Source organism: Talpa europaea (genome assembly GCF_964194135.1).
Source record: "Talpa europaea genome assembly, chromosome: 13".
In the NCBI taxonomy this organism is placed as follows: Eukaryota; Metazoa; Chordata; class Mammalia; order Eulipotyphla; family Talpidae; genus Talpa; species Talpa europaea.
The window spans coordinates 17,016,817-17,081,229 of record NC_140080.1 but is presented as its reverse complement, the minus strand read 5'-3'; the positions used below and the strand labels follow the sequence as shown (position 1 = coordinate 17,081,229).

The following is a 64,413-nucleotide window of genomic DNA, read 5'->3' as shown; positions in this document are numbered from 1 at the left end:
CCAGAAGGATCATCCCAGCTGGCCCCATTCAACCATGTACTTCTGTGCCCTGGCATGAGGCCTCTGGAGTCACAGGAGACTCATTGACAACAAGGATAGAGCCAGATTTTATCCAGCCCTACAGGCAGGGTTGAGAGGTATTTCTGAAATAAATGATTAAAAAAAAAAAATGCCTTCATGTTGCTATTTTTCAGCTGTTTCCAAGAATTAAAATATTGATTCAATGTTCATTGAAATGTTACTGCTTAGTTTTGACTTAGATTCTTCCACTCAGTAGAATTTGTCATTTTGCCATGAACTAATTTACAACCAATGTTATTATGAATGAAAAAAGACCTGTAAACCTCTCTCTCTCTCTCTCTCTCTCTCTCTCTCTCTCTCTCTCTCACACACACACACACACACACACATTTTGAAAAGGAAATCTGGTGCTACTTTGAGCTTATTTCTTTTAAAGCAAGAATTTTCATTTTTTAATATTTATTTATTTATTTATACAAGCACTGTGTCAGTCAGAGGCGCGGGAAGGTGAGAGAATTCAGCAGAGCCAGAGCGGGAAACAGAATAGGCAGACCAATGAAATTCACTGCTGAAGGGGAAAAAGCAAATTGCCAGTTAGGCCCACTTAACCCAGAATCATGAGCATAACAAAATGGCTGCTGTTTTAAACCACTACAATGTGGAGTGACTCATTATGCGACAATAGATAACCAGCAGCAATGATAAAATAATTGGAGATAGAGAACTTAATTGGGCAAGAGATCATGCATACATCACTGCCAAAAACCATTATTTTCAACAATTCAACTCAAAATAATTGTCCTAAATTGAAAGTAAAAGACAATTTTAAAAGAGGGTTCGGATTTAATAAAATTCTCTCCCACAGAGGAAGTCTTTTGCTTCATTTGTTTTAGACTTATTTTCATTGCTTATTTAGGAATATTGAAAGAAAACCATACCCTACACAAGAATAACCTACAGGTTTCACACTCCTCCCTCCGTGTTTTGTTTAAAATATCCCTTAAAATGAAAATATGAGGTGGCTGGTTTCATCCAAATTGGAAAGAGGAGTGAGCACACTCCCTGGCAGGCAAGGATGGCCCCAGCACATCCTCTCTGATGCCATGGTGTCTACCTACCTGGCCACCCTCCAGGGAGTCCCTGGGAGGAAGTAATGCCAGACTCCTGACTCCTGACACACATCTTTTTTTTTTTTTAAAGATTTATTTATTTATTTATACAAGCACTGGATACAGTCAGAAGCACAGGAGGGTGAGAGAATTCACCAGAGTTAGAGCAGGGAGCAGAACAGGCAGACTGACGAAGTACACTGCTGAGGGGGGCAGCAGGCAGCAGGAGAGGTCTGTGCACCATGTGGGACCCTTGCCCGGCGGGCGGGGATCTAACCAGAGCTGCAGAGGCTGTGGGCAGCTTCACAGCCCAGCGCTCTACCGCTGCACCACCAGGGAGGCCCCTGACACACATATTATGGAACATTTCCATGGATTTCACAGCAGCTCCACCAGTGCCAGCTAAAAATGTGACTCCTTGAAACACAGTCCATGTGATTAAGCAGCAGCCATAACTCTGGCTCCTTTACCTTATTGTCAGCAGGTCCACTTGCAGGACATTAAAGGTCTTAAGAAAAATTTCTAATTTGCCTAGTATTGATCCTTTAGTGAAAACATGTGGTTTTAGAAGCAAATATAAGAAGCTGCTGACAACTCAACTGAGTAAGTAGAGACTCCTTTTTCTTTTTTTGTTTTTTTAATTTCTGTGTACAAGAAATGGGGTGTAGGCAAGAGATGTGGTTGGGGGAGAGGATTCACCAGAGACAGAGTGGGGAGCAGAACAGGCAGACTGACTGAAATAGACTGCTGAGGGGAGCAGCAGGGAAACAGGAGAGGTCTGCTGTGCCCTATGTGGCCCTGGCCGGGGATCAAACGCAGGCTGTAGAAGTGATAGCGCTGAGACTTTACCTCTAGGCCACCAGGGAGGGCCTAAGTGGAGGGTCCTATTGGGTGCAGAAAAGTCCATTTCCAGTAAAATGGAACCTGGATTCCATAGAAAGCATCGCTCATCCCAGATAACGGCAGCAACCTGGGGATTTATGTATGGAGTATTCATTCACTTCAGTGCCGGTGTGCATACCTCACATGGGGCAGTTTGAGATGACTTAATTAGCCATCTGTAAACTTTTAAATGGAAACACCAAAGCACAGAGAGGCATGTTGTCTTAGATCATTCTGCAAATCAAAACACATTCTTTTCAAAATCAAATATTCCTTCCTTATGTGAAGAACAAACTCCAAGTGCCTGATCCACCATCCAAGAGGGAAGATGAGGGGTCTTAGTCATGGGCTGGCTAATCTCATAAAGATCATGGAAATGTGGTGGACACAGCCTAATTCTCTATATTTGAAGAACATTTTCCAAAGCACATATGTTTTTCTCATAACAGTGAACACTGGCTGATTTGCCCATGTCCTTATACTGGGCTCTGCAGATGGGGTCATTTTGGAGGGCTTCTCCCCTCTAACTCGGGCTGACGTTCATTGCGAGCTGGAAAATGCATCTGGGTCTAGACAGCCATGAATTGATACTACACCAAAAAAATTTCCCTTAGATGAAAGTGTCTTTCTGGCTCCGGGCACACGTAAGTAACCAGAAAGCCACCTCAGAAAAAGAAAATGGATTTTCAATAGTTTGCTATGATAGTAAGATGTGACTATAAGCTCCTAGAGATTTTCCTATTGTCTCATTATGGAAACAGAAAGTGACTTCTTTTCCTGGCTAGAGCTTCAGTGTTTTCTTAGGGGGTTCTATAAAGACTTTATCTGATTCACAGTAGGAAAAAAATATTTCAAAGCTAGGACAAAATTTTATCTGATAAACAGCACTGAGAACTACAAACCTGCATTGAGTTTAACAAATGACATAAAAATCTTATGTCCAGGAATGCAACATATCAAGTAAAATTGATTTTTCAAACATTGAAAAGTTCAGCTAATTTAGATAAGGCAAGTTTGGAAAGGTAAGACTGGTTAAAAACATTTAAATGTTACAAGTCTTATACATATGTTAATAAAGTTTGTTTTATTAGAATATTTTAATTTCCTAGCAGTTAAATAGTACTTATACTCTTTACTACAAATATTTTATCATATGAATAGATATATTCATTTTTCACTTATTACCTGCCAAGGTTGGCTATTACACTAATATTCAGTTTTGTGCTCTCATCAAGTGAATCAAGGAAAAATTAAAATGCTTGGTAAAATTCCAATTGATTTATTATGTACAGACCACAAATAGTGCTATTTTAATCTTGGAGGGAAATCCATCAAAAAATTTAAGCTATACGTTTTTTTAAGTATTGACATGGTAAGAGAAGAACTTTCCAGATAATTGTGAATAAGATACTGTTATATAAGACAATAAAAGCATTATTTCTGTACCATGAAAGTTCCTAACACATGTTCATTTTTTTCTAAACTAATTCTGAGTTGTACGTGAAAGGTCTAATAATCACAAAAACACAAGGCTAATTTTTAAACGTATTTGCACAGATATTTCCAGCCTCTAAGCCTGGAAAAAGATGGAATTTCCAATTGATGCCATACCTTTTCTGGGGAAACAATGATCAACTGTGGCTTCTGTCTTCTTGGCTGAGTTTACACAGAGCTCCTGGTGTGTCTGTGGAAAGTCCTGAGGGGGAGGCAGGAGAGTAGCTGTACCTCCTGATTCAATCAATGCTCAAGGTCGTCATTAATTGTGAGCACCTCGGATTAAATGATCTCCTTGAGGGGAAAGAAATCTGAACAATAAGATGTCCCCACATTAGGAACCATGTTCAAGTTTTCTAAAGTGTCTTTGTATAAAATCAAACCCAGATCATCAGCAACTTGTTCAGAACTGCATGATTTCGCTACCAGCTAAAATGTCACTATGTGAAATACTACCCCAGAAGCACACTCACTCATGGTGTGTCCAGCATTACCTTAATCCATATCATCTTTGAATGGAAATTAAGTTTTTTGGGTTTTTTTTATTAATACCTTGGTTTTAAGACCTAAATTAAGTGACCTCAGGTAAATTCCTTCATTTCCCCTGCCTCATTGTCCTCCTTTGTAAAACTGAAAATGTTAGTGGAGGGATTAAATGAATTAATGTGCCTGGCTCGTAATAACCACTGTCAGAGTCAGTTGTTAACATGAGCATTATCACTCACCTGTTAACTCATAATGTTTGTAGAGAAGTCATAAAGTTAATAGTCATTATAAAACAATTCATGATTTCTTTCCAAAATGTTAACAAAGGCACAATTAAAAAGATCCCCAAATGACTATTAACTTGGCTCAGAATGATCTATCCCTGGATTCTTTCCAACTTTCCCCCTCCATTAAGCTCATGCATAAGGGGAGTCCTGTTGCATCAGAAACGAACCTGCTGGTTATGACTTTGTACTAAGGCAGTCCTTCCAGCAAAGGACTGGTAAGGAAAAGTGGCTTCACTCCAAAAGGTCATGCTGAGAGACTGGCAAACAGGATTCCCTCCTGCAGGACACTCTTCACTGCCTTCCTTTTGTGTTAGAGCTTTTTTCCCCTCTTTGCCATGTACATTTGATTACTACCCCACAGATGCATCTCTATGATCCAGATGTGCCCAGACTAGTCTAAAGGACCCCTCCCAAGCCTCTCTTTCTGGCTGTTCCTCTCCAAAGCTAGAGACATGCAAGAAGTACTACCCAGGCACTCCATTTTTCCATACCTATGCAGAAGGAGATCTGGTAGAGAACGGAATGCACCAAGTCAGTAGCTGACATCTGATCGCTGTCAGCTTTCCCACAAGGGGAAATCAGAGCTGCTGAAGGGAGGCTGCCGATGAAAATTAAGCTCCTTAGCAAGCTATGAAGCTAGGGGGAGGGGGCGCGGTGATTTCTGCACTCACTGTGCTATTGTTATACATACAGTTATACCATATGGCTCCGGGAGGAGAGAGCTGTACTTGCAGTTCAAATCTTGGTGTTAGGATGTACTTCAGATGGGGAACACTCTCTGCTTCTGTTCCTTGTGTTAGACAAGCACATGATGGTCCCATAGAAAGTGACCACCTCCACTAGGATGCAGAGTTAAAGCAGATCTCAAGGTCTGGGATTTTTTGGTGTGGCTTTCCTGGTGAGCTGTTATTTTAATATCAGTATTCTGAGAGGTAGGCAAATCCAAAGCAAAAGAGTTCACTAAATCTGACACAGTGACAAATGCAAATATTTAGTGCCTGTGTTTGATCTGTTTTTCCCCAGGTCAAAGAGTTGGCCGGCATGTTTCCATTTCCTTTTTTACAAAATATGCAAATGCTTACTTTGTTATTCAGACACATAACATTATGTGGAAGCAACACACAAACTGCTTAGAATGCAAATTTTCTTTGGTTTACTCATCAAAGTTGCAAATAACAAAATAGCAAAAACTTTATCAGTTAAATAAAAAAGTGACATTCTTTATTTACCTATGAAACCTTATCAAACATTGAAATGCATTCATTTTCACTCTCATGGAGAAATATCCATTCTACTCCTTTGCTCCTGATGCCCCCAAATTAAGTTATTTTGATGGATTCTTCTCAAAATGTATGCTTTACAAAATGTTTGTATCTTTCTTGACACCATTATTTTTGTTGTCTCCATATCAAGAATAATCTATATTTTTACTTTTACATTTGAAATGGATATAAAAATGAAGATTCCATCAGCACATGTTCTAGATAAGATAAAAGTAAAGCTCTCAGCAATTATTTCAAGGCAACACACACCAATACGTTTTGGGGAATTATCACATTTTGGGGAAGTATCACTCTTGGTACTATAAAAACAAAAACAAAAACAAAACAATACCAGAAGCATATTCTTACATTAGACATTATTTAAAATGTCAAATACAGCTTGTTTATACAACATCAACTTCAGAGCAGTTTTTTTATTTTTCTGATATCCCTTGACTGCCTCAAACCTTGAATGTCTTACTTCTTAGTTAAGACTTAATTCCGGAATGTCAACGACAAAATCATTAATAAAGGTTGACTTGAAAATGGAATTGTTGCAAAAGAAGCAATGGCAACAAGAGAAAGGTTTTGGTTTTTTTAAAAGAGGTACATATCCACAGTAAGGAATAAAAGCGAATCAAAATACAGAAGTCTGTACATGTTGCAAATATTCACTGTGCCGTCGACACATCTATTACCCTAAAAGAAGATGTCTTGAGGTTTGGAGTCATTCGTATTTCTGAATTTATAACTCCATGTTTGCATTATCAAGGATACAACTTTCCCATGATCTATTACTGTTAAGAAGTTTTTAACTAGAATTTTTGGCACTCTGCTTTTCTTCAAATAAACAAGCCTCATAAAACATTATCGTTTGTGTCCAACAATCAAATTGGGCAGTCTTTCTGAAAAAGGCGTAATCGTTAAAAATTCTTTTTTCCTTCATAAATCAGCAGTGCTCCATCTTCAAACAAATTACGAGCAGTCACCATCTCAATTCACACGCTCATATGTTCTCTTCATCCAACATTTTGTTGATACCATCACAAAGTTTTTGTAAGTGGGGTTTAAAATTTCCAAAGGGATTATACAAGGCAGCCAAAAAATCACAATCTGAAAAGTGATCGAAGACATTATTAATCCGTCCGTGTGACTTCGCGGTGAGGTGACGCTGAATGATGTGGTGGAGCAGCTCCCGGCACTCATTCAGCAGCCTGGACAACACATTCCGATCAAAGGTATAATCCACCTGATGGAAACTGACCACCGTCATAGCGAGCTGGTGGACTTTCTTCTTAAATTTCTCCATCAGTGCTAGCTCATCTTGATTGAACTGATTATTCCTGTAAAGAATGGCCAGCTTGATGACTGTTTTGATGAGGTTTTTGATGATCTTCTCCGCCTCCTTCTTGTTTTGGGTGTACTCCTTGGTCACTCTGTACAGCTCATCCAGCACTTCACTGCTGGTATCATCTATTAAGGTGGTCGCAATGGATTTGGACACCATTTTACCCAAAATCTTCTTCTGTGCCTGAACGGCCAGGTTTTTGGAATTGAAGACATCTGTGGCCACTGAAAACAAAGGGGGAAAGCATCAGTAACGATCAGCAAGCGAAATAAATTTAAAAACAGGTACTAAGGAGTTTAGTTCTCATTTTTTCATTGTGTGGTTTGCCTCCCATCTACTGCCATTAGTTTCTGTTCAGTAAAGAACTAAAAAAAGTCTCCTGCATATCTGGGCATTAGGTTATTGTGTGAAATTAACGGGGTTGACATGCATGATCCTTATAGTCTTTGGCGATACAAGTATTTTATTTTTTCGCCTTGTAGTCAATACTTTGTTTAGAAGCTAAAGGTGACAACCTTTTAAAACATAACCCTATTTGATGATAAAAATGGTCTCACAAGGCAATGAGTGTGTATGAAATTTTCCCCTAGTTTAATTTGATAAGAAATACATCACAAATAAAAACTCACCTCCACAACTGTTTTCTAGCTAACAATCTCCAAGAACAATTTAAAGAAACCTACTTATTTATTTATTTATTTGTTTGTTTGTTTATTTATGCATAGAAGAACTTGGTGTAGGCCAGAGGTGCAGGGGTGAGAAGATTCACCAGAGACAGCAGGGAGCAGAACAGGCAAATTTCCTGAAATTTACTGCTGAGGGGTACAGGGGTGGAGGGCCCCCAAGACATAAGAGGTCTGCTGGGCCATATGTGGGTTAGCTCCATGGCCAGGAATCAAACTCAGGCCTCAGCGGTCATAGCACTGAGACTTAACCCAAGAAACCTATTTAAATGTAAGCATGAACTTTGACAACAAAATGACAACAAAATGGGGGGACATTCGTATAGGGGGATGGGAGCTATGGGTCAAAGGGGGGTCTGCTGGATAAAGTTGAAGAGTGACTAGAATTTTGGCAGTGGTCATGGTGTGGTATATACATTTATCAAGGTGTGAAACTTCTCCTAAAAGTTAAGTGGTTTCATAAGCTAATGGTACTTCAATTAAATAAAGGTATGAGGGACAAATGGAAAAGGCATGATTCTAAGTGAAAGAGCACATTCATGGAAGCTAACTAGAGGGGAAGCCCTGCTTACAGCCCAGTTGCAAGAAGTCAAGACATCGGCCGGCACCCAACAGAAGTGGAGCGTCGGAAGTAATGTTTCTGGATGAGCTCATTGTCACTTGCTATTCTGATGACTTGCCACTGCTCTCTTTAAATTTTTGTGTTTTAAGGAAATAACCATTCTGTGTGAGTGAATGACGTGTGTTCTACAAACAACATACTTTGAAAAAGCTGGAGCTTAGAGTTGGCTTCAGGAATTCATGACTTTTCATTTGACTAGGGTTTCAGATTCACATCATTAATAATTGTATGACTAAGTATTAAAGTGACATTGTATGGGATGCTCCTGGCTTAGAGACAGTCAATGAAAATGCTCAATGGATATTTACTCCCTAAATCAAGTTTAGTTTTTCTCGACTGAAACTATCTCCAGCTCTGTGCATGCTGCAATCTGCAAGCTACTGCCCTACAACTCTGCTTTTTCCCTCTCCTGCTTGGTTCTCAGAGCCTCAGTTTTCAATTCCCTATTCTTCCTTTGGGTCCAGAAGAAGCTGCTCTCTCTAAAATGCCAATGTATGAGACTAGACCTGGGTGTTGGAAAATAGTGATTCAGTAATGTAAGGCAAAAGGGTTAGAAATACAGACATCTAGGAATGATTTAGTCATATCATCAGTGATGTATAACTATTTTAAGGTGTTTAGCATCATCAGAAAACAAAAAGGCAGGTGCTCCCAAATCCAGGCTGGGAAGAAGCAGAAGAGTGATTTGCTCCGTGGAGAATCACCATGTTAGATATGAAATCGGGCCAAGAGGAACCAAATTAGAGCTGAGATTTTGGCTAGAGTAGCTCATGGTACATAGTAGAGGCAGCTACAATGTGGTTTCTAGTGACCAGAATGTTATCCCTAAATGAACAGGATCATACCCCCTAAAGAGAAGTCTTGACAGAACTTCACTTGGTCCCCTCACAAATGTCCATATTTAAACTTATGAAACATGAATTGAAATTGCAGAACGAGAACTGAAACATGTTTGAAGAAAAGGAAAGTGAATAAGCATGAGAAACAGCCAACTTTATAAAGCAGATTGCCAAGCTCTTTTATGTTTTCCCCATTTAAGCAGTAATCCAACAGTCTATTCCTACCTGCCAATCATTTGCAAAAAAAAAAAAAAAAAAAAAAAGTGTGTGTATGGGTTAAATCACACTTAGGAGTTTCTACCAAAAGAAATGGGACACGTGTAGTCAGTGTTACCATATTCAGAGCAGGCACCATTTTCCATTACAGCATGTATGATGCAGACCTCAACAAATAAATAAATCTGATTTTATGTAGGCAGGGATACCCCCAAATTCTCAGAAACACAGCAAACAAGGATATCAGTCAATTATTTTATACAGTTGAAAGGTTATTACTTTTTTTACTCTATTAGAATGTGGCACAGTCTACAGCATCCCAGCTGGATCCCACTTCAATGTCTAGTAAATGAAAATACTGTACATGACAAATAGCAAAAATCATGAAGAGGGGATCGAAATATTTCTTTGTGTCCCTTTCTCCAAGATTAGATTTGCAAGTTGGCACCCTATAAGCTACTTCTCTCATGGAACCTAAACACCCCCTTTAATTTCAAACATAACAACAAAACAAAACTCTATGGTGCCACGCTTTAACTTCCCAAAAGAGAAATCATAAAAGACAAGGCTGCTGTCAACTAAGCAAGATCACACCCTACTTACTGGTAACCAAGTCTGAATGGGGACAGAGAAGTTGATCTCTGAGACTTTCACATTCATTTGTCCCACAGGAAGTTCACACCCCTGCTCTAAAAACACAGCAGCAGCCTCATACATAAACTTCAATTTTTGGATTATATGTCAACTTACAATATGAGGATGAAGCTGTTTCTCCCCCTCTAGAGGGAAGACACGCATGCAGTGGATTTCTTTTCTAGTGAAGCCTTCTTTGGAGTCAGCTGGGGGTTTGTGGCTGAGAGCTGCATGCCAGGATGGTGTGGTCTGTGATCATGAAATAGGACTTTTTTTTTAAGGTTTATTTATTTATACAAGAACTAGGGTACAGGTCAGAGGCGGCATGAGGGTGAGAGAATTCACCAGAGAGCGCGGGGAACAGAACAGGCAGATGGACCAAAGACACTGGTGAGGGGAGCAGTGGGCGAGGCAGGAGAGGTCTGCCATGCCATGTGGGTGTCTCCCTGGCCAGCGGGGAATCGAATGCATGCTGCGGAGGCTGCGGGCAGCCTCAAAGAGCAGTGCTCAACCCACTGCACCACCAGAGAGGCCCAGGACTTTTTTTCTTGCAAATTAACAGCTTTTCACTATTCCTGCTCAGCCTCATCTGTCAGTCCACATCCTCTACCAGAGATCCCTTGAAGACCTGTTATATTTCATAGCGAGTCTTAGACCAAACTTTTCTCCCTCATTTTACACTCACCCCTGGGTGATCTCATCCCCTCCCACGGCTTCAGATCCCACCCAGGTGCCAACAACTCCCACGGTTATAATCCAGCTCTGACCTCTTTTCCAGACTCATTTGGCAAATGCATTCGAGGTTTCTCTTGGCTATTTGCAGACATCTCAAATGCACCATGTTCCAAACTGAACCCTAGATTCCCTCCTGCCCTCAAGTGCTCCATCTCCATTCTTTAGTCACTGAGTCAATAGCATCCCTTCCATTCATTGACTCAAGTAGTGTCTTGGGAGTCACCCAACACACCACCCTCTCCCCTACCCAATCCACTTTCAGTACTTTCCATTCTACCTCTCTCCAATTCTCTATAATCCACATTCCCCCCATCTTGTGGTCAGCAGCCTCTTCCAAGTCCCACTTCCTTCTCCTCCAACACAGAGAAGATTTTTAAAATGTAAATTAGAAAATGATGCTTGACTGGAAGTCTTTGCTAATCATCACACTTTCTTGTTCCTGAAATCCTCATTATTTGCCTAACTTTTTTTATCTCCCTCTCCTGACTAGGATCGAATCTCTTTTAGAACAGAGACTGTTCCTTGTTCACTCTGCCATTCCCTGAGCCTACCAAGGGCGCTTGGTACACGCGGGGACAGGCGTGTAAATTACCTCTCCCTTCTCTCCACTGTGATGACATACTTCTCTATGAAAACATGTTGGCTTGCAAAACAAGAGTTTTTAAACACATTTGTCTGAGTTTCTGTTTGTTTTAAAAGCTTGAGAAACTTACATCTGTTTTACTTAACTCAATATGTAACTTGCTTCTCTTTCAATGTATTCTTGATTGTGGGTTCTTGCATTTTTATCAATCAGTTCTTTTTAAAGAGAAAGATTTGTTGAGCACAAAAAAGGAACATTGTGTGACAATAGTACAAATGACGATCATAATAGCAGGATGCAGTGGTTCTGATTTAAGCTGCAGTGGAAGATTAAACTCATGCCCACCTCCACTCTGGCTGATCTATGCTTAAATATCTAACAGATGGATGAAAAGTCTATCCTGGGAAGCAAGTAGGGGACATTCTCAAAGGAGAAAGTGCTGAAAGTATTGACTCAATGATTTACCTATTAAGCTGAATTCACGTGTGTCAGAAAATATACACGTGTGTGGCTGACAATGAAAAATGATGTCATGCATCAAAACATACAAATGATTACCATGGTGTTAAAGCAATTTAAATTGGTGTATAAAAATAGGTATAAATGCTGTTTTGCACCTACTTACTGCTCAATCTCCTTTCTCAACCTAATCAACAGCCCATTTTTGCAATATTCAGGGAATTCTACTTTTAGCATCAACAATTACAATATGAAGATCAACATCGATAGTAAAAAAAACATAGGGACCCCTGTCTATGCCAAAATAACTGCTCAGCAGGCAAACAAAAAATAAACCCTGAGTTTTAATAGCATTCATAAATAACCATACTGTTCTGAATTTAACAAAAATTTCCCATAACATTAGCCCAACTACAAAAAGTTAATACAGCGAAGCCCTCAAGTTCCATTCACTACAGCCTCACCAGCAAATATGTCATTTCTTCACCCATCAAATTTGTTATACTTGGAACTTTTAAACGGCGCCTACAGGGGCACACATATGTTCTCTGCTAATTCTTGCCTAGTTAAAATTTGATCCAGCGGGTCCAGTGTTGGAAGGGATGGAAAAGAAAACAATTTGGAGGGCATGTCTGGCAGTTGTGGTCTATTAATAAAAGTTCTTTAAATAAATATATAAAACTTAGCTCTCTTAGCATCAGAGTAACTTCAAATTTAGATGGACAGGAGTAAAAAGTGTCAGGGAGAAGAAAGTGACCATCACCTGTCATGAATACTGTCACAAGAAATCGACATACTGAGAGGTGATTTCCCCACATCGGCTTTTGATAGTACTCTGGGAGGAGAAAAAGAAAGGCAAGGAGTTGTTAAATGGCTGGTAACATCAGCATATATTGTCAAAAATTCCCCAAGTGGGCAATTCAACAGAGTAGAAAAGAAATAACAGAAAAGAGGGAAGGCAGAGAGAGAGGGAGGGACAGAGGGAGGAAGGGGGAGGGAGAATGATGTCAGGGTAGAGGCACAGCTAGCAGAGGTGGGAGCTGGAAGCAGGGGCAGCTCCAGGAAGGTCAGAAGCAATGACCATGGCAGTGAGCTGGAGGCAGTTCAAGGAGAAGATAATGGCCAGGCTCATAAACCAAAACCCAGCCTTAGGTCATGCCAGCGGAGACCCTGACACAAAAGAACATGGTCCTGAGAGAATCTACACGTCTGGGTCTTTAACCTGGTATGGAAAGCAAATCTTGGTGTGCATGCCTCTTCCTGACTCCAAGAGGTTAAATAATGAATGGTATGTATCATTATCACACCCACGAAAAACTACATCATCCACTCTGTTTCCTACCATCTCCAGAAAAGCATAAGCTTATTTTAAAAGCAAACAAAGAAAATGTTGAGGAAAATGGTGATTGACATGGGCCGAAAGACATTGGGTGGCTTTTTCAGTAGAGGTCTAGGAATTGCAAAGCACCAGGTTAAGAGTCCTTTTTTTCTTCTTCATTTTCACTGTTCTTCACTTAGCTATTGGACAATTCTAGAAGTCATGCACAACTGATAGTATTGCAGATAGCTCCCATCCACAGAGATATAAATAAATTCTGTCGAGTGGAGAAGCAACTGATCCCTTATGTTCTTGTTTGCTTTGTTTGTTTTACTTGAGAGTCTCTGAACAGATTATAAGGAGTTTCCTGATTCCTGATGAACGAATGAGTTAAGTAAAATTGTTGACAAGTCCATTTTGTATTTATATCACAGTCACGAGTGTATCTTCTTAAAAGCATTCTTTTTAACACATATTAGATTTTTAAAAATCAAACCCTATAAAGTAAAAAATAAAATTGCAATATAAACCTTTGGTTCGCCAGTGAGAACTAGTACACACTTCCTGTGGCAACTTATTTCCTCAGGATTCTGGAAAAGAAAAATGACACATAAAATCCAAAGATTCGCTATATAAAGGTGCTGTGACCTGCCACGCTGCTCTGGGATATTATTGGACTCAGTTTCCCTAATTATGACAGGAATAACGATCCCCACCTCTTGGAGTTGTTCCAAAGATAAATGGGCATAGATCACACAGCAAAGTCTCACCCTAAGCCTCAGACAGAACTGCCTTTTTCCAGTTTGTTTAAAGAATGAAACAAATTGAACTTCAAATGTATTCTGAGTACAGACACATTTGGTCAAAATTAATCGACTCCTTCTGGAAGTAATAGGGAATTGAGAAAACGCAAAATGCCAGATGGTTGTGTGAAAACAGACCTCACATAGCTCAGTTGATTTATTTCCTTTTCCATGATGACATTCTAAAAAATCTAGCCTCTATTAAAACTTTATGAGGGAATTCCTCTTTGTTTAAGGTATTAAATCTCTAGGTAGCAATAACTTCAGTATGACCATGTCTTTGATAGGTACTGTATTTTGTCCAGGGGAAATTGGCCCACACAGAACTGATATCAAATCCTACCACAGAAAGTCAAGAAGAATAGTGTCAGCAAACACACAACATATGGACTAGGGGAAGACAGGATGGGAATGAGCCAAAATTAAATTCAAATGAAAATCCACGAGGCCAACAAGATCACGCCAAGGCGTCACAGCATGTCTGATAGTTTCTGAAACTTCCAAGAGAATCAGAGACCCAGAGGCAGGGCGGACAGGTCATCAGGGAGGAACAGTATGAATGGGAACAAAATGCTGTGAACCTCAGTTTCCTCATCTGCTAAGTGGGGCATCATTTCATGCTACTATGGCTTAATTACAAAAACTGAACATCCCTAGCCTTGTGCCAGGCTTGGGACAGACCACAATGCACACTTAGTTTTTCTCCCTTATTTTAATTCACTTGACATGAAGGAGCAGGGATTCAAAGCCAATATTTGCACACAGTACGCTTTTTTTTTAAAAAAAAAAAAAAGATTTATTTATTTATTTATACAAGCACTGGGTACAGTCAGAAGTACGGGAGGGTGAGAGAATTCACCAGAGCCAGAGCGGGGAGCAAGACAGGCAGACTGAGAAAGTACACTGCTGAGGGGAGCAGCGGGCGCCTCAGGAGAGGTCTGTGCGCCATGTGGGACCCTCATCTGGAGGCCAGGGAATCAAATCGGAGCTGCAGAGGCTGCAGGTAGCTTCACAAACCCAGAACTCAACTGCTGTGCCGCTGGGGAGGCCCCACAGTATGCTCTTTTGATTCATTTCTCCATATATCCCTTATTTTTCCAAATGTGCAGACAGGAGAAACTACACCCTTAAGAAAACACTCTGAAGTCTTCCCTGTGTGAGCTCAGGCTGTTTTATTGCTTTAATTGTGCAATCATTCCACCAACGTCTGGAGTGCAACTGTGCGTCCTTATTCTTGTGGCTTAGTCTTGTGATGACTGTGACACTGAAAATGTCATTTCCTGAGCTTAACGCCTCTAATTTCATATTAGACACCATCTTGGCTCTTTGTCAATTGCTGCAGGAGCCAAGTGATGCCTTGTTTACTTCATGTATGATGTAAACTACAAGATATCCCTGCTATCTCAATGATCACTAACAGTAGAATCAGAAGAAAGTTTGCTAATATTCCTGTGAAGTGGGTCCCATAGAGTGAATCTCATTAATATCAGGACAGAGGTTACAGGAAGGGAAATGAATCCTGTGACTCCCAAAGTAAGAGGGAGAAGTTTACCGTCATTCTATTGAGTATTCGCCCACAATTTCTTTATCTGCTCATCTGTCATTTGGCACTTAGGATGGTTCCCTGACTAGGCCACAGGGGCTCACCACAGGGAATAGGGGTGTGACAGGAGGGGACGGGAAAAGGAAGGAGCGAGGTCACTGGCAGGGGAGTATTGGTGGACAGTGAGCAAAGCATGTGCACATATGGGGTATGAAAATGTACCTCCAAATAGATATGAAAATGACAGTCAAATTAAGGTTAACATTTGGAAAATAAAATAAATAATAAAAACATTTAAAAAGCTGACTGTCATGAGAGCAAACGGTGAGCCCCCATATTGCTGACTTCTACCATATTATCCCCAGAACTGCCCAGAATTTGCAGTCTCTTCTTGAAGCCTCCCAACAACCCAGGGGAGAAAAATATTGCCTCCACTTTACACAAAAGGCAATGGATGCTCAGAGACATCACGATCACAGAATCAGTTCGGGAAAGAGATGAATTGGAACTCAGACAGGTCCCGCTCCAAGCTGTTCTCTTAAGAATTATAACACACTACATGAACTTAAAAATAGGACAAAACAAAACAAACCCTTCCTCTTGAAGGTATGGAAAGACCTAATAATATTCAGCTAAGTGAAGTGAAAGAAAATTTAAAAAAAAAGAGACCAGATCTTCCTGGGGGAAGGCAATGGATTCTACCAGTTTGGCTAGAAATGGCTGATATGTTCAGGGGAAATCCTGTGCAATTTCAAGACATTTTAAAATTTCATTAACTAAAAAACTAATAATATGCTTTCATTGTTCAAAAGTGAAAACAGGGCCTCCCCTGGTGGCGCAGGCGGTTGAGTGCCGTGCTGTGAAGCTGTCCGCAGTCTCTGCAGTGCCGGTTCGATCCCAGCCGGCCGGCGAGGGTCCCACATCGCGTGGCAGACCTCTCCTGTCATGCCCGCTGCTCCCTTCAGCAGTGTATGTCGTCAGCCTGCCTGTTCTGCTCCCTGTTCTGTCTCTGGTGAATCATCTCAACCTCCTGCGCATCTGGCCTGTACCCTAGTTCCTATACAAATAAATAAATAAATAAACAAACAAAGAAATAAATAAATCTTTAAAAAAAAGTGAAAACACCTCTTTCTCAGCTTTGCCACCCACCACTCCCCAGAAGCAATGACAATTCTTAGATTTCTGGTCTCCTTTCACAATCAGGTATGTTCCTGCAGACACAAGCAGTGAAATGGGTACTGAGCAGAGAACAGAAGTCTTAAAGGTGTGTAGCTTCTAAGAAAAGCCACTTTTGAGTGATCACTGTCCAGATTTCATGCAAGACTCTGACATTACTTGGTTAAGATGTTGGAGGACCATGGCTTTTATTTTTTGTCTGTTCCCCCAAATACAAGAGTGGTAGAGTCCTGTGATGAGAAGGTAGTGAGTGTGAAATATAGGTCTTTATTTAAACGGGCCAAGTAAGTATTATGATTGGAGGCAACACAGACTTTATCATCCAAATGGGATAGCTTTGAACAGGGCATTATCAGTAATTACACCGTGACAGCAGATCTGGGACCAACCCCTGTAAGTGCGAGTAGTCACTACACATTACTTAGGTACTTACGCACGAAAGATGCCTAAGAAAGGGTCAAAAGGATGGACTACCCAAATACTTAGGACCTGAGAAATGTATTGGGAACCTCCAAGAATACCAGCAAGCTTTTCCTCCAAATTACATTCAAAATAAACAGTAACAAGCTAGTTCTTCAAGAAGTTAAAAGTCGGGGGCCTCCCCGGTGGCGCAGCGGTTGAGCGCTGGGTTGCGAAACTGCGCGCGGCCTCTGCGGCGCCGGTTCGATCCCCGGCTGCTCCCCGGCCACCAGAGGAGGGTCCCACATGGCGTGCAGACCTCTCCTGCCGCCCGCTGCTCCCCTCAGCAGTGTACTTCGGTCCTTCTGCCTGCTCTGCTCCCCGCTCTGGCTCTGGTGAATTCTCTCACCCTCCCGCGCTTCTGACTGTACCCAGTGCATGTATAAACAAAAAAAAACAAACAAACAAACAAATAAAGCATGCCTCTATAAAAAAAAAAAAAAAAAAGAAAGGATGAAAAAAAAAAAAAGTTAAAAGTCTCACGGGGAAAAATTCTCTTTAGTCAAATAAGTCTTCCTGGGAAAAAGGATACTCAAGTTCCTTTTGAGAGGTACAAAATGCATTAAAAATATAAAAGGTTTTGAGGATTAAGGCAGTAAAAGCACATCTTCATTTTGCTTACCAAGTACTACAAACTAATTTCATAAAGGGCCCATTAACAAATTTCTAGGCTAAGGTCAGTGAAAATTGCTGGCTAAAAAATTGTCTCGGGTTCTCGGTAAGCCTCTGGAATGGACTCATGTAAACAGAGGTCAAGATAGGCCATCAGGCAGGACCAGGTGTGAACATACAGGAAATGTTCTGGGAAGCCCCCCACCCTGGTGCAGCAGGCAAGAGAGCAAAGCCACCCACATAGACTTTAAAAGAACTGGCCCTGTTCTGTGAAGCAGCTAAGCAAAAACCTGCTGTCTACAGGAAGACTAGTCTTTCAAGCCCTACTAATGACCAAGACACCAGATAAATAAGATTTGAATAGCAGGCCCCAGACTCTGCATGTCCAGAGTACATTCTTCAGAAATCAGGGAAGTGACTAAATGCCAGCATTTGCCCTCCTCTGCACAGAGATAGCATCAACATATTATTAGGTCAAAATAACTTAGGACCGGAAGCCTCCCCGGTCAAGAATAATTACATTTTTAAAGTCAATGACTCACTGTTCCTATCTATATAAACTGAACGCAAACGTGTCATTGTTGGAACAGTTCCCACAGAGAAAAATCTGTTGGACTGTTTCCGGGTTCAAATCCCCTCTTGGATTGTCTAATAAACTCTTGTGTTTCATTCACAGTTTTATTTCAGTCAATGCAGGCAATGTGGTGACTATGAACAGATTTTAGAATCACACTGTCTGGATCAGAAGTCTGCCTCTGTCACTGAGTGCCCCTGTCCCTCCCCTTTGGCAAATTACCTGCCTTCTCTATGCCTCAGTTTCCTCACTGGCAAAAGAGGCTACTTCAGGTTTTTAGGAGGATTAAATGAGAATAATCTATATAAATTGCTTAGAACAGTGGTGAACATAAAAAAAAATAGGTTCATTGATGCAAACTATTATTATTGTCATTAATGTTGTTATCCTCATAATTAAGGTAGATATTATTGAAATTGTATTGCTGTGGGATGACTTAGTCATGAGATCACATCTTGCCAAATAGGAGCAAGGGGAGAAGAGAGAACATGAATGTAAAGACATGAATCATTCAATGTGACTTCTTTTGAATATTTGTAATGTCTCAGATACCGTGATTTTAAAAATAAATTACACCATCTTCTTCTCCAGTCACTCCATTATAATGGGGTGCAGAGGTACAGATGCACACACAGCTACGCAAAATGCAAAATTCAATGGTAGCAAAGAGAGGGAATATTAATTTTGCTGGATGGGGTGATGGGGGAAGATAGGTTTGAGGAAAGATTCACAAAAGGAGATGCACCTTGAAGAAAAAAGATGACTATCTTACAAAATAATGTATCTGCATTCCAGGGAAGAACTATACAATTTCTACTGGCTGGTGGGGATTACAGTTTTGCCCAACAATGTTATCTGTTCATTATAAATCCTCGCATGCATTTGAGTCCTGTGGATTTTAGAAAAACTTTAAACACAGGCTACGTTTAAGTAGTTAAGTCCCAGGAAAACTCACTATGAACGTGCTGGGTTGTGGGGAAGACACTGGCTGGGGAAGGACAAGAGGGGCAGGTTATCAGGGGCTTGAGGGGTGATTGAAAAAGTCAGAAATAGGGCCTCCCCTGGTGGCGCAGCGGTTGAGGGGCGAGGGTCCCACATGGCGCGCAGACTATCCTGCCACCCGCCGCTCCCCTCAGCAGCGTACTTCATCAGTCTGCCTGCTCTGCTCTCCACTCTAACTCTGGTGGATTCTCTTACCTGTGCTTCTGACTGTGCTTCTGACTATACCCAGTGCTTGTATAAATAAATAAATAAATCTTAAAAAAAAAAAAAAAAGAAAAACTCAGAAATACAGATTGGCAAATCAACTGAATCAGAATCCCCAGGACGACAGCCTAAGAAGGTGCATATGGAAGAAGCAACCTCTCTGGTGGATATGCAGGAAAACTGGAGGAACCCTCCTCTGAGGCATATTTCTAAAGCAATCTTTTAAAATTTGCAAATAGACTTTGCCCCTGAGGACGCTGTGAATACACTATGAAAGATTCACAATCTATTGCTCTTAAAGAATTTTCAGCTAAATAATAATAGCACACAAACTCCAGAGAAAACATTTTCAGAATAGAGCTTATACTAAAACTTCAAGGGATGTTAATAATGCACCCAAGAGACTAGAAGAGCCTCTAGTACATGATACTTTAACCAAAATTTGCACAGGGCTTAACCTTATCACTAGACTTCATATGAGTGTCAAATTAAGTTAAAAGATCCCACAATTATTTACACAACACTGACTTCAGTAAACGATTTCTTTTCTTTATAAATTAAAGGAAACTTTCCTTACTTATTATATTGGATTAGGATACATTATGCTATTTTTAAAGACTTTTCAATTTAAGCTGGGTTTATTTACATATTTTCTTGAGGACTTGAAGCCTTTCTATTGTTGATATAATCTAATCTTCCACCAGAATGCAGAGGAAAATCCTCTAAAGAATTTCCATGATTTTCAACATTTTTCCATCCTCAAGTTCTCCCAGTCTGCCAGAGGCCCTGCTTCTGATGAATATTTATATAAGCTCATGTGTGCCTAGAAGAGCAGTAACAGATTTTAACACCCAGCACATGCAGTAGATACTGAACCAGCCCCTGACCTCCGTGGTGGCTCACCCTGGTCTCATCAGGATGCACCCAGTCACAGAAGGACAATCAGATGACAAAATCACAGCTGACATTTACGTGGCACTCCACAGTTTGCAAAGTAGTTTCACTCTAATGTATTCAAATGCTTTTTCTGGCTTGGTCCTTTGGTTATTTGATCCTTAGAGAGCTAGAGGAGAAACCTAAAGCTCAGAAGTCACTGGTCCAATGACATGTTGTCAGTGGCAAAGCTGAGGAACATTGCTTCCTTCTATCATTGTGCATCAGTAGCATCACTGAATTTCAAATTTCTGCAAAGGCTGTAAAGCATCCCAAAGGGAAGGGGGAGAGGGAGAGATGGGAAGGGATAAGAATGGGGAGGTAAGGGGAGAGCACAATGGACTATGGGTGCTTTTGTGGTGGGAGAGCTACAACGAGCACACCTAAGGGGAGAAATCCTATATTGTCAAAATATTAACAAAGATGTAAAACAATGGAACTCACTAAAAAAAAAAAAAAAACAAAACTGTCAGGGGTCTATATACTAGGCAGGGATTCTCTGCACAGTTGGGTACCACTGAGTTAATTCAACCCACACTAATGCCATGTGTTGCTTACCAACATTTTGGTCAACAATGAACTGCATATACAACAGTAGTCCAACAGGTTACACCACATGACCTAGGCGTGTAGTAGGCACACCATTAGATCTGTGTAATTGCCCTCTCTGACATTCACACATAGATGGAATTACCCAATGGTGTGTGTCTCAGAACTTTTCCCCATCACTCCATGGTACATGACTGACTGCCCAGCACATGGCCACCGTATAAGTGAAATTAAGATAGGGTTCCCTGTGGATGAAATTTCCATAATGTTGCTGAGGTGGCTGCAGAACCCTCTTCTCAGTTTGTCTGCTCCCCAAGATAAAGTAACCCCTGGAACCAAGTAAGAGGGAACATAGGTCTCACACATCAGAGAACAGAGTTGCTAAAGAAAAGCTATGTATCTTCCCCCATCCGCTCCCTCCATCCCTTCCTGAAAAAGGACTGCTCATCCTTTAATAGAAAAGCTTCCAAGAAGCTTTTCTAAATCCAATGATGGAATAATCTCTCTAAATCTAATGGAGAGAATAAATTTCTTCTAATGTGCTTTTCTGCCTTCTGGGAGAGCTCAGTTCCTCTTATTTCACTTGATTATGATTCTTGACAACTACGATACCATGTGTATTCATCTCTGTTCTCTTCAATGTGTTTTAACACATGCCCCCCCAGCTACGATGGAATGAACTAAAGCCTAATGCTCTAACCTGCCTCCACGGACCCCATCAATACTTTTTACAGCAACTCATGAAGATACGTCAGGAAGTCAATGCAATTTCATCTATCAAGAATTTAACAGATGAATGTACTTGTACTCCAAGGACAAAACCGTCCCTAAAAGTGGGATGTAAAATACTTCTTGTTTTAAGGGAGAGGCATCTCTATAAAAAGACATTTTCTTTTTTTGTCTACTGCTTTTCTCCCCTGCCCTTTGCCAAAACATACAGAATAACCAGCCACTTTTGTTTGGAGAAGTGACCATATTTAGCTAACTCAATCTGTACAGCAAATGTTCTGGAATCTTCCATGAAAACATCCCAAACCCATTTGTCAAATATTTTAGGGGCATCAACCTCTTCGCCTCAGCTTGGGCATCTCTCCAATATGCATCTTGGCACTACCTCCCAACATTCTTGTCAAAACCTTTCCCCAATATCCGTACTGAAAAGTCAAGCTAGTTAAGTATTATACAGCCATTTGAGGAGATTCTGTTGAAGGAAAGCAATGGTGAGATGGGATTTGCTGGGTCTTAAAGTGAACAATCTCATTCCAAGTCTCAAAATACACGGAAGGTCTAAATATGTAGGATTAAACCCCCAAGACCCCACAAGTTTAGAGAAGCAGCAATGTTTACCAATGGGGGGACCCCAGTAGCACACTTAGTTTCTCTATAGAGTGGTCTCTACCACACTTCCTAACATCCCTCCTGTTCTCAGGTTTAGGTATCCCCATCAACTCTGTTGAGATCTGGATGCCTTAAAAAGGTACTAAGCTGGATACCTCTTTATTTCGCTGTCCTTAGAGTTAGTGGTCCATGCTAAAGATTGAGAAACTTAACCTCAAAATCTTTTTTCTTTCAATCATCATAAGATCTGACCAAAACAGGCCCACGCCAGCACATCGCAACAAAGATTTTGAGGTTAAGTATTGCTGTCCCTTCTAGGAGGCTATGATTCCCAGTTCATCCCAGCCCTCCCTGGTCACCTTCAGACATTTGTACCCATTTTGGGGGCTCCACAGGCATTTCCCTCACAGAAATATATATGACAGTATTTCTGAGCTAACCTACAGAACTCCTCCTGGTTCATTAGGAATTAGAAATTCTGCCCAGCAATGTACCTGTGTGTCAGAACAAAGGACACAGGCAATTCCATCAGGTTTTAGAAATTACTTAAATATCTATTGTGCATAGCCAGTGAGATTTCACGGAGGCTTCACTGGGTAAAGTGGTGGAAAGTTAAGACTATTAATGATTTGTTTTCATAACACTGGTTATTTAGTCACAACCTTCAGGAAGCTATATCGGGCCACCAAAAGCTCCCCCTTATTCTAGAAAATGTGTTAAATGGGTCACAGAGAGGTGGTAAATTTGCTAAATTTATAAAGATTCTGGGAGAAAGCCGAACTTGGACTTCTCATACCAGTTTGAAGAGCTACAGGACAAAGAGGCTTATAGCAGAAAAGTTGTGCCACAGACATTCATTCATTCATCCTTTCATTCCACACATTTTTATTGAGCATCTACTGTGTGCTGGACAAAGTGCCTGCTCTCAAGAAGCACAGATTCCAGGAGACATATTGTGATGAAATCATAAACAAATGTGTATAAAAATTTGAATAGTGGTAGGTGGTATGAGAAAAATAAGATGTGTGTGTGTATTTGTGTGTTGAGGAGATATATGAAGGGGGTCAGGAAGGGGAGCTATAATATTTTATCCAGGGTAGTTGGGGAAGGCCTTTCTGAAAAGAGAGGTAAGGGAAGCAGAGAGGTAAGGGAAGCAAGAAAGAAACATCTTTTTGTGAAGCCCCATCCATCCCTCCATAGTCTTTCCCAAATATTGCCTCCTCTGTGAAGCGTTCATTGAGTTCACCAGTCATTAATGTTCTAGCCTGTCTCTTACTCTTATTGAATATATTTATTTGTTTCCATTTTTCCTGAAAGTAAAATCATTGGGAATAGTCACAATTTATTATTTGTTCCTTGCTATAACAAAAAATTGATCTTTAAAATATATCTGGAGGGCTAAAAAAAAATTTCCAGGTCATTTTTTTTTGGGTGGGGAGCAGGAAGATGAGGGATGAGAGGGTACTGCTTTGTGTAAGATACAAGCAAAACAAGAGACTATAAATAAATTACATTACTACTCACTAGATATCATCACTTAAATCCTCTTATCCGAGAAAGAAGATTCCAATGTAATGTTTGGGGAAAACTGTATTGTAAACGAGCCTATTCACAACTAAGAAAACCACCTCTGAAGAGACAATGAGATAATTTTATTTTTATTTTTTTCAGATTAAAAAGGCATATTTTTTACGATAACTCATAAGTAACCAGAAATTTAAAAAGTCATAATGCTACCTTTCTTTGCTGAGTTGTTAAGAAAGAAAAACTGAAGCTTAGATTAGGATGTAATGCAAAATCTTCAGTTTTGTACTTTGCCCTTACTGAATCTGAAAATATTTACAATGAAAAAATAAAGACAAACAGTGGTGTTTAACTGTGATCCTTTGACGCTGATGCACAGTTGGCATTTTAAACACATTTTTCAGTTACAGAAAATAACTAAAAAGGCCATCACAGGCCTTCTCTTGTAAAAACTGAAACATGTTCCCCTAACTATACTAACTGCTGTCTTGGAGATGGATTACTTCCCTAATGGTAGATATTTCGGTAAAATAAACTTTAGCAAATAACGTAACCAATCAATCTTACAACTAGTTGCCAAAAAACAACAAAATAAATCTCTTCTCTAAAATGCTTTGGCAGCCCTCACCTCTAGGAAGCTTTGCTCTCCACGATTGTTCATTCAGGGCTCTGAGGAAAGGGCCCAACTCCACCTCTTACCATTTCTCTCACCAGCCTGAGAGGCCACAGGGAAAAACAGGTCCTGAGGTTAATGAAGGGTCACAACTGACCCCATGAACTGCTGGTCATTGGCTCCCTGGGCGGAAGGTGCTTTATGTTAGGTTTATCGAAAGTAACAAACAGTAATTCCTTCATTTAAAATAGAACATGGAGGGGGGGTCTCCCTGGAGGCGCAAAGGGTTAAGATGCAACCTATGGAGCTATCCGCAGCCACTGCAGCGTGAGTTTGATCCCCAGCCAGGGAGCTACCCACATGGTGCAGCAGACCTTTCCTGTCTCGCCCCTGTTCCCCTTAGCAGTGTATTTCAGTCAATCCACCTGTTCTGCTCCCCACTCTGACTCTGGTGAATCCTCTCACTACCCCACCTCTGACCTGTACCCCAGTTCTTGTATGCATAAATAAATAAACCTTAAAAAAAAATAAAACACAGCTTAGGGGCTTTGGGCTGGTAACACTTTGGGCTTCGAGCCCGTATGGATTTTCTTCTTTCTAAAGTGCAGATAAAATTCCCATAACATAAAAGTAACCATCGAAAGCACTTCACAAGTTTACAACTCAGCGCATGTAATTATATTCGCAATGCTGGGTATCCATCACCACTCTCATTCTAGAACATTCTCATCACCCCCAAAATGGGGTCTCATTATGTTTTATATGCAGTTTTAGTAATGTTTTTTAAAAATATGTACATTTGGGACCATGGAAAACAAAAATTCATATTTATCAGCTTCTCAAGAAAAATCTTACTTTGTGGGGTTGGGGGTGGATGTGAGGGGCACCAGTAGTGAGAAATAGGCTCTTTCCAATTCACCCCCTGGCCAAATGCCCACAGGAGCCAAGAAATGACACAAAGAAGTTGGCTCCTCTTCTTGAAAAGATCAGGGTGAGTTCAAACCACTCCAAATCACCCTTTGGGGAGCTTTGGGTGAGACTCCAGTAGTGGTTCCAAAGGGCTCAAAGTCTTTCATTCCCCTAGCTGAGTGAGAAGGCTTCCTAGCTCTGCTCTCCAACAAATCTCTGGAATCTAGACTTCCACTACTTTCACTCATATTTCCCTCAAAATGCCTCACACTTTCTACCTCAAGTATATGTATTCTCCTCACTCTAAAAGTCATCCAATTTCTACCTGAGCTACCACCTAAGCCCGGCCTGTGAGGACCACTGCCACACCTGCCTTTGCTTGCTACTTACTATTGTGTATTACTTCCTGATGGCTACTTCATATATCATTTTAAAAGATAAATGTACCCAAGAAGGGAACCATATACACTCTGTGAATGGAAACTTATACCACTCCCCTAAATATATCATAATCATAAAAATCACTATAATATACTTCTAAGTCATAAAAAAATTTTAAAAAGAAAAAAAAAAGCCCAATACTATTTCTGTCTCCCCAGATATTGTTACCTGCCTTAGGCCATCCACGTATACCTGCATGGTTAGAAGAAGGTGAGTCACATAAGGTGGCTCCAAGTACAGTCATGCTCCTTAGATGGGTCCAAGAATAGCAAGGGCTGGTATTCCTGCAGTGCTGCTGAAGATGATTCAACGCTATGCCTGGAGCCTCCTAACACCAGTTATTGTACCCACCATTTATGGTCCAGGCACCATCCTTGGGAAATAATCTCATGACTCCTCCTTCCAGAGCCTCCGGCCAATGCCATCCATCCCAACAAGGGTGCTGCCAGGACCTCAGCCAGAGAGAGCCCTTGTCAAACCTCTCTAACCCGGATGTGGCATTGTCTTTTTTGTGCATGTCTGATCTCTCCTCTAGACTGACAACTCTTCTAGGACACAGACAGGTCTTGCTTTTTTTTTTTTTTTTTTAAAGATTTAGTCATTTATACAAGCACTGGGGTACAGGCCAGAGGTGCGGAAGGGTGAGAGGATTCACCAGAGGCAGAGCAGGCAGCAGAACAGGCAGAAGGACCGAAACACACAGCTGATGGGAGCAGCAGGCAAGACAGGAGAGGCCTACTGCGCCATGTGGGTATCTCCCCGGCTGGGCAAGAATCAAACTGGCGCCGCAGAGGCTGTGGACAGCTTCACATCACTGTGCTCAACCCATTGTGCCACTGGGGAGGCCCAGGTCTTGCATGTTGCATGTTCTTCTCTGAAGGCTGGTCCCCATTTATACCTCGTCAGGTTCCTGGTGTCTGCCTGACATGACCTCCCTGGAGAGGAGAGTTTTGAAGTAACTTCTTTTTTTCCTTTCTTAAATTTTATTGACACATCACTGCTTTACAACATCTTGTCAGTTTCTATATAAGTATACAGCTATATTTCAACATGATCACCACCAACCACCACCATCCAATCAATTCCCGTTTCTAAATGAAGTGAAACATGTCCAGGCAAAGTGCCCAAAATGATGAAAGGCACAGGGATAAATATCAGCATTTCTTTGCTCTTTCTGAAAGTTGGGGGTATTATAAAGCACTGAATACAATTACTACTGAGAAACCACTTTTGTGTGCTAAGGAAGTGCTATCCCATTTAGGGGGACGGGAGTAAGTGCCCAGCAGGCTGAGAAATAGGGGGAGATGTCTGGGCTGTGTTTCTGAGGTACACAAAGGGGCTGAGCATCTTTTGTGATGATTCCAGGTGATATGCATGCCCAGAAAGAAGCAGTTGACATAAATGGGCAGAGAAATAAGACAGATCACCATGAGCAAAGACAAGCAGTGTCAAGTAACCTAACACTAAAACATATTAGGAGATCATTTATGATGATCAGTTTGTACTCATGGTATTCAGATTAATTTTCTAAAAGATCGGACTCTAATAAGATCTGTCCACAAAGTATACTGATGCTTATTCTATAATGCTAGGTATATAATTTTACTGAGTGAAGTGATTAGCAATGTTTATAGCAAATCTTTGTTCTTGGGAAATATTACTGATCTTATCTAGTGATTATTTCTTATTAAGTGCGTGATAAATAGCAGAACCTCATTACAACATTATTTCTCTGGAGAAAGACAACCTACTTGGGCCTCCCCGGTGGCGCAGGGGTTGAGTGCTGGGCTGCTAAGCTGCCCGCAGCCTCTGCAGTACTGGTCTGATCCCCGGCCATCAGCAAGGGTCCCACATGGCGCGCAGACCTCTCCTGCTGCCCGCTGCTCCCCTCAGCAGTGTACTTCGTCAGTCTTCTTGTTCTGCTCCCTGCTCTGGCTCTGGTGAATTCTCTCAACCTCCCGAGCATCTGACTGTACCCATTGCTTATATAAATAAATAAATAAACCTTTAAAAAAATCTTTTTAAAAAAAAGACAACCTACTTTATTAAAATTTTCTTGCTCCTTTGACTTTTAATATTCCCATTGCTATAAAAGGGCAGGAAATAGCTTAGAAAAATAATATTGAATTTATCTTCAAATACCTGTTTAGGAAAAGGATGAATCAAGTCTTTAGATGTAGGATTTGAGTCATTTTCTAAACCTGAAAATTAATGTACCTAACCTTGAGCTAAACTTTGTTAATTCCTGATAAATGCCATGCAGGCTACTCCAGCTTTGAAAAGGCTGATGAGGGGGGAATTAATGCATTTGCCAAAAAGAAGAGCTTTTTGTCTTTCATTTTCAGCAACTATCTTTAATGCCATTTGTTGATCTTGGAATGAAGGAAACAGATGCTACTATTGCCAATGAAATGTTGGCCCATACAGTATTTTTAAGCTGTCAGCTGTACAGTTAGTCTTTATATAGGCAATGAACAAGTGCTTCTCTGTACCTTTATTTCTCTGAAACGTACAACTACATACACAAATGCTAGAACTCCACCCACATTCCAATGCAGGGCACGTTCTATAGTAAATCCCAAAATGAATTTAGTCATATTTTCCCTGTTGATGAATGAAAATACCATCTTTTCTGTCTACATCCTACAAAATAAAATAAACAGTAGACCACATGGTCTCCACAAAAATTTAGAAACCATATTCAAATGAATGTTTTGAGATTCTAGATAAGTCACCAAGGACTTAATTCTTGACTAGCAAATATCTAGTGTTTATGAGAGTTGTTCTTCCATTAGTACTATCATAAAAGAGCAATTTTAGATACAGGTGAAGAAAAAAATACATAGTGCTTCCCTCAACACAGTCAAGAATTTTTTCTGCAATTACATTCATTCTAGGCTCAGCTCTTTACTATCTGTAAGCAAGATGTTTCCCCTCTTTGCTTGGCTTTTTGTTTTTTACTTCAACAGTTAAAAAAAAAGGAAGTCATAGTATTCTTGATTCCAAAGGCCTTAAAAATCTCCTACTTCTCCAAGGTTTTAATGGCATAATAAAGTTTCCAGGGGCTGAGGGTTGGGTCATCTTTTCTTGAGCTGACTTATGTTTCATAGCTTTCTGATGCATAATGAAGAATCTAAAATATTTTAATAAATATATTTTCTTAGTTGTTGGGGATGATGCCTGGAACTCTGGCTGAAGGCTGGGGTTGGTCAGCAGAGGTCTGATCAACAGTGATCCTTTTGTTTCTGGTGGCCCCAGCCTAGAAAGAGCCAGCACTTAGGGCTTTTCTGGTCTTGGAGGCAAGTTTCTTTTCAGGCACCATTCAGAAAACTTCACTGGCAGTTTGCCTTTATCACCCATTATCTGATCACCTTACGGACATGTATGTATTTGTATTAAAGAGAGCTGAGGCCTTTCATTTACTCTCAAAGTCTGATAAAGTCTATTTCTCATCTTCCAGACATAAACCAAGTGAAATCTGGGATTTGCATTGTTAAAAGCATTCAGTCAGGTTAAAAGGTCTCTCTTACTCAGCCCAAAGAGTTGACTTCTGGATTGACCCACTGATTTCTGCCCCCTCCCCAATGAAATAATAGCTTTGTCTTCTTTCTCCTAAAATTTGCTTTTTATTTTAAACTAGACTTAAGCTTCTATAGGTTGATTCATGTCCCAATGGATGGAACCCAAGAAGAACTCTACAGATGTACAATCCTAAGGAACTGACATACTCTTATGGCAAAATAAAGAAAATGCTGGAGGGGAGGAAGTTTGACGGAGGAGAAAGCGGACATTTCAAACACAGGGTTGTCTATAAACTTCCCTTTTCCATTGTGGCCACAAGATGTGCCAGAAATGTTTTGATAGTAAATTCTGTCTAACCTAAATTTGAAAGCCATGTCTGCAGTTTCTATGACTTTCAAGATAGTTAGAAGGTTTTTTTTAAAGATTTATTTATGCATAAAAGAACTGGTGTGCAGGCCAGAGGTGTGGGGGTAGGATGTGAGAAGAATCACCAGAGACAGAATGGAGAGCAGAACAGGTGGATCTACGGAAATGCACTGCTGAGGGGAGCAGCGAGCAAAAGAAGAGAGGTCTGCAGTGCCATTTGGGTAGCTCCCTGGCTGGGGATAGACCTCGGGCCGCAGTGGCTGGGGATAGCTTGAGAGTGCTGTGACTTAAGCCCTACACCACCAGGGAGGCCCTGTAGTAAGAAGTTTTGCCTCCATCAGTATGGACAGAATTGGTCTAGTGAAAGATCTTGGGGTGGCGGGTGCTGCCCTGAACCACTGCAAATCAAAGCACTGGCTAGGAAACTCAGTATCACACACACACCTCAAACAGAAGGTCCTGCCAGGACACAAGCAAAGTATATTCCAAATGTTCAGTGTGATTTTGCTGACTGCTAACCACAAGATGATATAACTGCGCACTACTGCAATGCCCTCCTGTATCTAAAAACCAGGCAGTAAGGTCACATGATGGAACCTTGTTAATGTCTGGTTGATCCACAAAGTTCACGAATGCAGCAGAGGTTTTATTTCACAAAATATTTTACCCACTGGAGCATATGTTTAACCTCACACTTTACTGGTTACCTAGCATTTTCTGTTTGCCTTGAATGTGCTCATCTCCACAAATCTAGAGAAGTCTTATTACCACTAAAAGAGACTTGATCACTCTGAAGGTAGAGAAGTTAACATTTTAGATGAGTGGAGCATTTGATTCCATGCTAGTCTGATTTGTTTAAACAGTTCCCCTTTTTCCTTTGAAAGTATCCTAGTGGAACACATATAGGGCATTCAAGGGATTTTTGAACTTGGAAAAGAGCAAATCTTTATCAAGGTGTAATTCAACACATAGCAGGGGGCACCTTACTCTGCCTTTCTGGCTTTGAAAACAGGAGAACACCAAGAGCAAGAGAGAACAAGCATTTCAGCGTCATAGGCATGTAGGGAACAAGTATAATAACCACAAACCTTCGCTTTGAAATCTTGTGACTTATTTCTAAATGTGTCAAAAGAAGCTTAGTGATTCCAAAGAATCATGACTGACTTTACCTTCCCCTAATCTAGACATGTTTGAATACATTTTGTATTTTAAGTCATCATTCCCTGGTAAAACACCTTATTTGAAAAACAAATAAAAGCTCAGAGACTAACGTTTGCCAGGAGTTAAAGATTCCGAAAGAGAAACACTTTGGAGGGAATCTTATTAGAGCCACTCTCATCTAAAAAGTGTTGTGTCTCGTTTAGTATTTCCGCAAAATGAAGGGTTAAAACTTCACAGATCCCTAGGGACACAATAAAAATGCTGCTTAGAATAAGAAAGGTAAGAAAAAAACAGTTGGGTTGAAATTTATTAGGGTTGAAAATTACACTACTTAGGGGTAAGGCAAGACAAAAATAAAACATAAAGTTACCTTTTAAAGTGCTGGAAAAAATAGCTGTAGGCAGCCAGATACTGAAAAACCTTTGGTATCTATTAAAAAGTGTAATTCTTCCTGAGTTGCTAAGGGGCTACCTGACAAAAGAAATGTAAGAATCGCTAGATTGAGTAGACATAACCTTAGGGGAGCCGGGGGTGGGGAGTGTGGTAATGGTATTTTCAAACAGGCTGTAGCTTCCAGAAAGCAAGTCACACCATATATAGAAAAGTCCAGGCACATTCACCCCACTTTTCATTTAAGCTGTTACATAGGTTATGAAAATGATTTCCCCATTACTTACCTCCAGAGGGTGGGGATTAATAAGAACTAAAAATAAAAGCAGCAGCGAGGAGAGAGTCACTCTATGGCTGATTCTCACAACTCTTCAAAATCCCCTTATTTCATTTAAAACCAAAAACACCAACACCATAAAGTAAGTTTCAATCTGTGTACTAGAAAATGTCAGGTGAAGTAATGCCTGGAAAAAATGAGAAAGCGAAGTGGCTAGATTTGAGCTTTCCACTTATCAGGCCTGTTGAAAATGAGTGACAAAGGCCTATTCTGTCCAGAAATCCCCCGCTTTATTTTTAAGCCTGGAAACTGGTTAGTCATCTCTATACTGAACACTTCCTGTCCAGGGCCACGATGATGGCACAGACTGCCAAGTTTAGTAGCTGCCGACATTAGTCAATTGAGTTATTCATGGAATAAAAAACAGCATCAAACCTTTAAAAAAAAAATCTGGCTAAGTGAAGCTTTAAACTATATACAATGTAAACAGGTTTGACATTTCACAGAAGAGGGATAGATGGTGTGTTAAAAAGAGATCAGACGATGTGACTCTAAGAGACTTTCTGTAAATATTCCAGCATCTTCACCAATACACCCGTTCCCCTATCCCACCTGCTCCCGTTTACTTGTCCCACGGATAGTCCCCAATCCTACTTTACAAAAATAAGTTGAAGACTTTTTAAGGATTCATCAAGCAGGACAACAAACAACGTATGCCTTTTTCTCTTAATTTGGCTCAGTTATAATTTCAAGGCAGAGTTGCCTGAGAATTTTAAAGAAACAAGAACGCCGAGGACTAGACTGTAGATCAGGATTATTGACATTATCCAGCGGTCTAACAGCATCATGTTACATCAAGAACCCATCTTTGGGGAAGAGTTAAACAATTAATGGTTGTGAGAATGACCCTCTCCCCAGCAAGCCTGGGGGCTGTGTCAGGCTTGGGCTAGGCTGCCTCTCCCAGCAGCAATTACAATTTACCTGAGTAACCCTTACACGTGTCTAAACAAGCCAGTTCCAGGGCTGAGAACATAGGAACGCCTCCCCTCCCCCAGGCCCCGACCACAGGCAGGGAGGGGGCCATCCCAAGGCATGCTGGAATAGCTGGCAAGGGCGGGAATGCCCAATCATCCTGAATAACTTCTACGGTTATCAGCTTGATCGTCAAGTCGGAGTTATGGTCGAGCAGGCCCAATAATGTAAACCAGTTCTACCCATAAAATGCCTCCACCTGAAATTCTTCAGTGAGCCTGCTAACCATCAGACATCTTAATGAGGGAACCCCCCACCCCCAACCTAGAAGTCTGTACAGCCTCAGAAGAGGCTCAAAGACTCCCTACTCCTCCAATAACCTCTCACCAAAAAGGTGCCACTGGCCTTCCAGAAAATGGATGGCACACTAGGCTGGGAGCTTTGAAATGACTCCAAAAGGCTGGCACCACTTTTCTAATTCATCATCTGCCATTTGGAAGCTTTTTGAAATCATTTTTATAAGCCAGTATGAAAGTCGCTAGAAATCCAAGCCAACACAGCACAGGCCTGGCTCTGGCTGGCCCCAATTTTGCAGCTGGAAAAGTAACAGCCTTCCTGGCGTTACCTCCTTGTTTAGGGGCCCCCAATTCATCCTGTCTGGGAAGAACTGGAGAGTTTCTGTGCCCCACTTACGACGCCACTATTTCATTGGCTCCAAGTCTGAATTGTACTTTGGAGGCAACACTTCATCAGAGCCCTAGTTAACTGAAAAATAAACTGCCCAAGAGTCTTTATTTTTTTTTTTAAACACCCAGCTTAAGTATTTTCTTTGCCACTAAGCTTGTGAGCACTACATTATGAAACGGCACAAAGAATGTTGCTGTTTTAGGTGTGATCTGAGTCAGAAAAATCTGAATAAGGGGGTCTTCCAATGTGCATATTCCAGAAATTTCTCAGAGCCATCTGATGAGAAAAACTGAATAGCACCCTACTTTGGAAGGGCCTGGCATGCATTTGAATAAACTCAGAATTTTTTGAGATAAGGTCTAGCTTAGCAAATTATACTGTATTTGAGCTTCTCTTCCCAGTTAACCTACCACTGCTTACCTCTAGTTTTACACAAGTTGCCTTTGATCTTTTCATTTTAGATTTATTTCCTTCCTCCTCTCTCCCACCTCTCCACACACCTACCCTCTTCCCTTGGAGATGATCCAATAGGCCTGGATCCCACTCTGAGTCTCCTACCTCCTCCCCTCCCCATCACTTCCACTCACTATTTCTTCTTCACTGTCCTCTTAAAATTTTGAAATCTGCTAAATGGCCACTCCTTCAACATCCTTCTCTTTTCTAGTTTCCCAGGAGTTCCACTTCCCTTTCAGTGGGTGCTACAGGCCCTGAGCTCTACTTCCTTGAACATGCTTTAGTCTTGAGTTCAAGAAGCATTTTCTTTTCTTTTTTTAAGATTTATTTATTTATGCATACAAGAACTGGGGTACAGGCCAGAGGTGTGGGATGTGAGAGGATTCACCAGAGACAGAGTGGGGAACAGAACAGACAGATAGACTGATGTACACTGCTGAGGGGAGCAGTGGGTGAGTCAGGAGAGGTCTGCTGCGCCATGTGGGTAGCTCCCTGGCTGGGGATCGAACTCGTGCTGCAGAGGCTGCGGATAGCGTCATAGGTTGTGTCTCAACCCCGTGAGCCACCAGGAAGGCCCGAGAAAGAAGCATTTTCATTCTAGTTAGTTCATAACTGCCTTCACTCTAATGTTGGCCTTTGAATGGTGAAAGTGATTTTACAAGTGCTTAACAATGAGAAAAAGTGCACTACTAGTTAACTTTTTTTTAAGAAGATTTATTTTATTTATTTATACAAGCACTGGGTATAGTCAGAAGCGCGGGAGGGTGAGAGAATTCACCAGAGCCAGAGCGGGGAGCAGAACAGGCAGACTGACGAAGTACACTGCTGAGGGGAGCAGTGGGCGCGGCAGTAGTGGTTTGCACACCATATGGTACCCTCGCCGGCAGCCGGGGATCGAACCAGCGCTGCAGAGGCTGCGGGCAGCTTTGCAGCCCAGCGCTCAACTGCTGCTGAGCCACAGGGGAGGCCCTACTAGTTTACTTTTATAACTTCACAGAAGGAAAGAGTTGCTGAGACAAACCTGCCCTTCCCTGATATTTTACAGAATGTGACAAGAAGACTTCTTACTCAGGTGATACTGTAGGGAGGCCCGGTGGGCTCTGTCTCTGGGTGTGATAAATGACAGCGCCCTATTTACATAGCACCTCTGAGTAAAGCGATTACATTGCAGACACAGTGACAGGAGCATTAGCTCACTGCTGCTCACAAGGGACAGCCATCTTGCATATTTCCACTGGTGTGACAATTGCTTACCACCTCAGGAGAAACAAAACATTTCTCAGAATGGCTCAACTTAGTAGTGTGGCCAAATCCTATTTAATGGGTATAAGACTAAAATGCTAAGAGCTCCAGGTAAAAGGGAGGAGAGGAAAATCCCCTAATTCTCAGCGCAGCCAAAGCTTTTCCCAGCATGAAGAGCTGGATTAAATCTCCTACCTATATCCACTTGCCACCCTCATGCTCCAGCACTTTTTTCCTGCGGCAGAGGGTGGAGGTGATAGGTGTGGTGTTCACCAATGGAGGTGCTGGAAGCCTCCCTTCCTCAGCACTAGGCATTGCTCACAGCTGAGGCAGTCACCTCCTGGCCCCACAGCCTTCCCTTGTTCTAACTACTGACCGAATATTCACCGTGTGTCCTCAAGCTCTTCAAACTCGGTTCTGGTTGAGGCCCAAGGAGAAAGTGCTCCAGCCATTGTCTACAGAAACTCTTTAGACATACTGGCCACCGCCCCAGGTAGCTCTGATCCTGTTTCTAAAGTCTTCTCTTGCCCCGGGAGTTACCCCATCTCTGTGCTCTTTACTGACTACCTCCACCTCTTTCCCTTGTAAAAGTGGGTGTTCTTAGTGTCTAAAGCCATGTCCTGGCCCTCACCTCTCTCTTCAGTCTTTCCCTCAGACATGACATAAAAGGAATCAACGTTGCTCTTATAACTGAATAGTCAGTCACACACTTCCTACCCAGACTCCTTCCAAGCTCTGTCTCGCCCTCCAGACCAACCCAGGCATCTTGTCATCTTGATATTCCTAAAACCCTATATTGCATCTGCCCTCTTCCAGCTGAACACCCCCCCCCCATTTCCCTACAACACTTGTCTCCCTCCTAGAAGGTATTTGGGTATGTTTTAGTCTATCATTAATGCCTGCATTTTTCCCAGTGAATTCTGGAGAGACTCATCAATGATCAAAAGTGCACGGATGACCAAGGGCAAAGTCGCAGGTAGAACTGGTCTCCCAATTCCCAGTGCCTTGTCTGTTACCCACAGGGCCCTTCTGGACAGCCTGGCTTCTCAGCTCACCCGAGGGAAGGCTCACACCACTGTGGTCCATGACCTTCCCCGCCAGGCTGCTGCAAACATCCTAACTGATCCTTGAAACAGCACATGCAGGTTCCTGGCCTGCCACACACTCTCTCTCCTCTTGCCTAATGGGCCTGGCTAGAGTTTCAGCATACCACTGTGAACTGACCGCTGTCTAGTATGGCATTTGGTGGGCACTTCTTCCTCTAGATTCTCAGTCCACTGTCTCATCCTAGCAGCTGTCCTCATCTTAAGTTCAGCAGCATGTATCCTGTACTATGACTGCACATGTGCTAAGCATGTGCTGAGTATGAGGCCCTGAACCACAAGTACTTTGAGGGGAGGGCCTTCACACACACACACACACACACACACACACACACACACACCTCTGCTTTCTGAGGCCCTGAAGAGACAGTACTGACTCAACCAACACTTGCTGCTATGAGTCTATGAGGCTCAGGAAAGTCAGCAGTGAATGTGGGAGAGAGGCTGCATCTGGGAAACACGAATCCATACTGGCAGAACAGTCTGTACTTCTAGGTACCCCTCTGGAGCATAGATCCTCAGCTTAACTGAGTGGGCCACATGAAAACCACACCTGGGCCAGGTGAGCTGGCAGCAAGCTTAGGTGGCCGGTCAAACAGGAAGAGCAGTTCACAAGCAGCTTAGTCTCTTCTCAACTGAACAGACCGACTCGGACAAACGAAGTGTTAAGGCTTCAGGAGTCTAAAGCTGTTATGGTCACTTCGGGCAGTCTGCTTAGTGGCCTCTGTGCTCCACCATCTCCTCAGAAGAAACTCTGCTCCCAGTTAGATGAAACCGAGTTTGCCACCACAAAGCTGGAGAGCATATTTCCACATAAGCGTATCATCAACACCACGTACACAAACACAACCCCCCATACAGCTTTACACCATAAATATCATCAGGCAGCAGCCTAATAACGAAGGCAACCTCTCAGTAGTTAGTCACCTGGGACTCCTACAGCATCTAAGTCTAGCTCTTCAAGGTTCTTAAACCCTTAAAAAAAAACAAGATCTAAGCCAATTGTTCTTTCAGGTCTCTTACTTAGCCTTCTGTTGAGGGGGGCAGTAGGCTGTAGCCCCACAGGCACTTCCGGGAAATGAACACATTCTGACTCCCCCAAAGCACAAGGCCTGCATAGTTCTGGGGAAAACGAAGCTGGGGTTGCCCACCGGCTCCTGCAAGGGCTTGTTGGTCTCTGAAGCTGACTCCTTCCCACCCACACAAGCAGACCAGCTCCCCAAGGAAGAGCACCCTAACCAGCACCCTCAAGAGCTAATTTTCTTGAATGAAGTTCTCAAAAGAATGAAAATAAGTGAGCTCACCGGTGAAGTGCCTCATACCTGGTCTACCGCTGTCAAAACTAAAGATCTGATAGGATTTATTCACAGAGCTTTATTTCTTTTACTCTCCTGAGTAACACATAGAGGGAGGCGAAATAGGAAATCACCCTGTGTTCCACCATTGCATTTAGGATTTGTAAACTCCCCTGCTGGGCTGTGAGTGACATCTACACAAAGAGATGAGGTTGGTCCTGCCTCAAGGAGAATTGGTATAAAAATGTAGAATGCTAAGATCTTTGTCTGCTAAACTTCTTGTTTGCCAAATAGGCTTTAAGGAGGGTAGAAAGCAACTGGCAATCACCCACCCAGGCTTCAGACCCTCAGCTCATCTATGAAAGGAAGAGGTTATACAAAAAGGAAGCTGCAAAGTTGATTTCTTAACTTTAAACTAAAATGATTCTTTGGGGGCCTCCCTGGTGGTGCAAGGAGTTAAGACAAAGCACGATCAAGCTGTCCGCAGCCACTGCAGCACGAGTTCAATCCCCAGCCAGGGAGCTACCCACATGGCACAGCAGACCTCTCCTGTATCGCCTGCTGCTCCCCTCTGCAGTGTATTTCAGTACATCTGCCTGTTCTGTTCCCCACTCTGTCTTTGGTGAAGCTTCTCAACCTACCACATCTCTGGCCTACACCCCAGCTCTTATATGCATAAATAAATAAATCTTTAAAAAATAAAATAAAACAAAATGATTCTTTGATTGTATTTGTTGGGGGACTATCTTAATTACAAAAGCCTCTCACAGCATATCTTCCTTAAATATTATGGATATACATAATGATTTCATTTTTGAAAATTCAACTTATATAGTCTATTTAGGCACAGTGGCCTTAAGGAGTAGCCTATAAGCATATTCATCTCACTCTTCTGCAACTTGCCGGCATCTTTCTCATACAGATGGAAATAGTGACAAATAAAAGGTATGTGGCTAATTTAGTGACTGTATTATTCTGAAATGAAATTTTAGGGTCTGGGATTTTCTGGCCCTACTTGCACTCCGATCACCCACTTTTTAGCCACTTCCTAAATTACCAAGAGCCGGGAACAGCGAGGAATTTAAGCATCATGTTATTCTGGCTGATGGAGGACATCATAATTCAGGGACAAGAAAGGTGTCGAAAGAAAATGTCAGCAGTAAAGAAGAAAAAAACCCCAAATATATTGAAGTTCACAGAGCTGGGGGGGATCAGGCGATGCCAGAGGCTCAGTCATGCCCGCTTAGAGAAGACAAGGAGACCCAGATCTCTAAGTACATTTTCCACTTTTTTCCCATCAGCACAGTGCGCTCCAAGAGTAACGACTACATAAAAGGAAAGCAATCGCATCAAAGCCTGGGGTTTGAGAGCCTGGGCTGTAGTTTTACACTATATATGACATCGGGATCATCAGGTCAGCCGCACCAAGTGCCCTGCATTCCATCAGAGCTGAACATGCCTTTGCCACTTTCCCTTCACACCCTGGGCAAACTGAGCGTTGGGCAAGGCAGGAGACAACTGTTATAGGAATGCTTACTAGGAGAGCAATTAAATCAGCTGCCACACCACATGAGGTCCTAGTGTGGCATTGTGTGTAATATCACCTATATGGTGCATATTACCTTATATCGTGGTGGATACTATAATAGCATATAGTGTACTGGAGCCTCCCTGGTGGCACAAGGGGTTAAGACGCCACCTATGGAGCTGTCTGCAGCCACCGCAGCATGAGTTCAATCCCCAGCCAGGCAGCTACCCACATGGTGCAGCAGACCTCTTCTGATCACCCACTGCTCCCCTCAGCGGTGTATTTCAGTCAATCCTGTTCTGTTTCCTACTTTGTCTCTGATGAATCCTCTCACCACCACCCCCCACACCTCTGGCCTGTACCCCAGTTCTTATATGCATAAATAAATAAATCTTTTTTTTTAAAATAGCATATAGTATCCAATATCATGGTATACAACATCACCAGACTATTACATTAACATGTTAGAAGAGAATATGAACAAGTCATCACCTTGGAACAACTAAACTTTCCCGCTCTGTGATATATACTCTTGCCAGTATTGGGTGCCTCCTTTCTAAAGGAGGGCCCTATTTTCGGTCTTCTCAAAGATCTGTAATCACTAGGGGTGGGGCAATGCTGACCACCAGGTCCCTAAAGGATCTGTTGGGCTGCCAGCTGGCAACTTTCTGGCCTCAGTCACTTGACAAGTAAGTTATTGATCAAAATATACTTCCTGAAAGCCCCTTGAGGAAGTGGAGACCCAACTATGGTAGATCATGGTGTGATGGACTCAATCTAACCTGGAGCCCGAGAAAACACTGCAGAAGCTCTGAGCTAAGGCTGGGTGCCTGTTAAATGGTATTTAAAGCCGAGGGTTACAGTTGGAGTGTAAATGCCTGTGCGTATCCAAACAAATCACGGTTGTGCATCACTTAAGGTCAGAGATACCGTCTAAGAAATGCTCCCTTAAGTAACTCTGTCCTTGCGAGACTGCCACTGCCCAATTGTGACAACATAACACACACACACAAGAAACTTGCTTCACATCAGTAACCAGGTGATCAAGTCCATGCTCTCTGTTTTCAGAGTGATCTCTAACCCAGGAAGTGAAGTCTCTCCATTGTCAACAAGCACTAGTGTCCCTCCCAAGGGGCCTTGACGGGAAGGCGTTGGGTTGGGTTTCCAGCACCTCCTACCCTAGCTGCTGGGCTCTTAGATCTCCTGCATCAAGCAAGAAGGTTGCACTTGAAGCTACCTCCCTCTCCCCTGGGTGTCGGAGAAAGAGACCAGGCCTGCAAGCTGCTCCTTCTACTCCACACCTAGTCTCTCCCCTCCTAGCTTTCCAGGGGTATGTGCAGGCACAGCTTCCAGAGTGCAGGCTCCCAAGCATTGAGCTTCATTGAGGATGGGGACACTTTGGAACCTTGGGGACACTCCTGGAAGTGTCACATCTTGTACAGCACAGGCACTATGGTGAGTTGCACTCTGTGCAATCTAGGCTCTACTTTATCTAGCTTGGTGGGTTCAGGCAGTTTTCACCTCTCTGAATCCCAGTTTGCTTCATTGCTCTGTGGCATTAACACAAAGTGTGATTCTACAAGTATAAAATAAGATGATACACACAATTTGATGCTTAGCAACAATAAATCTGGCACATGGAAGAGCTCAATATATTATAGCTTCAACATCATCTTCAAGGAAATCTGATGTGCTACTAGGACACTGTGGGCCCGACCATGGTGAGCAAAGGTATATGCTTGCCTTTCTGCTGCCATTAACAGTATTTTAGTGGTGATTTTAAGAACTATTAGAGAGGTTTGGAAGGTGCTGTTCCTATGAAGTGAGGCTGGGCAGCAGTACTTGAAATGTTTCATCATGTCATGTAGCATCACTTTTTTCTAAAATATTTATTTATTTATTTATACAAGCACTGGGTACAGTCAGAAGTGCGGGAGGGTGAGAGGATTCACCAGAGCCAGAGCGGGGAACAGAACAGGCAGACTGACAAAGTAAAGGTTGAGGGGAGCAGCGGGCACGGCAGGAGAGGTCTGTGCACCATGTGGAACCCTCGCCCGGCGGCCGGGGATCGAACCGGTGCTGCAGAGGCTGCGGGCAGCTTCGCAGCCCAGCGCTCAACCGCTGCGCCACCAGGGAGGCCCTCATGTAGCATCACTTTTAATTGATTAATTATTTTGATAAAACTTTATTAGATATTCCTATATGAGAAACCCAATGTCCAGCACAGGATCCAGAAAAAATAGTGACTGCAAGTGAAAATATAATACTACAACAAAATAATAATAATAATACACAGTGAAAACACAGGACAACTGAGGGACTCCAGGGGGTTCTGGAATGTCCTAGGAGAGCATCTATACTAAATTGAGTCTGGTGAGAAAGAACAAGAGAGTGACCTGAATAAAGGAAGCAGTGTTTGGTTGAGGGAACAAGAAAGTAATAAACAAGGCAACACTAGCACTGGTAGAACTATTCTGGTGTAGTCCTACATAACTTCTGTTGTTTTGGTGACCCACAGCAGAACTCCCTTCCTCTTTCTAGAGAAAAATCTCATTTTGCAAGTGTTGGTAAGGAGTCAGCCCCCACCACAAAAGCTGGAGTCAGAAAGTCCCTTTCCCACAAACAGCAAAGGACACATACACAATGTAGCCTGAGCAATTGGGTGGCTTCCTTTTTGAATATCTGAATGATAAGGGTGAGCAAATCTTCAACCACAATCAGAATTCCCTCAGTGATAAAAATCAAAATTACAGAGGTGATGAAGGCAGCAGTGAAGTCCTAACCAAGGGATTCCTGGGTTCATTTTCAGAAGCTAAATTTTCAGGCTTTCTGTGTCTGTGTGAACTTCTCAGTAAACTTTCAATAAATTCTCCTGCTTATGATAACAGCAATCAATTTCCATTCTTCCATTTGGGGGGCAATAATTGCATTTATTTCCACTTCTGATAAGACTGGTTCATTCTTATCTTATATACACACACATATAATAAATAATGGGCAGAAGAACAAATGGCAGTGCTGGGTTCATCATTTTTTAGCAGCACTGCATTTGGTGTGATGCACCAGGAGGGTTTCCAGAAAATATTGCATCAGGAGGGTTTTGAGAAAATACTGAAAATTGCCGAAAGTTTTTAGCTAATACTCCTCTGATAACTTCCATTGAAGTTGTCTTTTTTTGCTAAATGAGAAAAGGTGCTTACTGAGGGGTAAGGGTAGTGAGAGCTGCTCAGAACACCCAGGGTACAAAGCAACAGACCACCTGCTCTGCGCTCTCTGATAAAGCAGCCCCTTATTTTCAAGCCAGCATCAGGCATTATGAGGAGCCATATCCAGAGAGTTATTAAACATATTGTATGATGACCCAAAGTCAAGAACCTGATGACAAGAGTGGTTATTTCATAATCCAGGCACAAGCAATGAGGATCTGAATCACGGCAGGGTCAGGGGAGGTGAAGAGAAGGAGACACATTCAACAGATTCGACCAATAAAGAGGAGGGTGTGCCAAGTAGGTGAAGGAGCGTGTGGGATCCAGGACAATGGCCACACTTGTAGTTTGGAAGCCAACAAGAGAGCAACTATAGGGAGTGAAATCACAAAAGGAAGATCAGAACGGTGGAGACAGGATGGCAGACACAGTTTAGACTGAGGTTGTGTTATGAGTCTCAAAGCCCAGTGTCCCCAGGCAGGTGGTGGTACAGGTGATTCTTTGAAGAGCCCAGACTGAGGTCTGGGAGATTAGAAGGAAACAGCTAGAAAAAGGAAGGGAACTCAGGAAAGTAGAGGGTCAAAGGATTCAAGGAAGGGGTTTAGAATTGCAGGAACACAGGTCACTTGGTGCCAAATGCAGCAAAAGAAGAAAAAGAAGGAAGGGCCTCCCCGGTGGCGCAGCGGTTAAGCGCTGGGTTGCGAAGCTACCCGCAGCCTCTGATGCGCCGGTTCAATCCCCAGCCACTGGCAAGAGTCCCACATGGTGCGCAGATCTCTCTTGCCTCCTGCTGCTCCCCTCAGCAGTGTCTTCTGTCCATCTGCCTGGTCTGCTCTCCATTCTGGCTCTGGTGAATTCTCTCACCTTCCCGTGCTTCTGACTGTACCCAGTGCTTGTTTAAATAAATAACTAAATCTTTTTAAATTTTTTTTTTCACTTTAAAAAAAAAAAAAGAAGAAGAAGAAAAAAAAGGAAGATCAGGACCGAAATATGAATGTGGGATCAGGGGCTCTTGGCACCTGGGAAGTCATGGGTGAGTTTGTGATTCCAGGGAAGCGGTCGAGAAAAAGACTCAGAGGAATGAGGGGTGACAAAGAAAGAACGTAGGAACTAGGCAAAGTTTTTTGTTTTGTTTTGTTTTCTTAAAGATTCATTTTAAAGGAGAGATAAGTACCTAAAACTGGACAATTAATTGTCGGTTTCTTTTATTTTTTATTTTTATTTTTTAAAGATTTATTTATTTGTGCATACAAGAACTGGGGTACAGGTCAGAGGTGCGTGGGGTGAGAGGATTCACCAGAGACAGAGTGGAGAGCAGAACAGGCAAACTGACTGAAATGCACTGCTGAGGGGAGCAGTTGGCGACTCAGAAGAGGTCTGCTGCGCCATGTGGATCACCTCCCTGGCCGGGGATCGAACTTGTGCTGCAGTGTCTGCGGATAGCTTCACAGGTTGCCTCGTAACCCCCTGCGCCACCAGGGAGGCCACTGTGGGTTTCTTTTAAAGAATGGAGATCATTGGTTCATTCTACACATATTTAATGATCTCTTGTTGTGGGGTTCTGGAGATACAGTGGGGGAATAAATCAGACACAGTCTTCCCTCAACAGCTTGGGGTCTGGAGAAGAGAAGCTAAACAATGTGGGTGCACCAGTGAGGGAAAGAACAGTTATTCTGAGAGACGGAGCAGGGGTTCTGGTTTAGACTGGAAGTTCAGAAAAAGTCTCTAAGGAGCAGGCAGAAAAAGGCTTCAGGCGCGGAGAAGGATATTTCAGGGAGAACGAGGAGCAGGTACCAAGATGCTGATGCAGGGGTGAGGGGGGTGTTTGAGCACATCTGCACCAGAAAGGAAGGTGCCAGGAGAGGCAGGGAGCCCAAGGGGGCAGTGAGGAGCCCAAGGGAGGATGAACAGACACCTGCAGCAGGCGTGACCCCACTCGGCTTGGTAGATCTTAGGTGAAGGTGAGTCTGGCAGTGTGAGAGCAGGAAGTGCGGTTGTTGTCTACTGGCTACTGCCAATAGACAGTTTTCCTTGCAAAATAGCAGCCCTAGGGGGCCTCCCTGGTGGCGCAAGGGGTTAAGCACCGCACTATGAAGCAATCCGCAGCCTCTGCAGCACAAGTTTGATCCCCGGGTGGCCAGGGAGCTACCCACATGGCGCAGCAGACCCCTCCTGATTGCCCGCTGGTCCCCTCAGCAGTGTATTTCAGTCAAGCTGCCTGTTCGGTTCCCCGCTCTGCCTCTGGTAAATCCTCTCACCCCCCACATCTCTGGCCTGTGCCCCAGCTCTTGTATGCATAAATAAATAAATCATAAAAAGAAAAAAAGAAATAGCAGCCCTGGTGAAGCCGTGGATAATGGGAGGAGGTAGCGCAGGGAAATGCTGTTATAGGCAAAGGGGTGGGGGCTAAGCACACACCCAGCTCAACCTCAACTCTGTTCCAAGTCCTCACTAAGCAAGCCTCCTGAACAATGATTTTCTCCATCTCTGATACCAAAGCTACAACGACCAGGGCAAAGGGCCTTCGTTCCCTTGATGCTTAGCGCTAGAAAGGTCCTCAGAGATGGGAACTGCCATTCATTTTTACTTTGTCATAATTGAGCAATTTACTTACCAGGAAGCAACTAGATGCCAAAAATGTGGCCATAAACCCACCCCCTCAGGACGCTGGAACAGTCCATCATCTTCTCTCCAAGGCCTTCCCCTTTTTGATAATGTGGGTGTCTTCCTTTCTTTCCCTTGCATGTTCATATTCATGACCGTGGATAGCTTGCATATCTTAAACTCATTCAGTTTTTATATAAAGTATGGCCTGGATTAGTTTTCTGCATTTAATTCTCAAGCACAATCACCGTATTCATTTGTAAGCTGGCAAAATGAAATCCGTTCTTAAGGAGGTCGCTATAGACTGAGGCTGGAGGTCCAGCACTCCTGGCATGGAATCCGGTACATCCTAAGCTGTGAGAGCTTAACAATATCCCCAGTCATTGCTTCTGCATTCACTCACATACACAAATATCTTGGCCCCTAAGGACTTCTGAATCCGACTTGATATTTTTTTCAGATTCGACCCCAAACAAAATATACTAGTCTTTCACTGCAGTTCAAAATAATGACTTTAAAGGAACTCCCATTACAGCAAATCAAGCATGAAGCATCCGAAGGCAATTTTCTTGCAATGCAGACATTGTGAGGAGCTTGTGGTGATCTCACACTAAATGGGACACATAAGTCCATGGCGGGGATTGGGGGGGTGGGCATCAGGAGAGGGGAAAGGATTTTTTAGTAAAGAGAACACAGCAAATAACTGAGTTATTTACACAGCACAGCTCCCTTCACTGACATCTAAGTAGTTCAACAGAGAGTTCTAGATCACAGTCAATAACCAGCACCTTGCAAGAAATGCCCGGGACACACACACACACACACACCCTTTTAATTTCCTGGCAGAAACTACAATGATACTGTTAATGAAATGTTTGATTAGTCTCCCTGAAGAATTATTCAATATCCTCCCCGAATGGCCATCAATATAAAACTCTAGCACCTCATGTTATGGTTAAAAAAAAAAAAACAACAAGAAACAAAAAACATTTGGAGCTTTCTGTAAAAAGCACAAAGGCCAGATAATTTACACAGATCTGCAGAACATAAATTAGGCAAGTGGAGGTAAAGTGAGAAACAAGTAGGAGGGGAGATTTTAGGGACCTCCTCACACTCCCGTTTTCAGGGTTACAACCAGAGGGTTGGGCAAAAAAGAAAGAACATGGATGTTCCTAGAAGAATGTGTAATATTCTTGGGGCTACTGTTTTCCCACTTAGCCCTTACTCCTTCCTTCCCAAAAGAAAGGAAAATGATGCCTAGTAGAAAATACCAGTTTAAATATTACTTGTAATTCACACACAAGCTGACCACTAGATTCTCTCTGCCTATCACCTTTGTTCTTCCTGCTACTTTTGACTTTACAAGAATCGCTGTTATGAAGACAGAGACGAGGGCCTCCCTAGTGGTGCAGTGGGTTGAGTGCAGCTCTGGAAAGCTGTCTGCAGCCTCTGCAGCGCAGGTTCAATGCAGGGCCTGCCAGGGAGATATCCACATGGCGCGGCAGACCTCTCCTGTCTCGCCCACTGCTCCCCTTAGCAGTGCTTTCAGTCCGTCTGCCTGTTCTCCTTCCTGCTCTGTCTCTGGTGAATCCTCGCACCCTCCCACGCCTCAGTTCTTGTATAAATAAAAAAATCTTTAAAAAAAGGCAGAGACAAAAAGTATCCATCTGCAGGTAGCTCCATCAGACAGAGGCCACAGCAAGGAAACATTCATCCTCCAAGCTCCACATTCAGTTCAAAAAACAATGCTCCTGCCTGTCATTTTTTCATTCACACCAGTCTGATGTGACTATTAAACTAGCCTGTTTTACTGACTGCTTTCCTCACACAGCATAATAAAGCAGACGTCAGCCCTGATTATTACCCATAATAAGATGAATGTCAGACTACATTAAAACACACAAGGCTTTACTTTGGGAGGGGAATCGGTTAAAAAAAACAAAAAACAGAAGAGGACAAGTTTCAAGGGCTGTTCCTCACTAGGGTGTACTGAATGAAGAGGGCTTAGGGCTCCCAGAATCACTGTGATTGACTTGAAATTTACCAGCTTCCCAAGAGGCCACTTGAAAAGAAAAGGAATTTCACAATCTTGAACAGCCTCTTCTCTGATTCTCTAATTTTCTCCAACTATCCCTTCTCCGACCCCCTCTGACAAGAGGACTGTTGTATACATAAAGTTTCAGCAAACAAAGCATACAAACACTCACACACAAATAAACTCGCGGAGCTAACACCAGAGCATAATTGTGTTTTGGTTGGAGCTATTCCAGCTCTGTCACCCGTTCTCTGTTAGGAGTAAATGAAACCTTTTGCTTTGGCAAAGTTAGAAACAGACAAAGTCTCCTCGGTTTCAAGCTACCCAAGTGCCCGCCCCCCTCAAATCTCTCAGGTCCCTTAGTCCCCAACAAAATGAATTCACTGCTGAAAGGCGCAAGAAAAAAAGTAGGCAAGCCATCCCTCCCAAAGAAATATCTCTCTCTTCTCTCCCACACTCAGCTTCCCCTTTCAGCCGGAAACAACGGAGTTTCCACTTTCTTGAAACCCATTTCAAGGGACCCTCGAGTCTTAAGGCTCTCCCAGTGCATCGGCTTTTCGGCTGTGCTGATGCCAGGAGGCAGCGCCTCTCCAAGGACACTTGGCGTTCTTGGAGTCAATACTGGACACGTTTGGTTTCCCGAAAGATCTAAAAAGCAGCCTTTAGTGGGCAGCCTGAGCTTGGTCCCCACATCCCCACCTCGACTTGGAACCTCTGTGCTGAGGAGTTCAGGGTACAGGGCTGCACCCACCCAGCGCCCAGCCCGAAGGCGCAAGGCAGGGCGAGCCGCGACTACCCACAGCTCACTCTCCAACTCCCAGCTGCGCCCCTACTCCGCCTTCCCTCCCCACTGCTCTGCAGAACTTGGGCGGACCCCCGCGAGAAATTAAAAGCATACCTTCTTTGGGCTCTTCTGCTTCGGAGTGCATGGTGGCAGGGGACCCGGCTGCGGGGGCGATTACCGCTGACATGTACTCGGGCGAGCTGCGAGTTTGCTCCGCCGCCAAACCCCGCACACGACGGGAAATAAAAGGAAGGAAAAGTCACCAAAATCAAAACCTCCCCAGAGCCGCGGGGAGGGTTGGTTCTGCTGCAGGGATTTTCAGGGGGAAAGTTCTGCAAGAGTGACGAATCGCGTCTCAGCTGCGCGGCGGGAGCCGCCCCCGGGGCCGCGCGCCCCGACCCGTCGCTGGGCGGAGGCGACCTGGCGGGGCTGGCTCTACCCGGGCGCACGCAGGTGGGGCGGAGGCCCCCGATCACAGCCTGGCTCTCGGAAGGGGCAGGACTCGGGGCAGCCGACAGCAAACGTAATCGAGACAGGCTGCGCCTGTGAAATACTTGTGCAATTATGAAAACCGTCTCGGAGCAGCGCGCGCCTCAGTTTTATGCAAGTAATCACTGCATTCGCAAAGCGACGGTTCTGAATCTTTGGGTTACATTTTTCTTTTCTTTTTTTAAAAAAAGATTTATTTATTTATGCATACAAGAGCTGGGGCACAGGCCAGAGATTCAGGGGGTGAGAGGATTCACCAGAGACATAGAATGGGGAACAGAACAGTTGAGGGGAGCAGCGGGCCATACAGGAGAGGTCTGCTGTGCCATGTGGGTAGCTCCCTGGCTGGCCTGGGATTGAACTCTTGCTGCAGAGGCTGCGGACAGCTTCATAGGTTGCGTCTTAACCCTTGCGCCATGAGGGAGGACCTGGGTTACATTTTTCGATGTCCATTTAACTTTCCTTGGCATGGGTTCTTATATGCCCAGAGTAGAGAGTTGTTAACTGCTTGATTATGCACGTGAAATAACGCGGATATTGGCCCATGTGGCTGGAATGTCCAGCTTCACACTGTGCCAACGTTTCACAAACTCAAGAGCCAGGCCTTTTGAAGAAAGTGGGACGGACTCCACCCCTTACCTTCACAAGGGAAAAGCAGACAAGGACATGTATTCAGGCTTTTGAAATGCTGATAGAAAAAAGAGGCTCAAGATTCTAAAAGACAGGTCTCCATTCTGAACCCCCTCCCCTAGGGCGGGTCCACTGGCTCCTATCACTGATTGAGCAGAAGGCATCTTAGCATTGTGAAGCGTTGGTTTTTCCATCTGAGTAGTGAGGCAAGACCAGCTAGCCTTGTACCTTGTTTTACCCAAGAATTTTGCAGGGGGCTAATTTCATTACCGATCTAAGGCAATAAGTCTTCTATCTGAAAGATCGACTAGGAAATTGTGAGAAAAATTAGGTTCTTTCAACAAATTAATTTTCCAGCTGCTTACCTTTTCTTCATTCCCATTTTTTAAAAGATTTATTTATGCATACAAGAACTGGGGTACAGGCCAGAGGTGTGGGGAGTGAGAGGAGTCACCAGAGACGGAGTGGGGAGCAGAATAGGCAAATCTACTGAAATTCACTGCTGAAGGGAGCAGCAGGCAAGTTAGGAGAGGTCTGCTGTGCCATGTGGGTAGCTCCTTGGCTGGGAATGGAACTCGTGCTGCAGTGGCTGTAGATAGCTTCACAGGTTGCATCTTAACCCCTTGCACTACCAAGGAGGCCCTTCATTCCCATTTTTATATGGGCAAAAACCAAGAGCAGAGGCAGTGTGGTAAAATTCGTGAAAAGAACATATAAAAGATGTGAATTTAAAGGGTCAGAACTAAAATTTAGTTCCCGCAATTATCTGTATGACCTTGAGCAAATTATTCTTTATCTGTAAAATAAGGGTAAAAATATATTTTCCTCACAGATTTGTGTTTGATGTTAAATAAGGTAACAGAATCAAAATGATATTTGAAAAACGATAAAGTACCACATAGATTATTACAAACTATTGCACCACTAGAAATAATGTTTTTAAAAAGCTACTCCTGGGTGTTATTTCAATATTTGGGCTTGAACAGGGGAAAAAAAGAGTTTATGTTATGCACCAGCAGCAGAGGCTATTATAAATATTAATATAAGGCCTAGATAATAAATCACTTCCTACTGCTGAGTGATTCTAACATGTCTACAACCCTAAGCAGAATTTTATCTCAATTTCACTGGAAGGACAGCATGATGGGAGGAAGACATAGCCAGAGAGCACAGAAGAGAAGAAACATCTGGAAAATATCAGTGTTGAGGGTCCTCCCAGAAACTGACCTCACCACCAAAAGGGTAGCAAGCTGCGCCCCTACGGAAGTCACACTGCACTGTGTGGTCCTCTGTGCCACACATCTGGGGTCGGAGCTGCTAAGATAGTAACCCATACAGTCACCTCACTTAGGGAGGAGATGTGGTTCTTCTTGAGATGAGAATGATTCTGAACCCCAAGAAATACTCCTTTGTCAGTCAGAGGCTTTGTAGTCCTGCCCAAGCAATCTTACCATGAACACTCTCCCACCGCTCCCCACCCCCACCATCTGTTCTAGCCCTCCCTCTGCAGTCCAGATGTCCACAGATGTCCACCAGGAGTCCGTTGGGATCTTGGCAGGCTGGAGTTCCACAGATAAGATGGCTCTCAGTCATCTATTATTGGAGTAAGACGCAACACCTTTTCAAGGTGACAATGATGCAAAACCAGACAAATGACCTTCCGGATGCCAACAACAAGCAAGAACTCACTTTCACCCTCTCCTTTCCGAAAGTATTTCCCTAAGAATTATTTATTAAATGTCCTTTTGCAAGTCAAATTATGCACAAGCCGCAAACACTGTGTTAAAACACACATCCTTACTAATCTGCTTATTTATACACTGGGTTCACAAAAAGGCCTTCAGCTGCCCTGCTCGGGTTAAGCCAAGGAGAACAAATGCTGAATGAACAGTTCAAGCGCAGCGCCTTTTAATTTCATTTACAGTCATTTTAGCAGCTCAGTTGATCTTTGCACATTCATCACCATCAGGAAACCAGAAGAAACTTCTTTTGTATTTAAATGTATCCAGCAGTCACCTTGAGGAAGAATGTCCTGATGTAGCTCAAGAGTAATTTTTATAAGGTTGCAGGTGCAGAAGGACTCTCCTCAGTGGCCTGTACAACCTCAAAACCAGCTCCTCAGGGCAAACTACCCTGCCCAACCTCCACCCTGCAAAATGGCATAAAAGGGCAGTGATTTTCTGCAGCTTTCAAATATACAGAACTAGTCCTTCCCTTCACTTTGCTTTTGTTCTGCTTCAAAGAGGATTAGTCACTTTTCAGCCAAATACTGATTTGTTATCTCCTTATAGGGAGAATCTCCTTACTCTGTATGTTTAAGAAAAACTCCAACATCTTTTATTCTGATAGTATGCCTGGAAGTCACATCAACCATGTATTATAGATTAGCTGATATAAAATAGCAATTAAATAGCAATAATTCTCATTTAATACTATTTAAACACATTTAAATATGATCCTGAACTCCTGCAGGTGTCTAATAATGGACCTCCCACCTTTTCTACCAAGATGGGAGAATTAAAATGCTGGCTAAGATTCTGATGGTTTTTCATTTCTCAGGCATTATCAAATATTTACATGAGTCACATGGAAAAGGGCCCTGCTCACCTGGAGCTTACTGATATATTTTTGGTAATTATAACCACAGACCTAAAGATCTCAACCTTCCAAGTCACTTTGGTTGGCTCTAAGGAAGGCATATTAACACCAGCTCTCAACTGGACTTTATCACAGAGCAACAGAAAAATCTCCTGTGTGATGTTCAGCAGAACTGTTAAAAGAAAAATCTGGACATCCGGGCCTTTTGGTCACAACGGCCCAGATGTTCAAGAGGGGGTCAGCATGGTTTCTGACTCACACAAATGAGAAGACTAGCAAAAGTGGGAGAGAAATTTATTCCGTTTACTCAGGAAGTATCACATATGCGGCTCAACCTCCCACATGTTTTAAGTCTCTGAAGTAAAAAATTCTAAGCATCTCTTGAAATCAATTACATACCGAGAGGCTCTAGGTCACAAGAAACGCAGATCACAAAAATGGTCATTTGATCAATACTTTTATTTCTACCCTTGCAATGAGAGGCTGGATCTGTACATACAACACTTAGGTGAAAGAAAAATGTTTAGTTAATATAAAAGGTGATTTCTTCTATTTAACTTTGAGGTTTCTTTTCACCTTTTCTTGTATTATTAATATCTATTCTCTAGAAAATCTTTGAAAACTTCCATGCTGTGTGTGTGTGTGTTTATGTATGGGGGTGTGTGTATATATATCTATATATATTTTGTCTTCAATCTCTCGCTCGCTCGCTGTCATACATGGAAAAGATCTGGGTATTTGGTCTTATCTGGTTGGAGTTGCAGGCTATACATCCTTCTGATCTTCCTCAGACACTATGCAGCATTTGACCTTCCAAAAGAGAGGTAGGGGCTCAATGGGTATCCTTCCTGCAAAGAATTTTCTTTACCAAAAATGGAGAAAGGGACAGGCAAATGACAGTGGAGATCACTTAGGCCTTAGGCACCTGCTCAGGAGCCCTGTACCTCCAAGGGCTTTTATGTATGCATTACTGGGCACTGGGAAAAGGTTGAGGAGTTTGGGGGCTTGGGGGACAGAACTGCTGTAAATCAAGGAAAACCGCTGAAGAGGAGAGTAGAGATGCATCAGGGAAGAAATACTGGGGGCCAATCCCTGCCTGGGAGCTTGAAATTTGTTAGGGGCAAACCTTCTGTCTCCTCAGTCTCCCCTGACATCTTCAGTATACCCTACAGGATCACAAACACTCTGGATGTGAGTGGAAAATTGGGAGGCAATGGGAAGACATACTGATATCTTATGTGAGAGAGAAAACACAGAGAGAAATAAGGCATCAGGGAAAGCACTTGTCTTTCAAGCTTTCTAGCCTCAGCAATCTTCCTTGTTAAAAAATTTTTAACATATGATTAAACACAGTCATAGGGACCTCCCTGGTGGCGCAAGGGGTTAAGATACAACCTACGAAGCTGTCCACAGCCTCAGCAGCACAAGTTCGATCCCCAGCCAGCCAGGAAGCAACCACATGGCTCAGCAGACCTTTCCTGACTTGCCTGCTGCTCCCCTCAGGAGTGTACTTCGGTCAATCTGCCTGTTCTGTTCCCCACTCTGTCTCTGGTGAATCCTCTAACCCTCCACACCTCTGACCTGTACCCCAGCTCTTGTATGCATAAATAAATAAATTCAGAAAAAAAAATAAACACAGTCATAAACTCTCAAAATCAGGACTGAAAATATTATCTGAGTAATTTATGACCCATTGTAAAAAATTTCTTTTACAATGCCTTGTGTTTATAGAGTTGTTTACTTAGATTCTAGATGAGGTCCCTTGGGTCATGATACCCATTTTACAGATATTAAAGAAAGGAAGGTTTTATGATGCTAAATGTCACAAAACTAAGTAATAACACCCGGTAGACTACAGTAAATGCAGTCTGGGCCTCCTGTCTCCTATGGCCAGACTTTCTCACTCTATTAAAATACTTAAGTAAAGCTCACATCATTTATGTTACAGAAGAGTAACTCAAAGGTAGCTATATTGGGAAAGTCTCAAAGAGTTTGAGGTTGGCCATGGTTTCTAGCATAAACTGTTCAAATCACTATGTTTGAATACTTGGAAGAAAGCCTCAAATTAAAGTTATTCCATTCCTGATATCCAATGCTTTAAATAAACTATAAATTCAATAGCTTCTATTTATTCAGCAACATGAAACGACAAATCTTTTTTTTTTTTTTTTAATTAAAACTTCGGTCAGGACCTTAACTAAACTTCCTCTAATATGGGACTGCTAGGAGCAGGGAAAAGAACACCAGACTCAAGTTGGGAGACCTGGGCCTGATTACCATATGCTGGTTCATTTGTACTAGCGTGACTTTGTCCTATTCATTCTTATCTCACTTTTCTTCTAAAAACAGGCAACCTCTCTGAGCTTCTGTGAGTGCCTCTGTAAAATGGGGGGTAAGGGCCTCTCTGGTGGTGCAGGGGTTAAAGACAGTGCTATGGAGCTCTCTCCAGCCACTGCAGCATGAATTCCATCCCCAGCAGGCCAGGGAACAACCCACATGGCTCAGCAGATCTCTCTGTCTCGCGCCCGCTACTGCCCTCAGCGGTGTACTTCAGTCAGTCTGTCTGTTCTGTTTCCCACTCTGTCTCTGGTGAATCCTCTCAACCCCTACATCTCTGGCCTGTACCCCAGCTCTTGTATGCATAAATAAAGCAATCTTTTTTTTTAAAAATGGGGGGTAATGCCACTTATTTAACAGGGTAGTAACAACAACACGAGTCTAGAATGTGATGAAGCGCTGAAAACTATGATGTTCCCTTTCATCACTTTTCCAAACAACGTGGTGAATAAAACCAGATTGTTTTAGGTAGTGGGACATCTATCTGGAGGCACTAAAGGTTGGTCCTATAGATAAGCGTGACAACTTAATGTGTGGCCCAGCGATAGAAAGTGAAAATCTCCAGGCTGACCTTCCTGAATGTGCCCAAGTTCAAGGGATCGACATGGGGTCAGGATGAGAGCAGCCTCAGAGGATTTGCCAGGAAGAAGGTGGATCTTGCTGACACTGAGCCTGCAAAGTAGTGTCCCCTTTGACAGACAAATTCCTGGTCTTCCTTCAGAACAGAAGCAGGAAGAAAAAGTGAGGATGAATCACAGACACAGAAACTCAGGCTTTAAAACAGCCTTAGAGGGCATCAATACTCATCCTTTCCCTGGGCTGTTGAAGCAATGGAGACACGGCACAAGCAATGAGCGGTCACCCCCAGTGTCCCCGATCACCTCTATTAACCAGACACCTTTCTGACACAGCCCCCTTCCTTTCTCATCATTAAGACCCTTATCATGAACTGAAATTCAAGTTTGATGGCAGTGATTGTCAAACTATTTCTTTTCTAATCACAGCCTTTACTCCCACAGCAAAGAAATAGTCTTGTGACCAGATAAATGTAGGTTTTTTAACTGAATTTTCTTTTTCAACAACCTAATGGAGACCCCTCATCTTGGCAAGTCAATCACATTAAAATGCAATGTGAGACAGTTATGCAACTTTCCAGAGCAAGCCACACATCTGTTCTTGATTATTGTGAAGAATTCAGAAGCAAGCAGCCTTGGCAGAGGTGGTGGCAGTGACAATCCCTTTTCTCTGCCTTGTGTTCACTCTAAGGGGGTAGAAAACGGTGCCAAGGCAGGTTGAGCAACGGGCCCACTGCATTGCATCTGAGCAACCAAGAACTTTCTTCAGGTTTCTGAACAACACTTGAAACCCGCAAGAAAACAAAAGCAGGGCTCCATGTGCAAAATTTGGGCAGTATACTCCTGGTCTAAGATCTCAAAGTCTAATCCATTCCAAGTTGTTACAGTTTAATTTCTATGCTGAGTTTCTGACATGGGTAGAATCCCTATTAAGTTAACTTTAGTGCCAACTAGTCACTGTTTAAGAGACAGAAAAGGCTGGGAGGCAAAGCTACAAGGCAGGGAAAGTCTTGCTGAATGAAAATTAGCTGAAACAATAGACAAACTCAGCGGGTGGCAAAAATGGGAACCAGAACTCATCCAAACAAGGAAGGCTGTTTTGCAGGTAGCCCTGCACTCAGAAAGGCGTAAATCAAAAGTTTTTTTTCCATTTGAATAGGTCAGGTTAAAAACTTTAGTTTTTCAGCCTCTGCTTAAAGTAGAGCTTTTGAAGTGTGTTGTAGTTATGATCCACCAACTTGTAGACAACATCATAAAGAATTTATTTTCTGAGAAAGGAATATAAGCAATCACCCTGCTTAGCTTACAATTTTGTCTTATTAAGTCCACACATTTTCTAATAGAAACAGGAGAAAGCTAAAATTTGCTAGCTTTCTTTATCTGAAATCAAGTTCAGTGGAATATTTACTACGGAACCCAGCAGCTCCTCTGGGAAGCTGGAACTTTGTTAGTTGCAAATATGTATAATCAGACTAAAACAGACATGTGAGAAAGAACCATCTAGACATACATCAGCCACCCCTCCCCTTACTGATTTTATGCTCCAGAGTAAGCATGAGATAGGCTGGGTCTTTGCTGGTCCCTCCCCTAAGGTCTGCACAAACTCTCACGCTGTGAGCATGTATGCACTGATGTGAACATTGAGTTTAAGGCTATGCAGTTTGTCATATCAAAGTGCCTCTAACAACACAGCAACAATTTCATCTGATCCCAAAGGACAACCACCTATTCGAATGCTCAGAGAAATGGTTATATAGTATATTGATCAAAAGATGGTATAATGTTTTCCAGGTAACTTCCTTAAAGGTTTGGTTTTTTAAAAATATATATATATATATTGACCCAAAAACATTCAATGTGCATATGACTTTGCTGTACTCCAAGAAAATTAGTACCTTAGGTTCTCCTAAGTTAGAATGGCGTGACTAGAGTTGCTGGAATAAACTCATGATTTTAGTCCTGAGATGCCCAGATTGCATGCCAAGGTGCTTTAGGGCATGACAGCAAACTCACAGGAGTGCTGCAGGGTATTTGAAATATTTGAGGACAACAAAACATTTTTCAATATCAGATAATGTAAGAACTATCAGTTCATAGCATAACATTAAACTGTGCTATATTTCTTTTGATGACATCATTTCTTTGCAAAGCTAGGCTGTTGATGATCGCTGTGATAAAAAGCAAGCATTAATGTGAAAAGTAATGTGGAACAGGAAAAAAGGGTAGCGGGATCGCATCTGAGTTCAAAGCCTGAGAAGTTGTGAGCTGGCCAGGGGATCAACTCACTACCTAACTTACTGCCTCACAGCCACAAATTCTGCCATCATTACCTGCTGGGAGAAAATAAAGCTGGAATCTTTTTACTTTTTTTTTTCTTTTGCCTGTTGGTAGAATTCTAAGCTTCCTCAGTGGAATGCAATGTGGAGACATTACAGGAAGATGAATTTTACCTTCCTGGCTCTGGTGTGCTCTTGCTGCAAACTCCTGCCAACATAGCTGGCCTCTGCCATACCCAGTTCCTGCAGAACATGCACCTTCTTCAGCAATTGGCTTGCTGTGTACCTGGTGGTTGGCATGTCCAGCCTCCAAAATCTTCTCCTTGCATCGCCTTCGGGTGGTTTTGTAGCCAAGTGCTTCCTGTGAGAAAGCTTCCCATGACCAGATTCTCTCCACATCCTAGAAGGTGGCTTTCCAGCAAGTTCCACCAGCATACACAACTGCTATCTGGGAGTCACAGCCACCCATCCCCTCTCCAACGGGTATGGAGTGAAAGCAAGGGGAGCTCATACTGTGCCCTATCTTAGACCCAGGGAAGATGGCTGCTCTTCGATTTGCTATGCCTCCCTTTCCAATTCTTTTTACTTCCTAACGGCCAGTCCCTATCATAGCTAATATATTTTTTAAAGTTTGTTTTCTTTTTCATTGTTTTTAATTGTGGTAAAATATACATGACATAGAATTTAGCATCTTCATCATTTTTTGAGTGTATGTACAGTTCAAGCGTATTAAGTATACTGTTGTGCCACCAACCATTTCCAGGACTTCTTTCATCTTGCAAAACTAAATCTTGGCTCCATTAAATACCAAATTCCCATCTCCCTTCCTCTTAGTCCCTAGGAACCACTATTATATTTTGTCTTTGAATGTGGCTGCTGTAGATACCTCATACAAATGAAATTATAGAGTATTTGTCTTTTTTTGTGACTGGTCCATTTCACTTAGCACCATGTCCTCAAAGTTCATCCATGTTACAGCATGTGTCAGGATTTCCTTCCATGTTAAGGCTGAGTCATATGCCACTGTATGTTTGCCCAATATTTTGTCTGTCCATTTGTCCTTCAGTGGAATTTGGGTGGCTTCCACCTTTTGGGTATTGCGGATAATGCCACTAGAAACATGGGTACAAATACCTGTTCAAGTTCTTATTATCAGTTCTTTTGGGGAAATGCTCAGATGTGGGATTACTAGATCAGTTGGTAATTCTATTTTTAATTTGTTTCAGGAACCACCATATTGTTTTACTAGGTTAATATTTATATTAAATTTTTCTGTTCATAGGTTTTGTCAACTGGTTGTATCCTGCTAAAGTGGGCAAGACCTAGAAGGTGCACATATTCTATTAGTAAAAAAAAAAAAATCAGAAAAGAATGAAATGAAGATATTATCTTTTATCTTTCAATTTATATGCATTACTTTTTCACAGGGCACCAAATTATTAGTCTATAAACACTTATTATCTGTATCTTAGCATCCAGTAAATAAACAAATGGATATTACTTGTATCCTAGAAGTGACATGAAAAGAGCAGAGACACTAGGGCACCATGAGTCAAGAACATTCGAGAACTTTTGCTCCATATAGTTATGTATTTCCGTATAGTCTATATATTTCCAACTGCCATTAGGACCTGTCTGCTTGGGTGGTTCCTTAGACTCATCCTGTCTGGGAGAATCCTTATTCTTGATGACACAGAATTCTTCCCACTCCCTCATACACAGAGCATCTTGATTTTCTTCATAATATTGACATTTTTTTCTCACATAGAATTCTACAGTTATCATTGACTTATGCTGCTCTGTCTGCCCTTATTTCTCATCTCACTAAGTCCCACAATCGACATGCTTTCTGGACATTCCTGTTTCCCCTCTGCAGTTGTACTCAAGCCAGGTGACATTTTCTGCCAGTCTTGAAGTAGATTTCCATTGACTGAGACCACGGACTAAAAATCCCAGTGCCTGCTGTGGTTGGAAATTCAACAATTCATACCAACTACAAGTACTGGCTGCCTTAGTCCCTACACTAATGATGGCAGGAAAGAGGAGCAGGCTGTGGGGGTGGCACACAGGTTGCCAGAGAAACACCAGCCTCTCTCCAGAATAAGGATGGGAAGGCCAGTGAGTGTGAAGGAAGCTGCCATGAATGTGTATCCCTGCACACAGAGACACGGATGATTCAAAATTAAGCAATAACTCAGAAATAGGCACTTTTGTTTTCAGTAAGTGGAAATTACTTGAAATAAGTCTTCACAAAGAATTTGACACATTGTGCAACTGCATTGTGAGACAGTCTCTGCTGGTCTGTTTCTTCTGCTGTTACACCCATTTTTTTTTTTTTTTTTACACCTCACAAGCCTTGCAGAGATATCAACTCCCCTCCATAAAACCTACTGCAGCTTTAGATTGAACTTATATTCCCACAGAGAAGTTCTTCTCATTTGGAGGAGTCATCTTGATGTTAGCTGCCTTCTGAGGCACATTGGTAAGCTTTTTAAACCGTAAGATTATACTTCAAGATAGTTTTTTTTTTTTCTTTTGTAGAGAGTACAATACTCACTGGACACTTTCACGGCACTGTTTAATTAATAAAATATTCATTAACCATTTTATAAAGTGGAATCATGACAACATATAAGAATAAACTTATTTTCCTATACCTGAAAAGTATATTACAAGGAACTCTACACATAAATATTCACTATCTTCAAAGACAGAAAAGTAAATTTGTATTGCAGATGAAGAATGGAGTCAGGTAAGGTCCACCAGTTGGAATTTTATTAAATTTACTAAAAAATCTACCAGATAAAGAGCCAAGAACAAAATAATTCTGACAGCTGCAAACCTTCTGTTTTACAACATGCACAAAGTAGATGCAATTCCTTTAACATCCTCATAAACAGAGAGCGCTGAGCAGATGCAAAAGTCCCCAGTAAAAGGCCCCTCGAATATCAGCTTCTGCGGATGGACTGTGTTTATCTTCACAGAAGGACCCTTGCTAAGCACCTATCAAACCCACCACAGTTGTGCTAGGAACCATTAAAAAGATGGATGGAATGGAATTCCATTTCTCTTGATGGAGTTTCCCGGACCAGCAAGGTGCCAACAGCAGCTGCCTCTTGAAAAGAGCAGCAAGCTCACCATCCCCAGGGTGGGAACGATGTTTCCTGCAGGTTAAGAACGAACTTCCGGCGTTGGACCACCTGTCCATATATAATACTAATAAATCCCAGATGGGAATCCAGACACCCCTTTACTCTAGGCAGTAAACATTCTATTAAGCAATTCTCTTAGGAGCGAGCTTCCACTTAAAGGCTGTTTGCCTTTACAATATGCTGTTTCTAAAGCCAATTTGGGATCCATCATTGCATAATGTGTAACTCATTTTGTCATCTGTTATTTTAATGGATGAAATTATATCTCTGACTGTCAAAGGCAGCACTTTGGTTGCCCCAAATGCCTTCTTATCTGGACTAGAGGGAGAAGTCTCCCACTTGGCTATAGCCTCAAATTCTGAATGAGTGATGTGGTTTAGAATCAAAAGATTCCTCTTCTTACAGTAAGGTGTGTCTCAATATCATAAACACTACTTAGTGTAAATTATCAAGCACCTACTACGTGCTAGCTATGTGCCTGGCACATCACAGAACATATCTCTACTCTTACTATATCTCAGCGAGGAGTATTTTTAGGTTCGTGAAGTATTTTTTCCAAACATGGCCGCTGATTGCCCAATAGAAGGAAGGCAGGAAGGAAGGAAGGAATCTTGGCTATTATTGGCTTCATTTGTTTCTTATGAGAATGTAGATCCTCAGAGAAATTAAGAGCTAACCCGAGGTCACCCAACCAGGACTGAGTGTGAACAGAGACTAGACTATAGGTCCTCCGACCTCAGCCCATGCTACTTCTCTCTAGACTATGGTGTGTGTGGTTGAGCAGAGCACAGATAATTCTACTTCAGGGAAAACACACCATGCTCCAAAAAAACAGGGGCACAGAACAGCAAGAGGTCAGAGAATTCGATCCCTGGCCAGGAAGGTGACCTACATGGTGCAGCAGACCTCTCCTGTCTCACCTCCCCACTGCTCCCCTCAGCAGTGTGTTTCAGTGGGTCTGCCTGTTCTGTTCCCCACTCTGTCTCTGGTGAATCTATCACCCCCCACACCTCTGGCCTGTACCCCAGTTCTTGTATGCATAAATAAATAAATCTTAAAAAAAAAAAAATCTGGTCTTTCAGAAGCTGAGCAAACACACCCATGAGAGCTGAAGTTGGTTGGTTCATAGCCCGGGAGTCACAGACTGGTAGTCTTAGAACTGAATGGCGCTCACGGAGGAGATTTTGGGCACAGAAAGTTTTTATTTTCATCTGAACTTTGATGCCTGCAGGTGGGGCCTGGTTTCTGCAAGTTGGCCACAGGCCTCAGGCCTTCTAATTGTTCACATAAAGTATTTGCACATTCTTTATTCTCCTGGTTCTTGTAGACTTATGAACTTAGCACTACTGCTTTAAACAGAGTGATATTAAAAGCAAATGTGCCTCCTACTAAGGCAGAGCTCCTTAGTGACACAGTGGAGCACGCATAGGTGACTGAGCAGCAGGACCCCTAAGCAATAGTAAACCACGGCAACACGCAATATCACTTGTCATCAGGATCTTAAGAAATAGGACCAGTCCTTGGATAAGCCATGTGACCATAGCTCAGAAACCACTTTTGAAGACAAGTATCTACAACAAGTTGCTGACTGATCTTGGCTCGTGGACGTTGCTCCAGCAAGAACCTTAACATCTGGATGTCACAGAACACAAGCCTGGAAGCCAACACCAAGCCTGGCTTGGCAAAAGACACAAGGCCTGTATTCAGAGAGCTATGGCTAGACTGCAGTGTCTGTGGAACCCAACTAGCAATTCACACTTGGCTCTCAGCCAGCCAAGCCACTTTCTAGCTAGTCAGGTATTTGTGGCAGGCAACACAGAAACTGTATCATCCTCTGTCTGTCTGTCCTGGCACACAGATGCAAGTCCCCACCTCCAACACTGTCTCAGTTCTAAAGGACACTTCCTCTCACACCTGACAGAGAACCTACGCAATGGAAAGCTAGACTCAAAGGAAACTTTTGAGGTGGTCTCATTCAATATCCTCACTCCTCAAATTTGTTCTGGAATGAGAAATTGGACCCAACAAGTTGATACAGCTCATCAAAAGGTTTATCATATAATCATCTTAATGGGAACAAGAAGCTGGATCTTTGATACTTCCACTATGGAGCATTTCTGTGACCAGTCCCTCGACTCCCACCCTAGATATAGCATGCCTTTAGGACTCCACAGTCCTTCTAACGTTGAACCCAGCGCTCCTGCGTTTGATTTGTGTGACCCACATGGGCAGTGTAGCTTCACCCAAAGATGTGGGTCAAAGCCCACTGAGAATACAGGGCTCCTCTACCCTGGCCACTGCTGGGGACATGTATTTCCCTCAGATGTGGTGGGACATATTGGCTGTCCGGGGACAAGGCTCTCGAGTTTGGAATCTTGCACTGCAGTCATGGATTTCTTCTCCCAAGATAAGCTGGCATCTCTCTGCTCCAACTTATTCTTCACAAAAGGGGTGTATTGTTTTGTTTGTATCACCATCCTCTCCCCCAAGAGCCCTGTAAATGTTGCCCCAGTCTTCAACTCTGCCTTGGGTGACCATTTTCCTGAAGGTCTCATGTACAGCAAACTAAACAAAACTCCATATGACTGATTGCCCCATTTCATTTATTTGTGTGCAGTTCCAAAGTCCTTACATTGTCGAGAGCCCAGTTATATCAATTAAAAGAGATTAAATAATCAAATATGGCAATCACACTCATATCTATAAAATGCAAGGCTATTCTTTACAGGAACATATGGCCTTATTACACTGAAACAAAAAAAAAAAATACAGTGGACTTCAGAGTTTTATGGGAGTGTATAATTGCCAGAGACTGAAGGGCCATCTGTAATTAATTTTCTCCAGGTCTTATTCCCTTTGGTCAATGTTCTCCTGACCAGGGGGTGCTTTATGGACCTTTGAGAATTTCCTCCTCTGATCTGCAGTGTTGCTGTGGGGCATAAAGTTTGTGTCCTTTCTCTCCTGGATCGCCTGTGTCATTTGTCATTGGGGGAGTGTCAGTGATCCCTTACAGAGGGGCCCCATTCAACGTATCATGCCACAGCTAGTCACCAAATAAGAAGCAAGAGGGGAAAATCCACAATGAAAGGAGCTCTAGAAGTAGACTTATTGGCCAACACAAGACTTATTGGCCAACACAATTCCATCTCCCCTTCCTGTTCAACAGAGGTGCTATCTCAAGAGAAACCCACCCTACTGCAGCCACCCCCAGCTCTCAGGCTTAGCCATTCCGCCTCCATCATTTCAAGTCAACCATCTAAGCCCAGATGCCCTGCTTTCAAATGACTAGTTTAGGCATCCAACCTAAGCCAATCAACACAGCAGATTCCACAACCATACTGGTTTAAGATTGTACACATGGCTTAATTTGGGTCAGTGGGACATTAGAGTTTTATCAGGGACTTCTAGAAAAGGTAGTTCCCTCCTTTAATAGAGTCATGGGAAGCCATTCTTTCTCTCCACAGTGTACTGAGGATAAAAAGTCTAGAATTGCTACAGACATCTGACCGCCATAAGGGAAGCTAGTTGAAGATGAAACCCAACCACACAGGCAGATTGGGAAGAAAGAAGTTCTTGACATCACTGCACTACTAAATAAATTTCACTGCAGTTATGTAAACTAATAAAAACCCTCTTGTATATGCCAGTCAAACTGGGGTTTCTCTGTTCTTACATAATAAAAGCCATAATGAACATAATGTCCTGAACAGCTAATGAGGAGCAGAATTTGAGGATGTCTATCTTACTGCTGGTTTTTTATCACATGTCCAGCTTCTGAAGGACAGGGGTGAAAGATGCACAGCTTTTCAACCCTCTCTCCACCATTTCCTCAATACTACTGCCTAACAAAGGCCAAACCTCAGGGCCAAGTCTTGCCTATTTGATGACAGCAGTAGCTGAGAGCAGAGACCCACGGGCAGCATGCTGAGAAAGTTTAGGGGAGTAGACAGGAGACCCCTAAGAGGTCTGTCCTTGGTCCCTGGCCTGAAATGACATTTAATATTCAGTCTTACTTCTAACCCCCTACACACTCAAGCATGGTACTCCTCCACCATTCTGGGGCTTTCTGGTAGACAGCATATGGGAACATCCTTGCCACAGAGGGGTGGCTGACTTTCTGATGGAGTGCACAAAGGGTGAGACTTGTAAGGTGCGATTGGGTACTGGGAATGCATGTGAATAAAAGCTCAGATCTCAATCTGGAGCCAGAAGTCAGGTCAGGCCAGCTCTGGGATTTCTCCTAGTAGCTAAGGATGTGGTGAGGCGCTCAGGGACTTATTGGTGAAGGGTAGGAAGTTATTAAGTGGTCAGCAGAGAAGCAGCAAACCCGCAAAAGAAGCACTGGTTTATTAAGGTCAGGCCAGAGTTTCGCCTTCAGTCTTTGCCTTTTACACAGTCCCCTCGGGGCTACTTTTAACCAGGCACACAGCACATGGCTAACTGCATCGCACCCTGCAGCTCTACAGCTCAAACACTCAATTTCAACAAAAGGACTTTCCGAAAGCTGGGGATCAGTTAGGGTCTTCACTTGGTTGTCTCTGGCTGGCCTCTTTGTCCATCACCCACATGCAGCAAAGAGAAATGCAGCAAGTTTTCAAATTTTCTTAAGGCCTAACCTACTGTCCATAGCAGCTCCCACATAAATACCTGCATTTCTGACTCACTTTGTTTTCCTGAGTTTGGACAATGGAATTTCCTGCAGCAACCACTCCTTCTTGGTTTCTCACCAAACCCAGCTCGCGAGCTCCCCCAGGAGCACAGTTTCCTATGAACAGAAACCACAGGCCCAAGGGGTCTGTGCCCCAGGCTCCAGGCATTAGGAGAAAACTGCACTACCGAAAGGGGGGCGGATTCCTAAGAAAGCAAATGTGTGCTCCCCTAGATTGTTTGAGGAAGTAGGATTTCAGAGCCCACTTATAGATGAGTACACAGGCGGGCACAGGAAGCTGCCTCTGCAGGAAAAAAAAGTACCAGACAAACACATACTAATGCAAAATAAGATGTTGCTATAAATCTCTTACTTTCTACAATGGAAGTTTCACTTCAGAGGGAAAGAAGAGAAAAGAGAGCTAGG

The 64,413-nt window shown here is 42.7% G+C and overlaps 1 protein-coding gene across 1 annotated transcript; it reads right to left on the bottom strand.

Annotated features, from left to right (window-relative positions):
- Positions 1 to 6,547: 6,547 nt before the first annotated feature.
- TNFAIP8 (TNF alpha induced protein 8) lies at positions 6,548 to 47,469 on the bottom strand (the record flags this gene model as incomplete). The annotated part of the gene is made up of 2 exons (XM_084251891.1): positions 6,548 to 7,113; positions 47,397 to 47,469. The coding sequence occupies 2 exons, from the start codon at positions 47,467 to 47,469 to the stop codon at positions 6,548 to 6,550; spliced, it is 639 nt and encodes a 212-aa protein (XP_084108017.1).
- Positions 47,470 to 64,413: the final 16,944 nt, after the last annotated feature.